The following is a 71,211-nucleotide window of genomic DNA, read 5'->3' on the forward strand; positions in this document are numbered from 1 at the left end:
CATCTCGACGGGATGCCTCAATTGTTTCTGAACTTCCGTTTACTTTTTACAACTATGAGCTTCTGTATTTTTGTCTAGTGAAATTTCAAATGTTTTTTTCAACTACCAAGTTTGTTTTGATTAACATTGTTTGAGTTTCTCTAGGTGTTGCATCTAAACCATAAAAAATCATCAGGGACTTTATTTTATTTTAAATTTTTCATATTTTTCGTCCCCATACTCTTGGATTTGTGTTCCGCAAACTTTTCAGGCTTTCTCGTGTAATTATTTGTTTTATTCAGTGAACTTTGATTTGTTTTTCACGTGGCTTTTTGATACTTTTTTAAACACAAAGAGCTTGTTCATATTAATTTGAACTTCACACCATTTTTTCAATTATTATGAACCTCTTTTGTTTTAGCTTTGAATAATTAACTTCTCAGACCAGATTTAGAATATTATTTAAAATGATCATCGCCGTTTAAGAGCAGTTTTCTAAAATGCCAAAAATGATATCGAAACTTTTGTTGTTTGAACTCCTAAATGAACAGTGGACTACCCTGACTCAATAGTTTGAACTGCCCCGGGACTAGCACATAAACTTCTAGTAGCACACATTTTGGCTTTTGGCTTTTACTCTTGCACTCCATGTCCGTACTGCTTCGGTTAGTCTAAAAGTTTGAGTGTTTAGAGGTTTACCTAGTTGTATGTTTAAACTTTACATGTTTGAAAGTTTGAATTAAAGCATGCAATGTGAGATTGAAGTAGTTTGGATATTCATTTTCTTAAAAGGAGTTTGATGTTTTGGGTGCCCTATTTTAGAGCATCTCTTGGAGACGCTCTTTCTCATGCCCTAAAAGGCTTTTTTACCCTAAATTTTACAACAAGTTTTGATGCTCTATTATAGGACAACTATTAAAGATGCTCTAATCACCTGCATTGTCATGACTCATTCCCTCGGAAGAAAAAAATACATTGTCATGACTCGAGAGTACTAGGCAACAGCAACCCATCGAGAACTCACCCATCAGTAGACCTTTCCATACTCCACCGACAACCAAATTCTCTCCAAGAGGTAGTCAGGTTCTTTTGTTGTATAGCTACATGAGATGTCTTTATCAAAAAAGCTACATGAGACGTATGTATATAAATATATAATATACGCACATGTGTGGCTGTAGCAAGTTGCGGCTGCAGAGGGACAAAGCGTACGTGTGCACCATGATGCAATATTTGTCTTTTTTTAAGAAGAAGATATTTATCTTGTTCATCACAATCATACATACATACATGCATATGCACATCAGGGTGCTAAATATATCCATTTGAGCAACAAGTAATTCGAGGCAAAGGGCGTACGCACTAAACTAGATGCACTTAGAACAAGATGACATGCGTGAGGAAACTGAGTAAACTTAATGGACTTGTTGCTAGTAACTACTTCCCCCGTTTCAAAATAATTGAAGTTCTATGTTTATCTTATGAGATTCTTTATGAAACTTAATGGACTCGTTCCCTATATTTTTGTACTATTGAAATATAATTGAAGTTTGACTAACTATCAAGAAAAATATGGTAAGACTTGTACAAAACTAGATACATATAGTACAAAAATATATTTCATAAATAAATAATTTCATTAAACTAATTTGGTGTTCTAGATGTCAATATAAGTTTCTATAAGCTTGGTCAAATATAAACAAGTTTGACTTATGACAAACTCATAACTTCAATTACTGATCCAAACTCATAACTCCAATTATTGATCAATCATGAGGGCTGGTGTGTTATTTTTGTTTTCGGGACAAAAAAATAACAACGGTGGATGGTACAGTCCCAATTCACACAGCAGTCACTCACTGGAGTATGAATCGATGCAGCTTCAAGCCCTATTTGGATATTCGTTATTTTAAAGGAATTTAATGTTTTGGGTGCCCTATTTTAGAGCATCTCTTGGAGGCGCTCTTTCTCATGCCCTAAAAGGCTTTTTTACCCTAATTTTTACAACAACTTTTGATGCCCTATTATAGAACAACTATTGAAGATGCTCTAATCACTTGCATTGTCATGACTCGTTCCCTCGGAAGAAAAAAATACATTGTCATGACTCGAGAGTACTAGGCAACAGCAACCCATCGAGAACTCGCCCATCGGCAAACTTTTCCATACTCCACTGACAACCAAATTCTCTCCAAGGGGTACTCAGTTCTTTTGTTGTATAACTACATGAGACGTCTTTATCGAAAAAGCTACATGAGACGTACATATATAAATATACAATATACGCACATGTGTGGCCGTAGCAAGTTGCGACTGCAGAGGGACAAAGCGTAGTGTGCACCATGATGCAATATTTCTCTGTTTTTTTAAGCATAATCATACATACATACATGCATATGCACATCAGGATGCTAGATACATTCATTTGAGCAACGAGTAATTCGGGGCAAAGGGCGTACGTGCTAACTAGACGCGCTTATAACAAGATGACACGCGTGAGGAGACTGAGTAAACTTAATGGACTTGTTGCTAGTAACTACTTCCTCCATTTCAAAATAATTGAAGTTCTATGTTTATCTTATGAGATTCTTTATGAAACTTAATGGACTCGTTCCCTATATTTTTGTACTATATATATTTTGTACTATTGAAATATAATTGAAGTTTAACTAACTATGAAGAAAAATATGGTAAGACTTGTACAAAACTACATACATATAGTGCAAAAATATATTACATAAATAAATAATTTCATGAAACTAATTTGGTGTTCTAGATGTCAATATATGTTCCTATAGGCTTGGTCAAATATAAACGAGTTTGACTTATGACAAACTCATAACTCCTATTATTGATCAATCATGAGGGCTGGGGTGTTATTTTTGTTTTCGGGACAAAAAACAACAACTATGGATGGTACAGTCCCAATTCACACAGCAATCACTCACTGGAGTATGGATCGATGCAGCTTCAAGCTTCGAGAGTACTAGGCAATAGCAACCCATCGAGAACTCGCCCATCGGTAGACTTTTCCATACTCCACTGACAACCAAATTCTCTCCAAGAGGTACTCAGGTTCTTTTGTTGTATAGCTACATGAGATGTTTTTATCGAAAAAGCTACATGAGACATACATATATAAATATATCGAAAATGCTACATGAGACATACATATATAAATATATAATATGCGCACATGTGTGGATGTAGCAAGTTGCGACTGCAGAGGGACAAAGTGTACGTTTGAATTAAAGCATGCAATGTGAGATTGAAGTAGTTTGGATATTCATTTTCTTAAAAGGAGTTTGATGTTTTGGGTGCCCTATTTTAGAGCATCTCTTGGAGACGCTCTTTCTCATGCCCTAAAAGGCTTTTTTACCCTAAATTTTACAACAAGTTTTGATGCTCTATTATAGGACAACTATTAAAGATGCTCTAATCACCTGCATTGTCATGACTCATTCCCTCGGAAGAAAAAAATACATTGTCATGACTCGAGAGTACTAGGCAACAGACCCATCAGTAGACCTTTCCATACTCCACCGACAACCAAATTCTCTCCAAGAGGTAGTCAGGTTCTTTTGTTGTATAGCTACATGAGATGTCTTTATCAAAAAAGCTACATGAGACGTATGTATATAAATATATAATATACGCACATGTGTGGCTGTAGCAAGTTGCGGCTGCAGAGGGACAAAGCGTACGTGTGCACCATGATGCAATATTTGTCTTTTTTTAAGAAGAAGATATTTATCTTGTTCATCACAATCATACATACATACATGCATATGCACATCAGGGTGCTAAATATATCCATTTGAGCAACAAGTAATTCGAGGCAAAGGGCGTACGCGCTAAACTAGATGCACTTAGAACAAGATGACATGCGTGAGGAAACTGAGTAAACTTAATGGACTTGTTGCTAGTAACTACTTCCCCCGTTTCAAAATAATTGAAGTTCTATGTTTATCTTATGAGATTCTTTATGAAACTTAATGGACTCGTTCCCTATATTTTTGTACTATTGAAATATAATTGAAGTTTGACTAACTATCAAGAAAAATATGGTAAGACTTGTACAAAACTAGATACATATAGTACAAAAATATATTTCATAAATAAATAATTTCATTAAACTAATTTGGTGTTCTAGATGTCAATATAAGTTTCTATAAGCTTGGTCAAATATAAACAAGTTTGACTTATGACAAACTCATAACTTCAATTACTGATCCAAACTCATAACTCCAATTATTGATCAATCATGAGGGCTGGTGTGTTATTTTTGTTTTCGGGACAAAAAAATAACAACGGTGGATGGTACAGTCCCAATTCACACAGCAGTCACTCACTGGAGTATGAATCGATGCAGCTTCAAGCCCTATTTGGATATTCGTTATTTTAAAGGAATTTAATGTTTTGGGTGCCCTATTTTAGAGCATCTCTTGGAGGCGCTCTTTCTCATGCCCTAAAAGGCTTTTTTACCCTAATTTTTACAACAACTTTTGATGCCCTATTATAGAACAACTATTGAAGATGCTCTAATCACTTGCATTGTCATGACTCGTTCCCTCGGAAGAAAAAAATACATTGTCATGACTTGAGAGTACTAGGCAACAGCAACCCATCGAGAACTCGCCCATCGGCAAACTTTTCCATACTCCACTGACAACCAAATTCTCTCCAAGGGGTACTCAGTTCTTTTGTTGTATAACTACATGAGACGTCTTTATCGAAAAAGCTACATGAGACGTACATATATAAATATACAATATACGCACATGTGTGGCCGTAGCAAGTTGCGACTGCAGAGGGACAAAGCGTAGTGTGCACCATGATGCAATATTTCTCTGTTTTTTTAAGCATAATCATACATACATACATGCATATGCACATCAGGATGCTAGATACATTCATTTGAGCAACGAGTAATTCGGGGCAAAGGGCGTACGTGCTAACTAGACGCGCTTATAACAAGATGACACGCGTGAGGAGACTGAGTAAACTTAATGGACTTGTTGCTAGTAACTACTTCCTCCATTTCAAAATAATTGAAGTTCTATGTTTATCTTATGAGATTCTTTATGAAACTTAATGGACTCGTTCCCTATATTTTTGTACTATATATATTTTGTACTATTGAAATATAATTGAAGTTTAACTAACTACGAAGAAAAATATGGTAAGACTTGTACAAAACTACATACATATAGTGCAAAAATATATTACATAAATAAATAATTTCATGAAACTAATTTGGTGTTCTAGATGTCAATATATGTTCCTATAGGCTTGGTCAAATATAAACGAGTTTGACTTATGACAAACTCATAACTCCTATTATTGATCAATCATGAGGGCTGGGGTGTTATTTTTGTTTTCGGGACAAAAAACAACAACTATGGATGGTACAGTCCCAATTCACACAGCAATCACTCACTGGAGTATGGATCGATGCAGCTTCAAGCTTCGAGAGTACTAGGCAATAGCAACCCATCGAGAACTCGCCCATCGGTAGACTTTTCCATACTCCACTGACAACCAAATTCTCTCCAAGAGGTACTCAGGTTCTTTTGTTGTATAGCTACATGAGATGTTTTTATCGAAAAAGCTACATGAGACATACATATATAAATATATCGAAAATGCTACATGAGACATACATATATAAATATATAATATGCGCACATGTGTGGATGTAGCAAGTTGCGACTGCAGAGGGACAAAGTGTACGTGTGCACCATGATGCAATATTTGTCTGGTTTTTTTAAGCACAATCATACATGCATGCATGCATATGCACATCGGGGTGTTAGATACATTCATTTGAGCAACAAGTAATTCGGGGCAAAGGGCGTACGTGATAAACTAGACGCGCTTATAACAAGATGACATGCGTGAGAAGACTGAGTAAACTTAATGGACTTGTTGCTAGTAACTACTTCCTCCGTTTCAAAATAATTGAAGTTCTATGTTTATCTTATGAGATTCCTTATGAAACTTAATGGACTCGTTCCCTATATTTTTGTACTATATATATTTTGTACTATTGAAATATAACTGAAGTTTGACTAAGGCCCTGTTTGGTTCGGCTGTGGATTTCTAAAAGTAGCTGTGAAAAATCTGCTGTGGAAAAACAGCTATGGAAAATCTGATGTGAAAAAGATGTAGGTCATTTGGCAAACCAGTTGATACAACTTTTTCAGATTTTGGCCCGCAGCGGAATCAGATTTTGGAAAGCACGTCCTGGGCTGCTTCCGCTTTTGGTTCAGATTTTGGCAGCGGATTTCTAGAATCGGATTCTGCTGGGTTCGTCTTTTGGTTCAGATTCTGCTGCGCGGCAGCGGAATCCGTCGATAAAAGCTGAACCAAACAGGGCCTAAGTATCAAGAAAGATATGGTAAGACTTGTACAAAACTAGATACATATTACAAAAATATATTTCATAAATAAAGAATTTCATGAAACTAATTTGGTGTTCTAGATGTCAATATATGTCTCTATAGGCTTGATCAGATTTTAAAAAGATTGACTTATGACAAACTCATAACTTCAATTATTATTTTTGTTTTCGAGAAAAAACAACAACAACAACAACAACAACGATGGATGGTACAGTCCCAATTCACACATCAGTCACTCACTGGAGTATGGATCGATGCAGCTTCAAGCTCTCCCCCCCCCCCCCCCCCCCCCGATGGTACAGTCCCAATTCACACATCAGTTACTCACTGGAGTATGGATCGATGCAGCTTCAAGCCCAGCCCCCCCCCCCCATGGTACAGTCCCAATTCACACATCAGTTACTCACTGGAGTATGGATCGATGCAGCTTCAAGCCCAGCCCCACCTCCCCCCCCCCCCACCCCCGCGAAAGAAAGATATGGCAAGACCTGTACAAAACTAGATACATGCAGTACAAAAATATATTTCATAAATAAAGAATTTCATTAAACTAATTTGGTGTTCTAGATGGCTTGGTCAAATTTAAAAAAGATTGACTTATGACAAACTCGTAACTTCAATTATTGATCCATACTCATAACTTCATAACTCCAATTATTGATCAATCATGATGGCTGGGGTGTTATTTTTGTTTTTGGGAAAATAAACAACAACAACCATGGATGGTACAGTCCCAATACCCCCCCCCCCCCCCCCCCCCCCCCCCCGCCCCTATATAAACCTGGAGGCATGCATAGATAACTCATATCCTTCATCCGTCCATAAAGCATAGCTGCTGCACATGCTCATCTCCTATCATCCAGACTAGTAAGTTATCATCTGTACGTGACACGCCACACTTAGCTAGCCGACTACCATTCATTAAGAAACTGATGGCTGCTGCGCCTACCTTCTTCTCCTTCTGCTCCGTTAAGCCACTGCTCCATTCGGCTTCACCGGTGGCCGGGAATGCTGGCCAGACCAGTCGCAACCGTGGCTTCTTCCGCCCTTCGTCGGGGATATATCCTGGGTGGGAGCCTGCGTCTCATGAGCTGTTGCACGATTTTGACTTGCAGGTATAGATATTGTTGCGGTATAGTTCTTGGATCACAACAATTAGTATTAGTATTGCTTAACCGGTCACGTTGTACAAGCACGTGAGATACAGTCGTTTGCTTCTTTTTTTTTTACGTCCTCCATTTGGTTTATTAGTCTCACTCGTATTTTGACTCAAATTTTAATAATAGTTTTCAGCAACATATATGTCGTATGTCACAAAAATAATAGCACGGAACTTCTTGCAAGTATGAATCTAACAGTATAACATTTTGTGACATATAACTTATATTTTTTTAGTCAAATCATGGTCAAAATTCAACCTAAAATATGATTAAAATTAGCATGCATGTTTACCTCCGTTTTCTAGCTACCTTGGGGGTAGATTTCAAAGATAGTGCCGAGGCTAGCTCTTTCAGTTTCACCACGAATGTCTCGTTGTCAACATGAACGTCACATTCCACCAAAAGAATCTCCTAACCTCAAGCTAGCAATTCATGATTTTTTTTTCAAGATAACTTTTGTTTGTTTGTGTAACATCCTAGAGTGACACCTACTCCGGAACTGATGAGAAACAGAAGATGTGTACTTGATTCACAAATTATTGACATATTTTCTGAATGAGCACAATTTTTTATATGCATATGTCTTTGATTGTTAATTCTCATAATATGTTAATAGAATATAAACCTAAGGTATCATAAAAGTATTTTTATTGAAAAAACTAATTGTTGTAAGTGCTATCGCCTGGCCAACCTGAGTATTTTTTTTTCATATATTAATAGTCAAAGCTGGAGAAGTTTTGGTGCATGCTTTTTTTACAATGTCATCTACTTACGAATTGAGATAATATATGATATCTATTGCACTTTTGTAAATTATGTATTTTTTTTAAAGAAGTTTGCTCTTTGTGTGACACAAGGAAAGCCTAGCGAATGTTCAAGCGTTATTGCATCAACATCCGAAGAGTAGACGAGCCATGTTGACCACTGTTGATCACCTCAAGCGCCTCTGCATCGATCATTATTTCCAAGACGAGATCGACAATGTCATGGATGCATGTGTGGATCTCGTTCATAGTGATGATCTACTTGATGCAACCCTTTCACTGAGGCTAATGAGAGAAGCTGGATATTATGTTTCAGCAGGTAAGTAAAGGAAAATCTTAGTGTGTCATGTAAGATAAACACAATAATTTGGGAAGCTTCGGTACGATTTGGTCTATGAAATAAATTTTATGTGATAACTTTGCTGTAAAAGAAATCTTCATAGCCGAAGTCTAAAATAAATTCTAGCGTTTTCTTGTGGAGCATATAAGTACCTCCCTTATCCCGCAAAAAAAAGTATAATTACCTCCCTTGGGACGTATGTTGTCACTATGTATGACCTATGCCTAAAGACCCCTTCTCCACAACATGGCAGATGATGTTCTTCGGAAGTTCACAAATGATAATGGTGATTTCAACCATGGGCTCACCAAAGACATTAGAGGGATGTTGAGCTTGCAAGACATGTCATACCTCAACATGGGAGAATCATCACTGTACAAGGCAAATGAATTCTCAGCCAAGCACCTTAGACTTGCAATTAAGTATTTGGAGCCAAGCCTTGCAAGATATGTGAGGCGGTCACTAGACCATCCCTATCATGTGAGCCTGATGCAGTACAAGGCAAGGCACCATCTGAGTTACCTCCAGAACTTGCCCACTAGGAACACATCAATTGAGAATCTGGCACTTGCAGAGTTTCAGATTAAGAAGTTGCAGCATCAGAGAGAAATTAAAGAGGTTAAGAGGTATATATATAAACATAATAAACTACTCTTCTTCCATGATTAATTTTATTGAAGATGTTCAATATGTTCACTCTCTTGATAAGAGAGAAACGCTAGTAGAACTGTTGGCCCAATTTTATTAATTAGTATTTTTTTATTGCTCATGTATTCACTCAATTAATAGAGTGGTGGTTTTCACTATGTGAAAACTTCCTTTTCACACAGATGGTGGATGGATTTGGGATTGGCTAAAGAAATACCGGGTGCAAGGGACCAAGTACTTAAATGGTACATGTGGCCCATGGCTGTCCTTGAGGGTTTGTCCTTCTCTAGATATCGGATTGAGATCACAAAGATCATCTCCATGGTCTACATTGTGGATGACATCTTTGATCTTGTCGCCACACAGAATGAGCTCTCTCTTTTCAATGAGGCAATCAAAATGTGAGCATTGCATTGTTGTTCGCATAATAATTAAGATTAATTTATTTTAGGGAAGCAATATAGTCACCTTACTTTGTAAATAAATGACATATTATATATGTCCAACCGGATATTCAGACTTCTTTAAGATTAATTCGAAATAAATATTGCGTCTTTATGAGAAAGATCTTCATAGATTAATAGTTTTCTAATTATTTATTCTATAATCATACAATGAAGCGAAAACATTGCATATTAGAGATTGTTTATGCCCAAGATCACATCTACCTTGCTAATGGAATAAAAAACTCATGGATTAGTTAAGACCTTATACATGGTATAAAAGTGTATCTTATAGAAGTTTCACACACAAATTGCACATTTTGACAGGTGGGATCCTGCTGCTGCTGTTGATTCACTCCCGAGCTACATGATATCATGTTACAAGGCTCTTTACACTGTCACAAATGATATAGCCGCTATGGTTAGAAAAGAGCATGGACTGAACCCTATCACTCATCTCAAGCAAGCTGTATGTCTACTGGAATGATTCTTCATTTTTCTTTAATTTAATTTCCCCAAGGAGCTAAATATATTAACACTAATACCTCACATATTTATGTGTAGTATATAATTTGTGAGTAATCTCTCCTACTTCAAAAATACTCAAGTTTTTGTGTTACGTTCCTTTATTTCGTCTGCCCTCTCCCTCCCCACCCACACCTTCTCCATTTCCGGGTTTGACAATTTTCCCCATCGATTTTCCTTGAAAACCATCTCAACTGCACATGCCTTATTTGCTTATCAAATAAAATCATGTTTTCTTTGGCAAGCCAAAAACTACTGATTGAATTAGCGGCTAAAGTCCATTTTTGATAAGTAATCACATTAACACTAAAATGTCAAGTAAGTCACATTGATTGCACAGAAAGTTTTTGTGCCCTGTTACAATGCACGAGCCATTTAATTGCCTTATTGTATTCACAAAGAGAACATATAATAAAATAACACTAGAAGCATTCATCTTACCTTCCTTCATTTTACTCTTACAGTGGGCAGCTTTGTTTGATGGATTCATGATCGAGGGAAAATGGTTATATACTAATCAGGCCCCTACATCAGAGGACTACCTAAGAAACGGTATCGTCACTTCAGGAGCACCACTAGTATTCCTGCATCTTTTCTTCTTGCTAGGGCATGATTTTACAGAGGGCAACAATGACCGCATCCTTCGGATCATCTCCTGCACTGCAAAGATCATGAGGCTTTGGGACGACATGGGCAGCGCAAAGGTTATAACATACCAAGAACTTTATCACATAAGACTGCAGGATTAGCACTACCAATAATTGTACATGCATTCCACGCAAAAGAAAAATTGTACATGAATTAATTCAGTACATAGCCATGTGGGTGTGCATCCACATCAACATTGACCAAATTAGGCATGCCTTCACCCCATGCAGGATGAATCACAAGCAGGGCTCGACGGATCTTACAAGGAGTTGTACCACAGAGAAAATCCTCATGGTGACGCGGAGAAGCACATGCTGGACATGATCGCGAGTGAATGGCAGGATCTGAATAGGGAATGCTTCTCTGGGACAACATCAACACTATCGCATACCTTCATCCGGGCGTCACTCAACTTTGCAAGGATGGTCCGCGTCATGTATAGCTATGACGATGAGCAGAGGCTCCCCATCCTTGAGGATTACACCAGGATGTTGCTCTTCTGAATCATGCATGCTAGCACATAAAAATAGGTTGATAGTTGGTACAACCTTCTGCATTGCAATGGGGTTTTGTAGCCGTGACATATAAATAACAAATTTAAAAGGTAGCATCTAGTCAAACATGAAACTGAACAGCCTGACTGTGGAACTAGGCTACTAACGTTACATGAACATGCAAAAGTTCTACAAAAGATAGTTGCATCACGCTACTGGATCTATGATAGTTGCGTCGAGCGGCTTACAGAATCTTCGCCATTTCATCTCATCCAATCTCGAGAACAGACGAGCGCCTCAATCGTCCTGATGATCAGCGCACTATGGTGCTTCGGGATCACCGGCCCAGTGCTGCTGAATGCCGCTTCAGAGTGAACGGCAGATGCCGGCATGGCCAGGACGTCCCGCGCAATAGCTGCAAGAGTGGGGTACTTGGTGGCATGTTCCATCCACCATTTCAGAATGTCAAAATCATCCTCTCTTGGGACTAGGCCCTCCCCAAGGTAGTCATCAAGCTCTGAAGACATCTGACTACTGAGATGCTCATCCCAATCTTCCAATGAATCTTTATCATCTGCACTCCTGGAAACAACGGCGCCACTTGGCTGATCCATAGGTTTGTAGTATTCACTGAAGAGTTCCTGCACCGCACCGCGTATTTCGGATAAGTAGCTCGCTGAGCCTGCACCGTAAGCCTGTCGCAGACGGAATTCGATGAAGCTCATCTTGAATCTAGGGTCTAGAACAACAGGTACCGACAACCACACGTATGAGTTCTGCCAGTACTTGTCGAACGCGTGCTGCATCACCATGACCAATGTAGCAATTTCGACATTCTCATTTGATGCTTCTTCCTGCAGAACAGTCCTCACTTTCCATACCTCGCTAAAGTATATGTTTGCCGTCGGAGAGCTTGGGCCAGAAATCACTTCGATGGCACGATAAAACGTTCTCAAAATCTTGCAAATGGACTCAATAACTCCCATATCTTCTGGAGACAGCACTTCTTCATCAGGAAATAACTTCTTGAATTGCAGCAGAAGTTCAAGCCTAAAATAAAACTTGTGCCACCACTTGGCATCTTCCCGTGGACACTTGAAACTCATCTGTGAAATGACCTCCAGCAGCTTCTGCTGGGGCAATGGTGAAGATGCATGTGCCACAAAAAATTCCATTACTGCATCACCAATAAGGAGAAGTATGTCTGATTGTCCTTCGTCGACAACACTGTTTATCATGCTGTCCAAGCAAGCGATGTTGCATAGCTTGCCACTGATGGGAAGCCACTTCTTCTCCATGAGCATCGCCTTGAGCCTCGCGGTATTCGCATCGTTCTTGATTTCACCAACTGAAGTCAAGCTCAGGATCTTCTGATCAAGATTCCAATCTCTGATCGCATCCCATATGACATTGTAAGATCCACTTTCAGACTGTGGAACACAGGCCTCCTTGCAGTGTATGGTCCTTTCCAAATTAGTAGGTGAGCACCAATACATGCCAAACTTTATTATTCTTCTGTGAACTTTCCAGTCATCGCCAATGAAATGTGCTGTCAAACAGAGGTACTTTACCGTTGGCTCAGGTCCATCGTCAGTCCAGATGCTTGCTGACAGAGAGGCGCGCCGGGAGGTAAGCGCAATTTTATCCTTGGCATTCATCTTTTCCTTCTGAAATAGATCAAACAAATGTTCCTCCATATCACTATGGGAGACTGTGTTAGCCACAGGGTTGATGCTCTTGAAAATCCTTTTCATTTCTTGATGCTCCACAATTGACAAAGGATAACCATGGAGTATGATCATTTTGGCCACATCTTGATATGGTGACTCCTGACTAAACTTGCTGGCGCTCATATCATTCCCAATATTCATAGATGAGGACTTCTGTTTCTTCAGGCTTGGAACATCTGATGCTGGTAGGGATTGATGATCTGCCACCCCTTGAACAGGCCGACGGGTTGCGCCACTGGAGCTGCTACCATCTGTGAAGCAGGAATCCTTCTGTGGCCTCTCCGCCGCTTCCGGTTTGGCCGTGCAGGATTCCAGGTGCCGGCGCAGACAGCTATCTCCGTTGAAGCTGAAGAGGAAGTGGCAGCTCAGGCACTCTGCAAACTGGACCTTGTCGTCCAGAAAGATGGGCTCAAACTCATCCCAGACCATGGACTGAATCTGGTGCTTGTTTTTGAGTGACCCGTCAGCTCCAACGAATTCTGCCTCCACTTCTTCCATGCTGTCATCCTCCTTGTGTTGCTCATCAGAATGCTCCATATCTGCCTGCACAGTAAGAAAAATAATCCATATCAGTACAAGAAAGAAGCCACATTCAGTCTCCAAGAGGAGGCTCTGTCAGTACGTCACAGACCTTGGACCGTTTGTGGCGCTCTGCCTCCGCTTTCGTGCCGTCATCCTGCTCGTGCTGCTCATAAACATGATGCTCCATGGCTACACAGTAAAGAAAATAACATCCCACCTCCGTTCAGTACGAGAGAAGTGGCCACATTTCGGCCCAAGAAGAAACCGTTGTATCCGTACAAGAACAGACTTTTCGATTTAATACCCAACCAAAAATATACTCCTACCCTACTGAAGGACCAAAATAAATTCATACTACTTGTTACCTGCTCGCTACAAAGACTTGCTTCCAGATTCATTGTCCCCGTTTAAGTTCAAACCTAGACCATCGGTCGAGCGCGTATCAAAATGTGCAACCTAACCCTTACCACAATCCGAAGCATGACGCTGACCAGAACCCTTTGACAAACACAAATGTAACTAGCCCTTCCGTCCCATAATACCGGGGGGGGGGGGGGGGGGGGGGGGGGGGTAGAATCTAGTAGTAAGAATAGCACCCTTGTCTGTATAACACTATTGATGCACCGCAAGATGTTCTTGGTCAGAGTTAGTGGAGGATGCGGCAGAAAAGAGCGCCGGCTAACGAGCAAGGCCACGGGGTGCTGACCTGAACCGATCGCCGACTGTCGGCGTGCGCTCTCGCCGGACAACCGCCGCTCTCCTCCTCCTCGGCGAGCTCGCCGGGGGCGCTGGCAACCGGCAACCTTCCCTCCCTCGTTCGGTTTCAGAAATGGGCGGGCTCCGGCTCCCTCTTCCCTTCCCACGATTTAGCAGAGAGGCAACAACTGAACTGCTACCCTGAATACGTGGAGTAGTGGGCTGGCCCGTAGAAAATGCCGCCGCGGCATAGAAGCTGATTTTTCAGCTTTTTTTCCCCATTAAACATGGTTTTTTTTTCTGGCCGCCTGTTATGATCAGTAAATGGAATTTTTCGCTGTCATTTCTTTTCTTCTTCTAAAAAATGACTAGATAATATGCTCCCCTTTGGGCCATTTTACATTCCGGTTTCTGACTAAACACACCACTTACCAGCAGGGAATTCGGAACGACAAAAGAACCGAACAATGAATGCTTCCATGAAATTTGCTCTCAACTCGTCGTAATTTTCTTATTTCGTGATGAAGAACATCCGAAACTTTTTTGACCCGAACCGACAGGAGCTGTCATTGCATTATAGGAGAGGGACAACTGTACATTTTAGAGTTTACAGGGGAAGAAAGAAGAGGAAGCCTGGGCCACTGAACGTCGGAGGCTGATCAGTGGCCACAACTATGGACTACTCTCTGAATGCCTCCCTGAAGAGGCGAACATCATCAATCACCAACATGACAACTTGATCCAAAACTTTAACTATGCACACCGCAAAAACAATCTCCAGGCCTCCAGTGGATATATTAAGCAAAAATAAACAAAAGACCGGATGCGCCAAAACACTATGTGCATATCATCATACATACAAATAACAGTTCGATTCTTCCTAACGACTACTTTGATCACGCCGCTACATTTTATGCATCCTTCCAGCTACAAAATTTTCTGCTGCTGCTGTTGCTGCCCACCCTGACTTCCAGCTACAAAACATAATCCAGGAAACCCTTTATTCCACCCTTCCACCTTTATACCCCAAGGAACATGTAATAGATGTACACAAACAAAAGAATAATTTCGCAAAAAGCGCAGCATTAGCCGCTACCCACTTTTGTACCACTTTGCCCAGCCTGTACACTCCAAAGAAATGACACATTTACAGCTCAGATCAAAGTTCTCATTCTTGTCACCAGGGACTGCATGCTCTCTAGCTTGTCGGTCAGCTGCCGGATGTCCTCGGCACGGTTCTCATCTTCAGTGCTTGTTAGGGACGCGCATCTGGCCTTGGATTCTGAAATTTCGCTCTGTAGCGAAGCGATTGTCGCTTCCAGGGCCTCTTTCGACCCCGTAGTCGTGTTTGTATGAAACATTGGGGTCCTGGGGGTCCTAGGGGTGCTTACGCTGCCAAAACTGTTCTGCCTGCTGAACCTGCTAGGCGAGAAAATGTTGTCCATGCCTCCACTTCCTGCAGCAGCACAGCTTTGTAAGACACTTGCAACCTCATTTCTTGTTATAAAAAAGCACCCCAGGAAATAATGCAAAGCCTAGGGCATGTAAAGTAAACCCTCGGTTCCTAAATATAAGACGTTTTGGCAGCTCAATTCAAAGTTTTAAACTGCCAAAACATCTTACATTCAGAAACAGAGGCAGTAGTTCATTCCATACCTAGGTTCCTCAGCTGTTCGATGGTTCCCTGCCCAAGAGACTTATCAAGTTTAAGCAGACGGAGAATTCCAGCAGTGATCCTCCCCATTGCATCAGCTTCAGATCTGCAAATCATGGCAAGGTGCTCCAGCTCTTCTCTTTTTGCCACGGCCTCAATCTGCACGTTCAAATGGATATAAATAGTTGAGATAGTAACAGCGGCAAATTCCCAACAGTTTTTGACAAATATTGGAAGAAGTGTTCCTACCGGTTCTTTAACTGAAAACTTTACATTATCCATCATCCACTTGGCCTCCCCAGTATCATCTTCGCCAATGACCATGGTAGCTTCAACATCAACACCTTGGTCACCAATAGCACTTGAATTGTTCAATCCACTGCCTGACTGACTATTATTTAATTTTCCATTTCCAACAAGTTGATTTCTCAAGCGAGGTTTAATTGCCTGTAAACCTTCGATTCCAGCCTGCAGGTACCACCAAATATCTGCCAATTAGAATACAGACAAGGCGAGCACCAAATTGAAATACAAAAGTGCAGCTGTCATGGATATACCGTAAAACGCTCCACTGGAAATGCCTTCTTGTTCAACACCTTCTCTGCACCTCCCAAGTTAGGTCGGTCACTGCTTTTGCCTGACAAGTGCAGATTCCTGAATGTTGTATGCCAACATTTGTCTTCCCTACTAATAGGATCACCACTACGAGGGGAAGGCCAATCTCCTACTTCTTCTGTCCCTTCAAGTGCGAACAACCAGTTTCTTAACTCAACTGACACATCAAGATCATCTGGCACCCCCAGATCAAACTTCGAATTGCTGTCATTGTCTTCGGTTCTTGCTTCTGTAACATTAGGGGATAAGGGGATGAGAAACACTTTTCAAACAATGCAAGAAAAGAAACAAAGATTTTTATCCACCATCTGAAATAAGGACTTGAACATTTCACCATGTATTGTTTCAGTACTAATAGTAACTAAAGTAGAGCCTTTACTATCTAGAAAGTTGCAGATACTTGCCTTCCTTGTCGGTGACGTGAGATGGTTTGAACAGTTTCCCGAGTGGGCCAGAAGATAAATCCTTCAGGCCTCTCAAGAGGCCTTCCCCTGGACCACCATCAGGTCCAAGAATACCGAAACGATGCAGTAAAGACTCGGTATAACTCAGTCCACCTCCGAGACGGACACCAGATACCTTCGATGATACATTCAAGCTATGGCACTCCATATCCCTCATGTCATAAGGCATTACATGAGTGATGTTTATGTCAATGAATTGAGCACCTTTAGCATGGTGCTTGCTCCGATGGTCAACCCAAAACACCGGTCTCATCTTGGGATGCCCATTTTCACATACCACAACGTTATGTTCACCCATCACGGCAGTGCCATTCTCATGGATTGTAGCACTTTCTCCTTCCAAACAGTTTACTGAGACAGTTCTCCACATCACGTTAGTTGTGACTGCAAAGGCACCACCTAGAGTGCGATGAGAAACTTTCAGGTAGAGATCCTCTCCACCAAACTGAACCAAGGGCATATGTATGTCTCCCGCTGACAAATGTTCCAAGAAATTGAGCTGGAGACTATTCATAGTTAAGCTCACAGCTGTATCACTGGGAAGTTTTTTCTGAAGATTGTCAACTGAAGGCTCACTATCTTTGCCAGACTTGTTACCTTTACTAACCTTTGAAATTCGTTCTCCAACTTGTCCAAAGTAGCCATAGAGGCCTAAGACAAAAAACAACTGCTCAACTGAAGTGTTGGAGATGAACTGTTGGAAAGCAACACCAATTCTCACAACCCCCTCTGGGGGTGGCAAATCACACAGAGGGCTACCATCTGCGGTAACCATAGCTGCCTCAAATCGAATGTCATCTAATTCAATACATTTCAACACATTTGGAGAGGGATCCCTCACTACTCTCTGTCCATTTGAAGTACTAGAGGTTTCAAGCGAGAGGCTTAGATGAGAAGCTCTACTAACCCACTTCCTCTGGCTGGCATCAACAGGTTGATATTCCCAAAGAAGGAAGCAAGCTGGATCTTTGTCAAGGTTTAGCAGTGAACAGTTTGCTGATGGTGACTCGCAGAAGTGTAGGTCCTCTACATGAAGTCTTGCTCCTGAAAATGATGACTGGGAGTAAGCGGTCTTGGTTCCACTGCACCTTGCAATTTCTTCAGCATCTAACGGAACAGATAGATCGAACTCTTTGAGAGAAAACGACAGGCTGTTAATTGAGGAATCAGCAACTGTGGCACTGTGATTGGGCACAACTCCATCAGCTAAGAATGAGGCAATTCTTAAGCAGGATTGTTCCTGAAGGGTCACCTAAAATGCAAATTACAGGCAATATTTAATCAAACAGAAAAGTTGAACATTATGTTTCACTGTCAATGTTAAGAAGACACACCATAAGAGGCTGGCATGTGATGACTGTTTTCGAAGCAAACTTTGGAGGTGATGGAGAAGGAGTGGTCTGGAGACAATAAAGGGAAAACAAAGGAATTCCAGCAGCGAATTCCAAGAACTGATTCCCAAATGGATAGATAGGAGGACAGAAATTTTGACCTGATAATAAAGTAACATATAATAGATTAGGCCCAGAGATGGTTGATAACTTGATATGATACAAGCAGTAGTACAAAAGCGAAGGCATAATCAGTATTCACCAAAATCAGGGATAGGCAAGGGTTCTTGTGGAACAGCTTGCATAGATGGTTGTATCAATGTGCATGGAGGACGAGAAAATGTGTCCCTGTGTTGAAATAATATTCATACATGAGACCCAGCAAAGGTGAGTATTATATCCATAGCTTGAATAAAATCTCTATCACTGTTATATCAGAAGTTAACATTACCAAAGTAACATAAGCAGTGCATAGATATAAATTGTACTGGATTCCCGTCTAATATAACAGAGTAAGTAAATTACTATAAACTTCATGACTTGCATAGTTTAGTCACTATAAACAGGGTACCTATCTTACCTCAGAAACAACCCAGCAACCTTTATGCAAGACAAGTTTTTTGAACTCTCCCCGTCTGAAATGCTAGCCTTTAAAAATAATGAGAAAAACAGTTGTCATCATGTCACTAGATAACTACGATACAAAAAAAAATCTCTGACAAGGAAGTATAAATAATGATGTAATTAGCAAAGCGTACAGTACTCGATAGATTGACAAGCTAAAAAAGTACCCGTGAGAAGAACAGCGATTGCATTAGAAGTTCAAGCTGAAACTCTGTCGACGCAAATAAAATTTTAACGAGAAAGTCAGTGTAGATGTCTATAAATAACATACTGGAAGTTGATTGGTTGCTAGTCCTTACCAGCATCTTTAATGCAAAGGAATATGTGATCTACAATAAAGGATACCAAGGAAGATCCTGCTGCTTCTGCATGCTGTTCAAAATAGGAGAAGGAAAAGAGTAAGAATGCAAAGAATATCAATATGTGATATGTCTGATAATCCTACTACAAAGAATGCAGTCATAATAAATACATGAGAGAAACAAACCTGTTGAGACTTTGGGTCCAAATCTCCTCTATTTAAGCACGCAGATACCCCAGTCATGAATCGAAGAAACGCCCGTAAACCTGACAAAATGCGTTTTCAGGTGTGACTGATACAAACAAGAACTGAACGAAAAGCTAAAGCTTTAATATCAATAACCATTTACCAGGTTCACTTAAAGCAGGACAGAGAGCTTCAGTAACATGCAGCTGAACCTCCAGGCCAAGTGGGTTGTTCTGCTCCGTTCGTTGCAGAGTTATCTGATGTTCGACAAAATTTATAAGCCAAGCCAAGACAGGCAGAACTTCCAACATCAACTAACAAATTCTCAAAGTTGACAAATCATATTCCAGACACTCACATTAGCCTCCCCTGATATTCCTTCCAAAAACCTTTCGCCGCCAAAGAACATTCGCTTTGCACCATCATCATCTCGTTTGTTATCTTGACTGCTTGAAGAGTTAAATCGTGCATCGGCAAACATGTCAGGATGGGGTAAAAGATCAACTGACAGTGACCGCCATTCCAATTTCTGTGAATTTGGACAGAAAATATGGGAGATCAGAAATTGCGTTTAGTATGTCCTCATTCATTATGTCCCAGTACATTAGGTAACAACACAAGAAGACATTAATTTGCTGGGATAAACTAGGAGAGTATCAAACCTTGAAAACATAAATAAATCCTGTGCTGTTGGAGAAATCCCTTGCTTCTTTCAAATTTACAGCCTGTATAAATGATATTTCAATCAGGTGGCCGAAAACGACGATTTTACATGTTCAAGTGCAACATTAATCTAGCAAGAATACCTGCCATTTTTCGTTTGTTGTGTACAGTACGAGATCACGAAATGTGATAGCAGCTAGCGGAGGTGACCTGAAAAGAAATTAGAAATTAAAATCGCTGTCCGTGCACGTTGAACAATGCATCCAGTTTACTCACGGAACAAATAATAGGAAAAAAAAAACAGAATACGCAATAAGTCACCAGAAAAGGCCTAAATGTCATTTCAAGACAGAAGAAAAAGGTTAACCACCATTTTTCATCAGCAAAAGAAGAACTGAATATGCAGACAAGTAATCAGAACATACCATGTTGCATCTCCTTGCCGGCGAGCACCTCCATGTGTTTCCAATAGCAGGTTCACGATACCTACTTGTACAGTCATGCCATCTGCAATCTAAGCCCGGTATAGCATATTAAACCCACTTGTATTTCAGATTTTGTAAGGGCAAATTGCTTGATAAATTTGCATGCGATCCATAGTACAGAAACAGTTGTATATACAATTATAAAACTACCATTATTACTAAAACAAAAGGGCACACAAAGGAAAAACCAAACCATAAAGCAGAAACACAAAGCCTAGAAAGATTAAATTTAGTTACAACGGATAACATGAACTACCTTGATGATTTTTACAGGTATAATCATCATTTAACAGAAGCAGCTCTGAGTGGCCTTACAGATAAAGGTTTTGAATATGTATGTACTGACTACTGAACATCAAGTGCAATGAAGCCAACCTTGTCAGCATATCCATATCCGGTGCTTTTAGTTGGTGCTGTTGATGACGCATTGCTAATAAATGAGTTGAGAAAAGAACATCAGTTATTGAATGGTCATATGATGGCAGAAAATCACAAGCCAGAAGAATTATAACCTGGTAGGGCTGGAAAGATTTTCTGAATCGTCCTTCTCTACAAGCACGAGATCAAGTTTGTCAATGTTGACCACAATTGGCTCCACTTGCACATTTGACACCGATGGCAGCTGTAATGATAACAAAAAATAATCTAACTGTGAGACCTGAAAATACACCGCCAATTGTGATACAGAACTACCCATGACCATAAGGTTGATGTTGACTGCAAGCAACAGACTTCACTGGAATGTCACAAGAAGTGTGAGACCACCCATCTATAAGTTACAGAATTATGGCTACAGGGAAGAAATTAACAAGAGCCACAGTTTCCTGCCAATGCCAAACAGAGTAGTGACAGAATTAACATCTGAGTCTAAATTTCTGACCCGCGACTAGAATTTAGAACAATGACAGTCGAATCCGCAGATTCACCATGATTTCTAGCACCGACAGACACAAGAGCACCAACTTGATAGCATTATCAGCAATAATTCACCACAATCGGCCCATTGACAGTGAGACCCAAACAAGTGATGAGGCGCCCATACCGTGATCTGGAGCTTCCCGACCCGCGCGCGTTCGACGGTGAGCGCCGGAGGCAGGCCCAGGCTGGCGTGCAGCGCGTCGCCATTGATATCTGCATCTCCCCAAAATCACGCCAAAACCGACAGAAAAAAGGTTAGCACCGACGGCAGGAACGAAATTGGCATCCGCGAGGAGGGTTTGAGCGAGGGATCCGACCGAGGTTGGAGAGCTCGGCGGTGCGGCCGTTGAGCTTGAACTGGTCGCGGGTGAAGGACTTGAGCCAGTACTTGAGCGTGTACTCCAGCGCCCGCGCTATGATCGACTCCATGGACGCCCCCGCCCTCCGGGGGACCTTCCGGGGCGGCGCCGGGCGGAGGGTGGCGGTGCGCCGGTGTCGGTGGCGGTGGCGGGCGTGCCGCCGGATCGGAGCCGAGATTCCGGCGGGATGGAGAAGAGGGGGGAGGGGGACAGGGTAGGGGCCGGGGGGAGGTGGAAGGAGGGGTGAAAGGAAGTGGTGGGCCCTTTTAGGGTCTGCTCTGTGAGAGTGAGAGTTCCTTTTGGCTTAAGCTTTTGTGATTAACATTAATTTTTCTCTGCTTCTGTGTGAGCTTGCCACTGGAGCACTGTGTTTGTCTTGATGCTATTTTTGTGCTTCAATTAAAATTTTCTCTTTTTTTTCGGTTTGCTTTTGATTTTTTTGTGTGTGTGTGTGTGTGCAAGCGTGTGATTGACAGTTTGACGCATTTGCAAAGGGTGATTCCTTGCTTGGGTTCTATTTTGGGTGTGCTTTAAGGTTGGCATAATGGCATTAACTTGTAGCTGCTTTTGGGATCAATGCTCAATGTATGCGTCTTAGTAGTAGTACTCTTGAGTATCTACCGCGGATTAGTACCAGTGACTTTGTTTAAGGCCTGCTGATCCGCGTTCTTAATTTAAAGATTTGAGAGGGGGAAATCAACTCCGAACATTTTGGATATGACAAGTTTAGTGACACGCGGTGGCAACTTTAGTTTTCAAGCATGGCAATTTTCTTTTCGGATGACAACCTTAGTTGTAAAACAATGTCAGGGCCGGAGTGCTTCGTGTCACACGTGTGTCACTTAGAGCATCTACAGCCGAACGCCCCAAATCCGCCTCAAACGCTTGGGCGGATGGTCCGGTCATGAAAAAACGATCCAAACGGACTCCTCAAAGTGGCCTCAAACATGGGCCGGATATGCGTGCGCCCGGGTGCATCCGTCACGTTGGATTGTTGATGGGGTCCCACACGGAATCGCCTAGAAACCCAGTGATCCGACAGACGTCTCCTCGGTGGGGGGAGGGGGGATGAACGTCGCGTGGCGCCGCTCCGAGTCGCCGCTCGAGGACAAGTCGGCTATTTAAGTCGGCTGGCGTCCCACAACCCTAGCCAACATCCACCTCCTCCCTCTCGGCGCCGCCAGCCCAAGCCCATCCACCTCCTCTCTCTCGTTCCGCAGCTCTTCCCACGCTCTCCGTCCTCACCATGGTTCGGCAAAAGATAACCATGTATGCTATGCTCATGCCGGGGCACTGATACTAGATCAAGTAGGAGATCCAGGCAAGACACGTCGCTCATATCGCTGCCAGGCTGCCTCCGGAATCGTCGGAGCTGTTGAAGAAGGAGCAGGCGGAGGAGGAGGAGAGAAAGGAACAACAACCGGCTTCGATGGAGGTGGTGAATCTGGAGGAGGATGAGGCAGAGCAACCAGAGTAGGAACATGGAGGGCGACGAAGCAAAGTTCGTAGGCGCCCAACCGACCGAGATGGCGGAGCAGCATGCCATCTTAGAGTCCATACAGGATGAAGCCTATGTGGAGGCCAACCGCCAGTTCATCTGGCAGAAAACGGGCGGCGACTGACACGCTCTTCGATGAGGTCGAAGCGGAGATGGATGAGGAGGCCAACGCGGAGGAGCCGGAGCTGCGGCTGCCGCTCATGTACCAGAGCCGGGCACGAAGATAGTGGGCATATCGGACGAGGATTAGGGTAGTCGATCTACGTAGTACGTGGATTTTATCCATTGCATGCTTTTGTATGGATTTAAGATTTCTAGTATGAGGTATTTGAATGCAAATGAGCAAATTTGATACGTGACCGGTCAGTGTCCACAGGCGTTTCAGGGTCTGATTTGCTGTCGGAGTTCTTATCATTTGGGTTTTTAGTGGTACTGTATTAGTTTACTAACTTAAGAGGGAGTACTGTACTACGTACATTGGTAATAATTGTATTATTTATTTACTTCTTCCTATCCATATTACTTACCGTTCAAACGGATGTTTTTATATGTTTAATACATCCGTCTGAGCCACAAATAATAGATCGGACGAAGTATATTTTTTTCGAGTTATATTTTTAAATACATTTGTAACAAGTTAAAGTCGGTGTTTCTTGGGAAAAAAAATTAAAGTCGGTGCATGTTTTTTGGGGGTTGATAATTGTCCATGTTCAAAAATGGATAGTGGACATGAGGATATTACTTATTACTCCCTCTGTCCTAAAATTCTTGTCTCAAATTTGTCTAGATACGGATGTATGCAAATCTAAGACAAGAATTTTAGGACGTAGGAAGTGCTTTGCTTATTAATTAACCAGCTGTCATTTCCCCGGCTGTACTAAAACAAAAGTAGGGACCAAGCCGACATGCGACGGAGGGACACCTCAATTTCAACATCTCATGATCTAGCCGTACCTTTTTATCCCCTTTCACACGTCCAAGCCACTCTTCGTTCCCATGGTGGTACACATTTTAAATTCCGACGCTGCCCCCACAAAAGCGATGAGCAGCTAATAAGCCCATGTTACTGTACCGCTAGTACAATCCAAGATCCAAGCAGAAGTTACCCATCAAACCTTCAAGATAAAGCGAGGTAATTCTCCAAGCAACTGCACGGGAAAAGGAGCCGGGCTCTGCCGTACTGTCCAAGCGTCAATGGCTGCCGCTATCTTGCCTTGCTTGCTTGATGAAGCTTCTTCGTCTCGTGGTGAAGGCAGGCTGCTATCTTGCCTCGGGATTGCTGAAGACGAATTAACCGACTAGGTTAACTGTGGGAGGGTTTAATAGTGCGTAGTAGTTGATGATCACTTCTATTTGGATCAACTGCTGTCACTCAGCGCAACATGGTCCAGCAGATGGATGGATCTGGGGGTGGGAAGTCGTGGGCTTTTGTTCCCAGTGGGAACCCATTTGGCTCTTGGACGGCAGTGGCCAGTGGGGCCAAGGAGTGCTGTAGCACGTGCGAGTTTTGTACTACCAAACCAAAGTTTATTATTATTCACAATCAGCCACCCACACACACACTCTTGAAGCAGAGAATTAGGGCATCTCCGATGGTGACCAGCAAAATTCTCTCTCGCATCCCTCTATGGGTAAGGGACCAGTCCGGAGACGCGGATGCAGGAGACAACCACCCAATGTTGTTCGCATACATTTTAAACCGCATTTCAACAGACTAGCTGAAATGCAAACGCGAGTGATTTTCATATAAATCGAAATACATTCATTATAATCTGGACATTTTTCATATAAATCGAATGAAATTCATTACATTTTCGATAATTTTAACTAAATCCTAATCTAAATGATCATCGGCAACCGTTCCCCACGTCCCGCCATGAGCCCCGATAACGGAAGCTTCGGCTCTCGCCTTCTCTGGTTCCACCTCGGCACTCCTCAGCTCTGTCTCCACAGCCTCCGCCACCGTAGCATGAGCGACTATTCGACTGACGATTTTCAGCGGGCCAAGCTTGGCTTCACCGGGAGGGGAAGAATGGTGGCCTTCTTGGGACCCGAGCGACGCGACCTACCATGCACTACTCTTCCTCACTGCCGACGGTGCCCGCGGACGTGCCGACTTCGTGGTCGTGGCAGCGGAGCGCGACCTTGATGGAGTCGGCGATGTCCTCCTCGGCGTTGCTCTTGCTGGACACCTCGTTCGCTGCCTCATCCATCTCCTTCTAGGCGGCCTCCAGTTTCGCCTGATATTAGCGGTCGCGACTGATGTCGTGGGCGGAACGGTGGGACTCGAGCAACGCCGCCTGCTCCAGCACGTCCACATCCGCGCATGATGGCCATGCCGGCACGATTTGCTCCTCCGCATGCCGGTACTCGTCGAGGCGATGGAGGTTATAGGCATGGTCGGCCTGCACCTCCTGGAACTTGGCCTCCTGCACCATGTCCATATAGTGGGCACGAGCCTCGTCGATGGTGATGCCGGCATGCATCGGTGAGGAGGGTGGCATCGTCTCGTCCTTGGCCTCGCCCTCCATTGGGACGTTGTCAGCCGCCGTCTGCCTGTCGGCCTACCAGCCGGCAGCAATGGCGACCATCTCCTTCTTTTGGTCGGACGAGATGTCGTCCTTGAGGGCTTTGGAGCGCGAGGAGGCCATGGTGGGCATGGTGCGGAGAGGATAAAGGGACCATAGGAGGATGACTGCAGCTATGGCCGGGCTCGAGTTTATATAGCGGGGGATGGTAATGGTGGGTGGCAGACGTACGGACAGGTGGCGCCGGAGTAGGTTCCTCGGCAACCGTGTATCATTAATGTAGGGCGACAGACGATCGTGGTGTCATTTGAACATGGAGCAGTCACGTGCACCAGGAAGAGGCGCAGGCGGTGGACCGCTTCAATGCCGGCAGCAGTGAGAGGTCGCGTCCACTCTGGCCCGACATGAATGCATCACTGACGCTCTGGAGCGGTGCTGACCATTTCAGGCGGGAAGCGTGCGCATGCGCGGGAGGAGGTTTGGGTGGGCTAGGGCAGTCAGAAGCGGACGTGGCAGCGGTCTGGACGCTCACAACCCCCACCCCCACCCCCACACTTTGTCTCTGATTTGCGGGGAAAAGTGTGTCCGGGACGCCGACCGGGCCGATACAGGCTCGCGTAGGATGTCAAAACACATCCCGACCGCGTGGTCCGGACATATGCGGGTGGTTTGAGGGTCCACATTGGAGATGCCATTATATACTCCTATAAAAGATGTTGGAGTACCTATCCTCCTGGGCTGCTCGATGGCGAAGAGAGGCTTCTGGGAGTCGGTTGCTAGGTAGCTTGCGGCGGGAGCCTCTCGCGGTGTCGCCAAGCCGTCCTCTACCCTGACGGCTCAGACCCGGGGGACCCGGCCGGAGAGTCCATGACGGGTGGACCGAGAGCACACCCAGGTATAGTCAACGCGTGCCCATGGTGGGTGGGCCAAAGGAGGGTCCGGGCCAGCCTTATGTGTTGAACTTCAGCGTGACCCCACCCGCACGCGAGAGCCTGACCGGACCCGCATGTCGGTGTCTTTGCCCGCGTAGGCTGGTTCAGTCGCTACAGTCAGCGCATGCTACTTGTGAGCTGGGTTAGGATTTCCCCGAAGAGGAGAGGATGATGCAGTACAATACAGATAAGTATTTCCCTCAGCTATGAAACCAAGGTTATCAATCTAGTAGGAGAACCAAGCAACACTATGTAAACAATATCTGCACACAAACAACAAATACTTGCAACCCAAAGCGTAGAGAGGTTGTCAATCCCTCAACGGTTATGAGCAAGATTAGAACATAGAGTTTTTGATAGATAGATCTGACAAAAATACAAAAGAAAAGAAATAAAAGAAAATTGTAGCAAGGTATTTTTGGTTATAATATATGATAAAAAAATAGACCCCGGAGCCATAGTTTTCACTAGAGGCTTCTCTCAGAAAAATAGCATACGATGGGTAGACAAATTACTGTTGGACAATTGACAAAAAAGCAAATAATTATGACGATATCCAAGGCAATGGTCATGTATATAGGCATCACCTCCGAGACAAGTAGACTGAAACGATTCTGCATCTACTACTATTACTCCTCACATCAACCGCTATCCAGCATATGCATCTAGTGTAGTAAGTTCATGAAAGAATGGAGCAACGCCTTAAACAAGATGACATGGTGTAGACAAGATAAACTCATGGATGAAATAAATCCCATCTTGGTACCCTTAATAGCAATGATACATGCATGTCATGTCTTTTCCTATCACTGAGATTAAGCACCGCGAGATCGAACCCATCACAAAACACCCCTTCCCATGGCAAGATAAATCAATCTAGTTGGCCAAGCTAAACCAATAAATCGAAGGAGAAATACGAGGCTATAACAATCATGCATAAAAGATTACAAAGAAAACTCAAATAATATTCATGGATAGATCTGATCATAAACTCACAATTCATCGGATCCCAACAAGCACACAGCAAAAAGTCATTACATCAAATAGATCTCGAAAAACACTAAGGAGAACATTGTATTGTAGATCAAAAAGAGAGAAGAAACCATCTAGCTACTAACTATGAACCCATAGGTCTGTGGTAAACTACTCACGTGTAACGCCCCGAGACCGATGTGCCAGATGTCGTCCAGTTATTCGCTGTTGTTGCCTTGTCATTGCTTGCGTGTCATGCATTGCATATCATGTCATCATGTGCATTTCATTTGCATACATGTTCGTCTCATGCATCCGAGCATTTTTTCCCGTTGTCCGTTTTGCAATCCGGCGCTCCAATCTCCTCCGGTGGTCATTTCTACCTTCTTCTCATGTGTGGGGGTTAAACATTTACGGATTGGACTGAGACTTGCCAAGCGGTCTTGGTTTACTACCGGTAGACCGCCTGTCAAGTTTCGTACCATTTGGACTTCGTTTGATGCTCCAACGGTTAACCGAGGGACCGAAAAGGCCTCATGTGTGTTGCAGCCCAACACCATTCCAATTTGTCCCAAAACCCACCAAAACCCTCTCCATCATCTCGGTCGTTCGATCACGATCGCGTGGCCGAAAACCGCACCTCGTTTGGACTCTCCTAGCTCCCTCTATCTATATATATGTGACCCCCTCCGAAATTCGCGCAGATGAAACCCTAAAACTCCTCCGCGCGCCGCCGGACATTTCGTCCCGCGCCGCCGGACATGTCCGGCCACGCCCTCCACCTCACCCGGGCCAATCGGCGGCCGCCACGTCAGCTCCGCCGCCCCTCTCCTCCACTCGCGCCCCACCACCTGGCCTCCGGCCTCCTCCCCGCCGCGCGGCCCGCGGGGCCCAGATCCGGCCCGCGCGGGCCCGGTTGCCGCCGCCGCCGTCCGCAGGCACTTGCACGCGCCGCCGCCACCTGCTCGCCGCCCGCCACCGCGCCGGCCCCTCCTTCCTCGCCGGTGCCTCGCCGGCCGACTCCACCGCGCCGCCCCGCTCGCCCCTGGCCACCGCCGCCTACGCACGCCGCCGCGCGCCTTGCCTCGCCGCAGCGGCCGGCTGCCCACACCGCGCCCGGGAGCTCCGGCGAGCGCCCCCGACTTCCCCGGCGCTGCCCCGCGCCTCCCTGCCATCTCCCTCATCTCCGGCGGCTCCTCCGGTGACTTTTCCGGTGATTCTCGAAGGACGTGCACGAACCCTAGATCTGAGATGTGAGAGAGGTTGACTTTTTCCCTAAGTCCCCGAAATTTCCATGTTTCATATGCTCATCTTCATCATGCCGTAACTTTGCATCCGTAGGTCCGTTTTGGGCATATAGCATATCAAAATGTTCATCTCAAAGAGTACATCATTTCATCTCATTGCATCATTTTCATTTAAGTTCATCTTGATGCTTGAAATGTCGTTGTAAGGGAGCTAATTGAGTTAATTGTCAGATCTGCTGCTCCAATTAGCTATTTGTCATTTTTGCCATGATTAATGTGTGCATGATATGCCCCTGAGCTCTACATGAGTTTTATTATATGTTTTTCCATCTATCTAGAGGTGCAATCCTTGTATTTTTGTGATGTGTGTGGTGACTAGCACAAGCTTGCATAGTGGAGCATTTGTTAATGCTGATTTCAGGGACTTAGCATTTCCACTAAGTCCTTGATCTGTTTATTTCAATATGCCATATGTTCATGTTGTTTCCTAGTGACCCGTGCCTCTTTTGAGGATGATCAGTAAGGATGTTTTGTTAATCTTGTAGTGCTCTATCCATCCATGTCTTTGTTTGCAATTATGGAGCACCCTAGCTTGAGTCAATCGAGCTCTACTTTTGCTATTTCGTGAATCTGGGCAGATTGTCTACTTGTTAGCGATTTTGCCGATGATGTTGTAGTTGATCCGTGCATGCTATGCTATTGTTCTTGCCATGTCTAGCTTGTATTTTGTGTATTCTTGATGGGTGTATGCTTATATTATCATGACCTGCTCTGTAGTCAGTGCATCGAGCTCGTAAACATGCCTACTTGATATTTGATTTGCATGCTCCAGTTTTTCTCTAAGTCTGAGAGTCTGATTATGTTTTTGCCATGTTCACATGCTTACAATTGTATTTTCTGATCCCTTTTGGCTCAAGGTCACTAAGGGACTTTTGTTAAGCTCTTTGAGTAGCTCCATGCCATGCTTTACTTTGCCATGTTCAGGTCCTGTAGCATATAGTTTTCATGCTCCAAAGTGGGCTACCTGATCTGAAATTCCAGACAAGTGTTAATTTCACCAAGTCTGAAATCTGTTTACCAAATGCAGTTTTGCCATGCTTGTTTGAACCTGTTAATGGATGAATTGGCCATAGCTCAGTGCTAGTCTTTTGTTAAACAACATGTATGGATTCCTGCCATGTATTTTGATGCCATGTTTGGGTGCTGTAGCATGTTCTTCTTGTTGCATTTAGATGGCTACGTGCTGTATATCGCAGACCGGTGCCATATTTGAATTGCTTGCCATTTCCAAACCGTAACTCCGATTCCGGTGATCTTTATATCGTTTTCAAGCGATTTCACCTCATCTTTCCAGTGGCACACTTGGATTTCCAATTTGAGGCCAGGTTTATGCATTCCCTTGCAAATCATGCATATGCATCGCATACCGCATCTCGCATATCATACCATGTCCATGTGTTGGTTGTTTACTATGTTGTGTGCTTCTTTCCGGTGTTTACTTCTTCGGGTTGGTTCCGGTAACGTCGCGTTTGTGAGGACCCGTTCGTCTACGTCCGTTTGTCTTCTTCATGGACTCGTTCTTCTTCCTTGCGGGATCTCAGGCAAGATGATCATACCCTCGAAATCACTTCTATCTTTGCTTGCTTAGTTGCTCGCTCTTTTGCTATGCCCATGCTACGATACCTACCACTTGCTTATCATGCCTCCCATATTGTTGAACCAAGCCTCTAACCCACCTTGTCCTAGCAAACCGTTGTTTGGCTATGTTACCGCTTTGCTCAGCCCCTCTTATAGCGTTGTTAGTTGCAGGTGAAGATTGAAGTTTGTTCCTTGTTGGAACATGTTTACTTGTTGGGATATCACAATATATCTTATTTAATTAATGCATCTATATACTTGGTAAAGGGTGGAAGGCTCGGCCTTATGCCTGGTGTTTTGTTCCACTCTTGCCGCCCTAGTTTCCGTCATATCGGTGTTATGTTCCCGGATTTTGCGTTCCTTACGCGGTTGGGTTATAATGGGAACCCCTTGACAGTTCGCTTTGAATAAAACTCCTCCAGCAAGGCCCAACATTGGTTTTACCATTTGCCACCTAGCCTCTTTTTCCCTTGGGTTAGGCCAGCCCAAGGGTCATCTTTATTTTAAACCCCCGGGCCAGTGCTCCTCTGAGTGTTGGTCCAACCCAGAGCACCGTGCAGGGCCATCCCTTGGCAACTTGGGTTACGTCGGCTCCTGTACGCTTAGCTTATCCGGTGTGCCCTGAGAACGAGATATGTGCAGCTCCTATCGGGATTTGTTGGCACATCGGGTGGTCTTGCTGGACTTGTTTTACCATTGTCGAGGATGTCTTGTAGTACCGGGATACCAAGTCTGATCGGAATGTCTCGGGAGGAGGTCTATTCCTTCGTTGACCGTGAGAGCTTGTCATGGGCTAAGTTGGGACACCCCTGCAGGGATTTGAACTTTCAAAAGCCGTGCCCGCGGTTATGGGTAGATGGGAATTTGTTAATGTCCGGTTGTAGATAACTTGAACCTTAACTTAATTAAAATGAATCAACTGCGTGTGTAACCGTGATGGTCTCTTTCCGGCGGAGTCCGGGAAGTGAACACGGTGTTGGAGTTATGCTTGACGTAGGTTGTTCTAGGATCACTTCTTGATCATAGATTCTCGAAACGTGCTTTGCCTTCTCTTCTCGCTCTCATTTGCGTATGTTAGACACCATATATGCTAGTTGCTTGCTGCAGCTCCACCTCATACCTTTTACCTTACCCATAAGCTTAAATAGTCTTGATTGCGAGGGTGCGAGATTGCTGAGTCCCCGTGACTCACAGATACTTCCAAAACCAGTTTGCAGGTGCCGTTGAACCGAGCAGGTGACGCAACCAAGCTCAGGAGGAGCTCGATGAAGATCTTGTCCCTTGTGTTGTTTCGTTCTAGCTGATCAGTAGTGGAGCCCAGTTGGGGTCGATCGGGGACCTTTGTCGCATTTGCGGTTCTTCTTTTATTTTGGTTCCGTAGTCGGACCCTGATTGTATTTGGATGTTGTAATGCTTTATTTTATTCATGTAGTTGTTTGAAGTGGCGATTGTAAGCCAACTATGTATCTTTTCCCCTATTGTATTACATGGGTTGTTTGCGAAGATTACCTCACTTGCGACATTGCTTTCAATGCGGTTATGCCTCTAAGTCGTGCTTCGACATGTGGGAGATATAGCCGCATCGAGGGCGTTACATCACGCATTACCGGAGGGGCAGCAAGGATGATGAAAAACCCCTCCATGATCGTTTCCACCTCCGGCAGAGTGTCGGAGACGGCCTCTAGATTAGATCTCGTGGTTCTGAAACTTGCAGCGGCGGAAAAAGTATTTCGTGGACTCCCTGGTGGGTTTTGGGATTTTAGAGTATTTATAGAGGCGGAGGTAGGTCAAACGGAGGCTTGTGGGCCCCACTACCCATCAGGGCGCACCAGAGGCCCTGGTGCTTAGTGGGCCACTCCTCATCTTCTCGTGGCCTCCAGAAGCTTCCAGGGTCTCTTATTGTTAGAAAAAAATCTTCAAAAAGTTTCGTGGCATTTGGAATTTGTTTGATACTAATATTCTGCAAAGTCAAAAACAAGCAACAAAACAACAACTGACACTGGACACTAAGTTAATAGGTTAGTCCCCAAAAAATGATATAAAGTTACTTGTAAATGTATATAAAACATCCAAGATTGATAATATAATAGCATGAATCAATAAAAAATTATAGATACATTGGAGACACATCAGCACATGCGATGCACCCGCTTGCGCCGACTGTAGCAATGCACACGCCCTCTGGCCGGTGGACTGTGGGTGCGTGCCCAGGGTCACCATCATTGGGCGCGGACACATGAACGAGATGAGAAAGACAACACACTTTGGGTCTTTGGCCCTCCTCCAAGCACGTCAGTGACTCTTCGATTTGCTTCTTCACCTCATGGGGTATGAGATTCTTATCCCCTTGTTGCATCCTCTCGCACACATGCAATTCTGTTGTTTTGTGTATGGAGTATGGACCCTAGAGTTGTGTGGAGCAGTTCGTATCATGATGGAATTCTGCTGTCAAGGTCGCCATATCGAATGAATCAAAGGATAGCATGACAATTGCCGACGTTATACACAGCCACCGTCATTCGTCATGTGTCCTCCCTCTCATGTCTCTTGCATGGTAGGGATGTAAATAGCAAATAAACGGTGCCCACAAGTCCCATTTAGTTAGTTTTAGCTAGCTCGATAGCTCATTTCCCCCGAAAAAGAAACTTTATTGAATCGTTAGATCATAAGCAGGCTTAAACGGGACCTGGTTTACATCCCTATTGCACGGACAGAATGACCTGGGCAGTAGATCATACGACTAGCAGTGGATATAGTGGTGTTAGAGCAAAACGAGTTGATTGAGGGAGTCTGGAATGGCGTTCTGTGGAGTGTCGTCATGAGAATGGCGAAGCTGATTGAGTTATAATACTCTCGATGCTACCTGTAAAGAACACATGTAATTTTGTTTGAGAGCCAATCATGGGTGCACTGCCAATTTAATAATATAGGCAAATCTAGTGTGATTCAACGTAATATGGTAATATAGCTAAATTTGCCTAACATGCATCTTTCTTCAAGTTGCTCTTGCACGAATCTTTTGGGAGTAAATTTGTGAGCTTCAGATCCCGAAATCTAAATTCTTCTAGAACTATGTATCTCATAGCTAGAGTGGAATTGTTCATGAGATGTGTGTATCCACTTGAGACTTGAGAGCGAAATTTCCAATCTTAAAAAGCTCAACTTTTGTCATCAGCATCTTACAACTGTAAGTGTATATTTTGTTTATATTTCTATGCCAATACTGTTATTTGGATTTTTTTTATTTCCTTTGAAGTAACTATACCTTTTTGGTGCTATTATGCCGAACTTTCTTGGACTATTGAAGGTCTTCAGTAACACTATGTTTTGTCCAGAAGGCCAGCCACACCATCCCTGTGCATAATGCAGAGCAGCTTGCAGTTTTTTAGAATGTGCTTCTTGAATAATTTGTGAAGAGGTTAGTATTTCAGCGCAATATGTTCATCTGTGCATTATCATGACGCTCACTCCAACGTGAAGATGCGCTTTTGCAAAATGGTGAAGTATATGCATTGTGAAAGGATAAGATGATGCATCACGGTTGATCTTTGCTTGAACAAATGGACCTTTAATAGTGTTTTAGTTGATACATAATCAAGAAACTTCCCTATTCTTAAACATAAAGAGTTTAGTGTTCAGATTGTCATGGACATCAATAATTCTATACATGTTAACTGGATTAACTCCTTTTATAAACATTATTCAGTTTTATCTAGGCATGTTTCCAAACACTTTAGCTTTTATGCCAAAGTGTGGAGCATGAAGACAACATACTCATGGACGCAGGCTAGCGGTAGTTGAAGGCAAAAGAGGTGGCGCCAAACATCACGGAGAGGCAGCACGCTCGAGCCAATGAAGAGCTCCAAGACAGTGGTGCAGGGAATCAAGGAAAACACATTAAGGGGCTGTTTGGATTGTGACTATCTTTGCCCTATATTGTCACATTATTTTTTGCCACACTTGAGACATTTGTCTTACTTGAGTTGTTCAAATTGCTAGCCACACTTTGTCTTGCCTAAAGGAATTTTATCACATTTTTTGTGTCTATGACATGTGGGGTTCACTGTTCATTAGAAAAATTATTGCCATAGTTGTGGCTAAAGCCAAACACCCACCTAACTTGGTCAACTTGGCTAAGATGAGGTGTGGTAAGAGTAAATTGCTCAAAACCACCACATTTGTGGCTAGAGTACTCCAAAATCACCGTTTTCAAAAATCACAAAAGACCACCACTTCCGCGCCAAGTGAATAACAAAATGCACTAATTCGAAACTGAGTCGTGTCTAACAACGGAACTGACGAGTGGGGCCTGTTTGTTGGGTTGATCTGGCGAGTGGAACCACAAATGAAGTTTGACCTCCTTGTGGTTCCCGAAGGCACCCACATATGTCCTCCCAAATATTGATGGTCATACAACTAGATGATACCCCGTGCATTGCTGCGGTAACTTTGTGAAAAATGCATAAATAGTTGCTAAAAAAATAACTAAATCTAATGAAAAGAAAATATAAGCTTGAAAAATCAATAAAATAAACTTTTGTATTACTGTTAAAAATATCACTTCGAACAAAATGTGAATGATGACTAAGATGCATGTATGATGCGATAATGTTACATGCATAGCCTAATGCAAAAATAATTGTAATTTATAAGTTCGCTTATGTGGCAGATTTTGCATGGCTTAGTGGGAGAGAAGACTTAAATGCACGGTCTTAGTGGGACGTTCGTATATGTGGCAGATTTTGCATGACTTAATGGGAGAGAGGACTTAAATGTCTGGCCATAGTGGGGACGTTGAGGTGAACACTTTGCATGTTGAGAGAACACTTTGCATGATTTTAAAACTCCAATCACAATTGATAAATTTCTCCAACTTCTAAATTTGTGGGAGGCCATTTAGGAGGTCCAAATTGACCATGATCATGCTGACATGTGGAAATGGTCCCTCGAGTCATCTGGTCGTTTCTCCTCTAAGTTGGCATACATGTCTTTCTTTGAGGGGCTTCCTGTTTGCACCTTGGCCAATGCTATTTGGAAATCTTGGGCCCCCCTTCGTTGCAAAATTTTCATTTGGTTGGCTGCCCGTAAGAGGATTTGGACTGCAGATCGATGTGCGAAACATGGGCTTCCACATAATGACTCATGTGTTTTCTGCCACAACCATTTTGAAGACGTTGATCACCTTCTTACTGGTTGTGTGGTCGTTAATATCCTTTGGAACAGTCTTAAACTGGCTCGGTCTTTTGGTTGTGGTTTCTTCAATCGGCAGTACCTTCTTTGAATGGTGGACCTTGGCAAGGGATGGTGTCTTGGCGCAAGACAAGAAGAGGCTCAATTCTGCTATCATGTTGGTCGCTTGGTCCGTTTGGAAAGAGCGTAATAAGAGAGTGTTTGAGGACAAGTCGGTCCCGATGGACGCCTTGGTGAACCTCATCAAGGGTAATGCTTTTGAATGGTTTAAGGCAGGGGCTAGGTGCTTTGGATCCTTGTTTGTATAACTCTGTGTTGCCCCTTGTCTTCATCTTGTTTTGGTCGCTTTTCTATATGTTGCTTAGGACCTGGTACTTGTTTCTTTTTCTTCTATAATGATCACATGCAGTTCTCCTGCATGGTTCGAAAAAAAAAGAATTGAGACCAACTTCTTAAGAATGTAAGAATACCAATACGGTAGATGAGCTCTCCCTTGATAAGACCACTACTTTCAAAATAGTCCGTCAAGTGTATGAAATCCCATCATATGATGGGACAAAGATGAAAGTTTACACCCGGAAATATGTTCCATTCATTAAAAGAGCACATAATTGTTCAAGATACTCCGTATTACTTTCGAGAGAAATGTATGTATCCCATTTTTCGGTACTGGTATATTTTGTTGAATTGTCTTATTTTTTGGTACCAAAGTAGAGGTTCAATTTATTTTTTACAATAAGTAGTTCATCTTGAATTTGTTTTGAGGAAAACGTGTAAATTCACTTTTTTTAGGCGACGCGGCAAACCACGGGCTCCAATCCGAGCTCGATTTCGACTCCCACTCGTCGTCATCGACCGGAGCCGAAAAAGAAGGGAATTAAGCTTGGCCTTTATAATACCCAGACAACATCTGTTCCAGCACCCCGCAAATTGGAAGCCTAAATTCTCCCCTAAATTTCTCGGCGAGGTCGGTTAGTCGAGGCGAATCGCGGGAGGTCGACGGCCGGTGAGGAAGTTTCGGCCAAGCAGCGCGCCACCAGACGCATGGCGGTCAAGGCAGCTGTGACCGCCGGCGATGGGTGTGTGCTGAAGCATGGTCAAGATCTGAAGGAGAAGAACGGGACCAAAAGGAAAACAGAGGAGGCGCCGGAAGGCGACGAATCTCCACTGAAGGTCTGCTCCATCAGAAGGAAAGCAGCCGGGATCGACTGCTCTGAGCTTGAGCAGGGAGCAACACCGGCGGCGGCGGCGAGAAAGATGACGAGGCTGCCGCAGGAGGAGGTGAATTCCATCCTCGCCGAGGAGATGGACGACGACCGTCTCCCTCCCGAGTACAAGGCCCTGAAGCGCCACAACCCTGACCTGATTCCTTCGCCGGAAGAGGAGATGGACGAGGACGTGGTGAGCTTCTACGACGTCGTGCGCGAGTTCTACGAGATTGGAGAGGATTTCAGGGAGTTCCAGGCCTGGGTCCGCGCCGAGTACGCCAAGAACGGCTACGTCGAGGTGGATGATGAGTACCTGCGCCATCAGAAGGAGATGGAAGCAATGAACGAAGAAGCACGCAAGGAGGCACTCAAAGGCTTCGATTTTTCAGGCTTGCTCGACTTGTAACTTGGTGCAGCATCAGCACCAGTCTGTGATGATTGTAGATAGATTTCACTCTTTCTCCGGTACTATCATCCATCGACTGTATTATTAGGCAACCAATGTAATAAGAATTCACTTTGTCGAGCAATCGGTTCTCTTCTTACATTGCCAAAAGGGCGTTTTGTTTCAAATTCAGGAGTGTTCCTTCTGATGCGTATCATGTGTACTATCCGGCCAAATTAGCCTCTCTGTCTAATGTTGTGTAAAGACCTGGATGTATCAGGTTCCCCAACCTTTATATGACTCTGTTCAGCTTCACACTCATGCTTTCTCGCTTGCAGTGACTGGCCTGTTCATACTAACTAGTACTCTCTCCGTTCGGAATTACTTGTCTCGGATATGGATGTATCTAGAACTAAAATACATCTAGATACATCCATTTCTGCGACAAGTAATTCCGAACGGAGGGAGTAACAATCATGATACCTGTGATGATTTTAGATCGATCTCAGTCTCTTCAGTCTCATCCATCGACTGTATTTATGACTGTAGTAAGCTAAGCACCAGCAAACGTCTTGTGTAATAAACAAGAACTCACTTTGTTTGCCATGAGCATCCGGCTCCCGTTCTTACACATTGGTTGTATTGCCGAAACTGGAGTTCTTGTGCTCTCGATCACCTCATTTATCTGTCACGTTTGTGAGAGGTATGAGAGGATGCAAAGTTTCAGACTTTCCACTTTCTATTTTACAAACTCGTTTTTATATTTTTGCTATGAAAACGAAACTTTCCACAATGTTCAGCTTCAGTACAACAATGTGGTTAGGGGCATACAAATCAAACGTCGCAATGTAATGACATCTTCAGAAACTTGCCATACTGTGTTGAACTGTTGTCGACAGATCTTGCAAGCTTTCTGTATTATTTGATTGCTTTTATACAGCTTTTGGTATTCAAATGAAAGGAAGTCTAGTGGTCCTGTTGTTAAGCTCATAGGAGCAAAGGGGGGCGACAACGGCACTTGTTTTTGAGTTTGCTATTTCAAGAAAACGTTCGTGCGAACATGCAAAGAACCAAATGATAGAGAGAACGGCAACTCAGATTCGCCATGTTGGGAGCCTCCTTATCCATATGGCGGCCTCCATAATCTGCTACCGGCACGCCAACCAAACTGGCTGAACAAAACTCGTGCACCCGTTTCCAGACGGTTGCACCCAGAGGCGAGTCTTTGTGTGTGTCAGTGTGTCTTCGCAATGGAGACATCATTAATAGTCAACATCCACTGAAACATATCTGTTGTCTGAGTTAGATTGATCGACGTCACCTACTAACTAAATGGATCGACTTAGTCTATTTGTCGCCAAGTAAAGCTCTGCAGAATTGAATATTCAGTGGGACAGCCCCCACTGAAACAAATTTCTGCTATTTGGGGTTATATATGGGTCCATTTTGTTGTGCTTACATCTTTTACCATCATCCAAAGAAAATGTGATTCCAAGAAAATGGTTCGGCTACATCATTCAAGAATGACACATTTCTAATATTTTTTCACTTCATCGTTGGTCGAGCCTTCAACTAAACACGCTAGACTTTCACATGATGACAGTACTAATATATTCCGTTCATGGCTTCTCTACACAAAACTTAGAACTGGCAAATCATATTCAACATGTCGCGTAAACAGAAGGGAAAACTAAAGTTGTATAAAATTCAAGTACTCGAAATGATATACTTGCAGTAGAAGTAGTCAGACAAATTATGTCTTGAACACCTTATACCATGTACTCGGCAACATAACTTTATTTCTCTTGTACATAACCCAATATTCAACTGTACAACACACATATGTAACAATATTCTGGTAATTCAAATGTATGACCGGCAAATATTTCATGACATCATGCTAAATCACCATGGCTTTTGAACATTTGAGTCCATATCCAAAAGGAAATAATGGATCATAATTAGCACCTCCAATATTTATAGGCAGCTGGTCGTCATATCTAAACCAAGTTACAGGCAACGTGCCCACAAAATCATGGTCTCCAAAGAGGCAATCAGCAACTCCCATGCCCTCACTTCCGGGCAGCCAAGCGGCAACTAGAGCATCTACCTTCTCAAGTACTTGCGGCTCAATAACCAAGGGCCTTCCAGATATAACAATCACTAGGATAGGGACTTTATTGGCAACACGAGTAATAAGATCGGAACCATTGAATGGAATACTGAGGTCGGTTCTATCCCCCAAGCTTTCTGCATAGGGTACCTCACCAATTACGACAACTGCATAAGAAAATTTGCCTGCTTCAATGGTAGCATCTATTGGGCATTCATCATACACAACTTCAGTTTCCACTTCCACAGATTGTTGTATGGCCTCTAATATGCTTGCACCTGTTGGTTTTGATAACTTAATTAATTAGCTTCTACATCATAGTGCGGACTAAACTAGAACATATTTTTAACAAATAAAATGAAACAATTCCGAAACAACCACTACACAATATGTTCCAAGGCAAACAACTTATACTTCAATTTCTAAATAACAATTTCACATTTGTGTATGCAACATGGCACTTGAAAATGGGTCATAATTTATCCTTAACTACTAATCATCCAACCTAGAATTTCCAAAGAGAATGATTTTTATAGTAGGAGACAAATAAGTGACCCCTCAAAATGAAAGGTCGTGTGTAATATATTCTCCTGGAGTTAAAATCATTTTTCTTACCAGGAGTAATCTTTCCACTACCACCATGCCAAGCTATTGTCCACCCACCGCATTGGTATCCAATGTTGTCAGCATGTGTCCCTGCGACGAGTATTCTTTTTGCATTTTTGGCTAAGGGGAGGAAAGGTTCCTTCCGATTCTTGCCATTTTTCAAAAGTACCAAAGACTTTCGAACAGCCTCACGTGCTAGCAGACGATGCTCCTGACGCATGCATGTCGTATACGGTGAGTGATATATTGTGTCACATAGTTAATCCAAAGAGAATTATAACCTCGTCCGCACATTGTATATGATGAGTGATGTCTAGTGTGAGAAGAATTGACAACAACAACAACATAATCATAGATGGGGGGAAAATGCACTTTTACCTTGCAACCAATTACGTTGAGTAGAGCTGGATCTGAAAACGGATGCTCAAAAACTCCAGATACGAACTTTACTCTTAGAATCCGCTCAACGGCGTCATCAATTCGTGATAATGGTATCTCCCCCGTCTCCACCAAGAACACAAGATCTTCCAAGAATTTCTCAAATCTGAAAGGTATCATAACCTGTAGATTGCTCAACAAATGCAAAACAAGAGGTTTTTGCATAATATATGTTGTAATAGCCATTTATTGAAGAATACCATATCCATTCCAGCATTTACTGCTTGGGCAATGCAATGTCGATAATCCGACCCTCGAGGCTCGCAAAGATGGTCAATACCTTCCCAGTCCGACACCACAAAACCCTGTGAAACAAGAGCTTGCACATGTTGTCATGCTCACTGTTCACAACCAAAGCTAGCTAGCATCAATTTATCCACTAATCAAACACCATGGCCTCAGTTACCTGGAAGCCTAACTTGTCCTTTAAAACATCGGTGAGCAAATGGTGGCTGGCATGTAATGGCTCCCCATTCCATTGAGAGAAGGATGCCATGACCGTTGCCACCCCTTGACTTATACAATCAGGGTAAGGTTTCATGTGGATCCTTTCCAAATCGTCTAGAGAGCAAATGGTGTTCCCTTCATTGATCCCCTTGTGAGTGCCACCATCCCCTACATAATGCTTGGCACAGGCAAGCACATTCTCCCTGCATATCACAAAGGAGGGGCCCGTTTCTACTAATAGGTTTGTCGGCATATGCAAAAATAAATGTTTTTTTTAGAAGTAGCTCTAGTGGTTATGCAAAAATAAATGTATTGAGCAACTTTTATAAGCTTGACTGAAAATGTCAACCGCGAGCCCAGACTAGCGCAGCCCAAAAAATATAAATGATAACATATTTATTTATTTTAATTATCTTTATAACTAAAAAAATTATTATACCTATTTTTATTGAAATATGTATTTTTTGAGACAATTTATTGAAATATGTACATTAGATTTTATTAGGTACAGGCTTTTTTGGATTTTGGTACTGGGCTTCACGCAGAAAACTGGAGCCCAAGCCGGCTTAAGCTCTGGGCTTCAGGTTTGGGCCGTCGGGTTGGGCTCATGCCTAGGCTGACTCAAATCCTAGCCGGGGTTTGAAAATTTCGGTGGGGCATCAGCTCAAACTTTTTCAAACTAAAATTAAGTTAGATATAATTAAAAAGATTTATTAAAATCCAGTGAGTTCTTATCGGAACACTTGCGCAGGACAATTCGAAATTTTTCTGATTCAAAACAGAGTGGAGTCCTGATCGTAGAGCACCGGAAACAGGATTAATAATTATTAGGTACCTAACCGAACGGAGGAACGGGTAGCCATGAGGGTGGTCTGCCGGTGGCTCGCCCTGCAGACCGGCGACGATGGTGGTGAAGGAGCGCACCATCTCCGGGTCCTCGCTGTAGCTCTCGTAGCATCTCCCCCACCTCGAATCCCTACAAACCTATGCATACATCACATCACCCACCACCACACATCAGTCTACGTACTATTTTCTTGCAGCTCAAGGGACGGCCGGAACCGGAAGGTTTGTGAGCTTGACTCACGGCGACGCAGGGGGCGAAGGTCCAGTGCATGCCGGTGGCGCGAACCTCGAGCGCCGTCGCCTCGCCGATCTTCCGCACAAGCTCGGCATCCCTGGAGGCTCCGAGGCCGACGTTGTGGGGGAAGATGGTGGCGCCGACGACGTTGTTGTTGCCGTGGACGGCGTCGATGCCGTAGATGATGGGGACGGCGAGGCGGGACGAGAGGGCGAGGCGCTGCATGCCGTCGACCACGCCGGCCCAGTCGGACGGGGATGCGCCGTCGAAGGGCGGCCTGCCGCCGCCGTTGAGGAGGCTGCCGACGCCGAGCTCCGCGAGGGCGCGGGGCGACGCCACGGAGAGCTCGATCTGGGCCATCTGCCCCGCCTTCTCCCGCAGCGTCATGCGGCCCAGCAGGTCGCGCACGCGCGCCTCCACCGGCGCCGACGCGTCCTTGTACAGCGGCCGCTCCTCGCCTTGGCCTTGCGCTGCCGCCATGCCGGACGGTGAGTATTGCTTTTGTTCCGGGCACCTGGGAATGACAGCCAAAGTAGCAGCTAGTATTGATTTTGCCGTACCAATCTCGGTGGGTTTACCTTGTATATATACTCAACTAATCATCAAGCACGCTCACAATACCCGACTAAAGAAGTACTCCATGAGTTATCAGATAATGTGAGGATAATATGAGCTGATGCATCAAGATGGCAACGTGGCAACGGGAAGAAACCTGGCCGGCGGTATTGCTCTTTCATACCCGCTACCCGCACCCCATCACATGACAACATACACAGAGTGTTGAGTTTAACCAAAGGATCGCTCACGTCAAAATATCATGAACACACATGGTAATATTTTTCCAGGTCGATTGAGATTTCATTATGTCTCACTTGATATTATATTCGTGTGATTTTACATGGAGATTCATGCCACAATTTTCTTTAACCTTTTTCTATGTGTTATATCATTTGATTGAGACTTGATTGTGTCTCAGTCGACGAAACCTAATCATACCCTTTTTTAGTCAAGGCTTTGTATCGTGTCTTTCTTTTCTTTTCTTTGTTTCTCAATTTTCCGGAACATCAAACACCACGGTGTAGACTCAGACTTTGGGCTAGCAAGCCAACTCAAAGTGAACTTCCTGGCACAACACCGACTCAAACACCCCTCTCACAAAAGAAAAGAAACACCGACTCAAACACGGACCAGTACTAGTGTACTACTAATACCCCAACGTAGACTAACTAGTTACTCCCTCCCTTCTAAAATATAGTGCGCCCGCGCTTTCCGAGGTCCAACTTTGATCATAAATTTAACCAACGAGACCAACTACAGCCGAAGAAAAAATTATATAATTGAAAACTTCATTCGAATACGAATTCACTGATATAATTTTTGCTCCCGCCACAATCGGTTTTGGTAGTTAAATTTACGGTCAAAGTTGAAGCACGTGAATAAAGGAAACACTACATTGTGGAATGGAGTAAGCAGGAAACTCATCGGCACTTGCATCCATGCATGTAGTACTAACAAGAATGCAAACATAAGCCACCAAGTACACACTAGCTAGTAATTAAGATTATACTAACATAGAGGATGTCGACGACGGGGAGCTCAGCGCGCCACATCGCGCTGGGATGGTGAGGTGCGTGCGATGTGGTAGTCGACGGGGAGCTCGGGATACCGCAGCCACCGTAATGCGTAGGGCGGGCCAGGCGCGAGCGGCGAGCGGCCGGCGAGGTGTTTGAGGCGGCGCCACGCCGGGCATGGTGGGTCGACGCCTCAATGTGGATAGGGAAATGGATTATCAGCGGTTGGGAAGGGGATGCTGGAGCACCGTCGTCTACAGCGGCAGGCGGTGAGCTGCCGGTGGTGGGCTAGCAAGCGGCTGCGTGCTGCGTGCAGTGGTGTGGGTGCTTGTCTCGTGGAGAAGATAGGAGTTCAAGAGGAAAAGAGAGAGCGATAGAGGTTGGCGGCTGGGTCTGGGAGGGACCGAGTGAGAGGATGGATAAGGTTAGTGTTCGAACCGTGGGACTTGGGCCGTGCTTCAAGGAGAATCGTGTTGCCGGTCGTGGAAATGGCAGGGCCGGCATATCAGGGCACTACTACCCAGGGGTACCCGCGGCGCACATATGAAAAATCACAACTTCTGATTATTATTGCGTTTATTTGTCTTTTCAGTTTAATTTTTTTTGCTTTTTCTATTTGATTGAACACGCAAATTACTAAGAAATGTACTGTCTTCGAAAAACAATACACAAAAATTTATAATAAAAAACATGTGAACATTTTGATAAATACGGAAACCCTTTTTAGTTAAATGAAACTTTTCAAATACGCACTGAACAATTTTTAATACATGATAGAAAATAATTATACTATGAGTTTTTTTAATGTGTGATGAAGAACAATATTTTAATCTGCAATCAATATTTTTTAGTACACAATGAACCTCTTTGATAAACATGATGAATAGTTTTTTAATACATGACGGAAAAAATTCATTGCACCATGGACATAATTTAAGTACACGGTGAACATTTTTTAATATAGGGTAAATATAATTTTAATACATGATGGACCTTATTGCATGACGAGTAGTTTTTTAATATGTGGCGAACTTTTGTTAGTACATGATAGGGTTAATTATCATTTTGCCCTAAGTGGTGTCCACGCGTGCCCCTAGTCCGAGTGCACCGGCTCGTTCCATGAACTCAGCCGTCTCCGTCAGGTCAACTTTTTGACTCGGCCCTTACAGGTGGGACCAGGCGACAGGGACGGCCTATTTTATTCAGACCGTGGCATGTGTGGCTTGTGGGACCCAACAAAGAGCCGTTGCAGGTATGCTATATAAGCGGGCGACAGCGGCGGTGACCACGGCGATAGAGAGCACGGCGGTGACCACGGCGAGAGAGAGAGGAGAGAGAGAGAGAGAGAGAGAGAGAGGGAGAGAGAGCACGGCGGTGGGAAGCTAGTTGTGGAGGGCGCAACGGTGGGAAGCTAGCTGTGGAGGGCGTGGCGGCGTTGAGATCCCCTTCGGCTCCGAGCTCCATGTCTTCCTCAAGCTCCCGCGCCACCTCGCGGATGCAGAGTCGGGCGCGTGTGGACATGCCTGTCTTCGTCTGTCCGCGGTGCCGGCCGGGCGTTGATCGGAGGGTTTCTCACACACTGAGGAACCAGAATTGTCCGTTCTACGTGTGTGATACGTCCATTTTGCATCATGCTTTTATATCGATATTTATTGCATTATGGGCTGTTATTTCACTTTATGTCACAATACTTATGGCTATTCTCTCTTATTTTACAAGGTTTACATGAAGAGGGAGAATGCCGACAGCTGGAATTCTGGGCTGGAAAAGGAGCAAATATTAGAGACCTATTCTGCGCAACTCCAAAGGTCCTGAAACTCCACGAAACGTCTTAAAAGAAATAAAGAAAAATCCTCGCCAAAGATGAAGGCCAGGGGGCCCACACCCTGCTCACAAGGGTGGGGGGCGCGCCCCCCTACCTCGTGGGCCCCCTGGTGGGTCTCCGACGTCCATCTTCTCCTATATGAAGTCTTTCGATGAGAAAAAATAGGAAGCAACCTTTCGGGACGAGACTCCGCCGCCACGAGGCGGAACCGAGGTGGAACCAATCTAGAGCTCCGGCAGAGCTGTTCTGCCGGGGAAACTTCCCTCCGGGAGGGGGAAATCATCACCATCGTCATCACCAACGCTCCTCTCATCGGGAGAGGGCAATCTCCATCAACATCTTCACCAGCACCATCTCATCTCCAAATCCTAGTTCATCTCTTGTATCCAATTCTTGTCTCGAAGTCCGGGATTGGTACTAGTAGGTTGCTAGTAGTGTTGATTACTCCTTGTAGTTGATGCTAGTTGGTTTATTTGGTGGAAGATCATATGTTCAGATCCTATATGCATATTATTACCCCTCTGATTATGAACATGAATATGCTTTGTGAGTAATTACGTTTGTTCCTGAGGACAAGGAAGAAGTCTTGCTATTAGTAGTCATGTGAATTTGGTATTCATTTGATATTTTGATAATATGTATGTTGTCTAGCCTCTAGTGGTGTTATGTGAACGTCGACTACATAACACTTCACCATTATTTGGGCCTAGAGGAAGGCATTGGGAAGTAATAAGTAGATGATGGGTTGCTAGAGTGACAGAAGCTTAAACCCTAGTTTATGCATTGCTTCGTAAGGGGCTGATTTGGATCCATATGTTTCATGCTATGGTTTGGTTTACCTTAATACTTTTGTTGTAGTTGCGGATGCTTGCAATAGAGGTTAATCATAAGTGGGATGCTTGTTCAAGTAAGAACAGCACCCAAGCACGGGTCCACCCACATATCAAATTATCAAAGTATCGAACGCGAATCATATGAACGTGATGAAAACTAGCTTGACGATATTCCCATGTGTCCTCGGGAGCGCTTTTCCTATTATAAGAGTTTGTTTCGGCTTGTCCTTTGCTACAAAAAGGATTGGGCCACCTCGCTGCACTTTATTTACTTTTGTTACTATTTGCTCGTTACAATTTATCTTATCACAAAACTATCTGTTACCACTTATTTCAGTACTTGCAGAGAATACCCTTGCTGAAAACCGCTTATCATCTCCTTCTGCTCCTTGTTGGGTTCGACACTCTTACTTATCGAAAGGACTACGATAGATCCCCGATACTTGTGGGTCATCAAGACTCTTTTCTGGCGCCGTTGCCGGGGAGTGTAGCGCCTTTGGTAGGTGGAATTTGGTAAGGAAAAATTTATATACTGTGCTGAAATTTACTGTCACTTGTTACTATGGAAAGTAATTCTATGAGGGGCTTGTTCGGGGTATCTTCACCCCGTCCAGTAGAGCAAAGAGTTGCTCCTCAACCTACTAAACCTATTGAAAATGAAAATCCTTTTGAATTTCCTTCGGGTATGATGGAAAGACTGCTAGCTGACCCTTTTACAGGAGATGGAACAAAGCATCCTGATGAGCACTTAATATATGTGGATGAAGTTTGTGGATTATTTAAGCTTGCAGGTATACCCGATGATGTTGCTAAGAAGAAGGTCTTCCCTTTATCTTTAAAGGAAGATGCATTGATATGGTATAGGCTATGTGATGATATGAGATCATGGGACTATAAAAGACTGAAGTTGGAATTTCATCAGAAGTATTAACCTATGCATATTGTTCACCGTGATCGCAATTATATATATAATTTCTGGCCTCGCGAAGGAGAAAGCATCGCTCAAGCTTGGGGGAGGCTTAAATCAATGTTATATTCATGCCCCAATCATGACCTTCCGAGAGAAATAATTATGCAAAATTTATATGCTCGGCTTTCTGAAAGAATCGCACCATGCTCGATACTTCTTGTGCTGGCTCTTTTATGATGAAGACTATTGAATTCAGATGGAATTTATTGGATAGAGTTAAACGCAACTCTGAAGATTGGGACCTCGACGAAGGTAAAGAGTCAGGTATGACACCTAAGTTTGATTGTGTTAAATCTTTTATGGACACCGATATTTTCCGTAAGTTTAGCACTAAATATGGACTTGACTCTGAGATAGTAGCTTCTTTCTGTGAATCTTTTGCTACTTATGTTGATCTCCCTAAGGAGAAGTGGTTTAAATATCATCCTCCCATAGAAGTAAAAGTAGCTGCACCTATTAAAGTTGAAGAAAAGACAATCACTTATAATGATCCTATTGTTCCTACTGCTTATGTTGAGAAACCACCTTTCCCGGTTAGGATAAAGGATCATGCTAAAGCTTCAACTGCAGTTCGTAAAAGCAATATTAGAACTTATACACCTCCTGAGCAAGTTAAAGTAAAACCTAATATTACTATTGTTAAAGATCTCTTATCTGATAATATTGATGGGCATGTTATTCAATTCGAAGGAGAAACTGCTAGAATTGCTAAACCCTGTGCTAAAGATAAACATAGACCTGTGGTAGGCGTGCCTGTTATTTCTGTTAAAATAGGAGATCATTGTTATCATGGCTTATGTCACTAGTAGAAAAAGGGTCAAACGTGAAGCACATTAGTGTCGGTTTGAATTTGAGCCGGCACTAATGTGTACATTAGTGCCGGTTCCAACGGCTAGCCGGGCCGCTCTCATTAGTACCGGTTCGTGGCGAACCTTTAGCACCGGTTCGTGCCACGAACCAGTACTAAAGTGAGTGGTGGCAGGATGTTGTCAGTTCGGGGCCCCTCCAGCACCTTTAGTACCTGGTCATATCACGAACCGGTACTAAAGGTCGTCCTACATAGACCCCTTCGTCCACCCGAGCTCGCTCTGTTCTTCCCCTTTCCCCTCTCCTCTCTGTTCTTTCACCTCTTCCTCTCAAGCTCATCACACATTTTGCCCAAGATTTGAAGGCCCCCATCCATTCAAATGATCACAAAGGTTAGCAACTCTTTCCTTTCATCTCTCATTGCTAGATTAGCTCGTGCAATGCTTTATATAGTGATTGATTTTTGAGTTTAGTAATTTGGGAGGAATTATATATATGTGCTAGTATTTGATTTATATGGAATTTGAGGTCAAAAATAACACTTAGTTTTGCATATGTAGGTGTGGTTTACTTAGTACCTTCTAAATCTCCGTCATAACCACCGTCGATCGCTCGCAACATCCCGTCGCCGGCACCACCTTGTGGTGAGCCTCTTGTTCATGAAGTTTTATATAAAAAATGATGTTTGTGTGATTTGGATATATAGTTACTCGTATAATTATCTTACCCATACGTTGTTTGTTATGCATAGTGCCATGGTTTTGATATCCGTCCCCGTCGGCCCTCGTCCGGGTTATGATTCGGATGTGGTATATTCTCTTTTAAAACTATTCATTGCATTTCTTGTTTATGACAAATTATGCCCATTAAGTTGACATAGATATTTGTATGTAGGAGGTAGTTGAACCCGAAATTCCAACCGACCCTATTGTCGAGAGGTTAAATTTAGTTGAAAGAGAAAACGAGGATTTGAAGGAAAAATTGAAAAGAATTGAGGGGGAGAAGATGGAATTGGAGTTGCATGTTGCCGATGTCGTCGATGATCACAAGATTAAGATGGAGAAAATGCGCTTGAAGATTAGAAAGATTAGAAAATATGCCATTCATAGTGAGGCTTGGTATCATTATGCTGTTGGATCAATTGTTACCTTAGTTGCGATTTTGATCACATTTGTTGTTGCATTTAAATTCTTTAGCTAGAGAGTTATTTGTTTGTTGCATTGAAGTGTTGTATGCTCTTTATGTATGAACTTTATGTATTGTATTAATTTGATGTTTTTGGTGCTATGTATTGAAGATGAGCCGGCAATCGATGTACGATGACCGATGATCTCCCGAGTTCATTAATGGCGTGCGTACTTTTCTGCTTGCGGCTGAGGCAAACAAGCGAGTGGATGGTTTTATGCATTGTCCATGTGCTGGCTGTAAGAATGGTCGCAATTACTCTACTTCAAGAACCATTCACGTCCACCTGTTTGAGTCCGGTTTCATGCCCCACTATAATGTTTGGACCAAGCATGGAGAAAGAGGGGTTATGATGGAAGAAAATGAAGAAGAAGAGGACGACGACATCTATCCTGGCCATGGGTTCCCTGAATACGATGATACAACAATGAGGGAAGAAGATGAGCCGGTAATGCGGGAAGAAGCTGAGCCGGCAATGCGGGAAGAAGCTGAAGAAGAGGCATCGGATGAGCCCGTTGATGATCTAGGTCGGGCCATTGCCGATGCAAAGAGAAACTGCGCAAGTGATTTGGAGAATAAGAAGTTGCAGCGCATGTTAGAGGATCACAAAAAATTGTTGTACCCGAATTGCGAAGGTGACAAGAAAAAGCTGGGCACCACACTGGAATTGCTGCAATGGAAGGCAGAGAATGGTGTATCTGACAAGGGATTTGGAAAGTTGCTGGTAATGATAAAGGATATGCTTCCAAAGGACAACGAATTGCTCGAGAGTACGTACCAAGCAAAGAAGGTTGTCTGCCCTCTAGGGTTAGAGGTGCAGAAGATACATGCATGCCCTAATGATTGCATCCTCTACCGCCGTGAGTACGAGGATTTGAACACTTGCCAGGTATGCGGTGCATTGCGCTATAAGATCAGCCGTGATGACCCTGGTGATGTCGAGGGCGAGCGCCCCAGGAAGAAGATTCCTGCCAAGGTGATGTGGTATGCTCCTATAATACCACGGTTGAAACGTTTGTTCCAAAACAAAGAGCATGCCAAGGCGATACAATGGCACAGAGAAGACCGTAAGAAAGACGAAAAGTTGAGAGTACCCGCTGACGGGTCGCAGTGGAGAAAAATCGAAAGAAAGTACGGGAAGGAGTTTGCAGATGACGCAAGGAACGTATGGTTTGGTCTAAGCGCAGATGGAATTAATCCTTTTGGGGAGCAGAGCAGCAACCATAGCACCTGGCCTGTGACTCTATGTTTGTATAACCTTCCTCCTTGGTTGTGCATGAAGCGGAAGTTCATTATGATGCCAGTGCTCATCCAAGGCCCTAAGCAACCCGGCAACGACATTGATGTGTATCTAAGGCCATTAGTTGAAGAACTCTTACAACTGTGGAATGGAACAGGTGTACGTGCGTGGGATGAGCACATGGGGGAAGAATTTGACCTAAAGGCGTTGCTGTTTGTGACCATCAACGATTGGCCTGCTCTCAGTAACCTTTCAGGACAGACAAACAAGGGATACCGCGCATGCACGCACTGTTTGGACGATACCGACATTATATATTTGGCTAATTGTAAGAAGAATGTGTACCTGGGACATCGTCGATTTCTTCCGAGCAGGCATCCCGTAAGAAAGAAAGGCAAGCATTTCTCCGGTGAGGCGGATCACCGGACGAAGCCTCGCCACCGTACTGGTGCTGATGTACATGATATGGGCAAGGATTTGAAGGCAGTCTTTGGAAAGGGTCCTGGTGGACAACCTGTTCCGAATGATGCTGACGGACGCGCACCCATGTGGAAGAAGAAATCTATATTTTGGGACCTGCCCTATTGGAAAGACCTAGAGGTCCGCTCCGCAATCGACGTGATGCACGTGACGAAGAATCTTTGTGTGACCCTGCTTGGCTTCTTGGGCGTGTATGGGAAGACAAAAGATACACCTGAGGCACGGGAGGACCAGCAACGTATGCACGGAAAAGACGGCATACATCAGGGTCATGCAAGCTACGCTCTTACCAAAGAAGAAGAGGAAATCTTCTTCAAATGCCTGCTTAGTATTAAGGTACCGTCTGGCTTCTCGTCGAATATAAAGGGAATAATAAACATGGCAGAGAAAAAGTTCCAGAACCTAAAGTCTCATGACTGCCACGTGATTATGACGCAACTGCTTCTGGTTGCATTGAGGGGGCTTCTACCGGAAAACGTTCGATTAGCCATTGTGAAGCTATGTGCATTTCTCAATGCAATCTCTCAAAAGGTAATCGACCCAGAAATCATACCAAGGTTAGAGAATTATTTGGTGCAATGTCTTGTCAGTTTCGAGTTGGTGTTCCCCCATCCTTCTTCAACATCATGACGCATGTCCTAGTTCACCTATGCTAAGAGATTAACATTTTGGGTCCTGTATTTCTACACAATATGTTCCCCTTTGAGAGGTTCATGGGAGTCTTAAAGAAATATGTTCATAACCGTGCTAGGCCAGAAGGAAGCATCTCCAAGGACCATGAAAATGAGGGGGTCATTGAGTTTTGTATTGACTTTATTCCTGACCTTAAGCCGATTGGTGTTCCTGAATCACGGCATAAGGGCAGACTGGATGGAAAAGGCACGCTAGGAGGGGAACAAATAATATGTATGGACGGACATTCCCTCACGGAAGCACACTACACAGTTCTACAGAATTCCGCCTTGGTGGCTCCGTATATGGATGAACACAAGAATTTGCTATGCTCCAAACACCCGGAGCGGTCTGATGAACGGATTACACGTGAACAAACCAGGAGTTTCGCCAGCTGGTTGCAGACTCGTACCATGCATGACACCTCTATTGAAGATGACTTGTACTTGCTGTCCCAGTTACCATCTTCGAATATAATGACTTTCAAAGGGTACGAGATAAATGGTAATACATTTTACACGATCGCCCAAGATAAGAAGAGCACCAACCAAAACAGTGGTGTCCGCTTTGATGCAGAAACCAAGACAGGAAAGGAAACATATTATGGTTATATACAGGACATATGGGAACTTGACTATCGACGTGGTTTGAAGGTCCCTTTGTTTCGGTGCAAATGGGTCAATATGACACGAGGCGGGGTAACGGAAGACCCGCAGTACGGAATGACAACAGTGGATCTCAACAATCTTGCGTATGCAGATGAACCATTCTTCCTAGCCAATGATGTGGCACATGTTTTTTATGTGAAGGACATGTCTACCAAGCCAAGAAAAAGAAAAGATAAGGAAGCAAATGCATCGTACGATGAGCCAAAGCGGCACATAGTTCTTTCTGGGAAGACAAACATCGTGGGAGTGGATGACAAGACAGACATGTCAGAAGATTATGAAAAGTTTGATGAAATTGCTCCATTCATAGTGAATATTGACCCGAGCATCTCGTTAAATGATGAAGATTTTCCATGGTTACGGCGCAAAGGGACACACGCGAAGAAAAAGTTTCACACCCAAAGATCTGGGATGTGATCGGCTTCACTATCATCACTTTCTTCTGTGTTTCACACCCAGGAGGGAATCTCTGTAATAGTTAGGGTAGTTATGTGTTTTGGCATTTGAAACGCGAAGAAATTTTATGTGCAAACAAATTCTTTCATGCCTTTACTGATTTTTTTAAGCTAAATGACCCTGAAATTGAAAAGCATCTCAAATGAACTCAGAAAAGGTTGAAAGTTGGCATGGTATCATAATTTCACCCACATAGCATGTGCAAAAAAGTAGAGAGGGTTACCGCAAAAACTAGATGCACTTCGTGTACTAAATGGACAATCTCTTTTAAAGTATCAGGGTTTCGGACGAAAACTCATCCGTTACAAAAGGCATTTCATTTTTTTAAATAACCTAAGAATTACCAAATTGAATATAATGATAAAACACACTAATATTAAACATAATAAAAAAGAATCATTGAAAAATCTATTCTCAAAGTTAAGTTATTCACAAACTAGTGATTCACACAAATTTCAAATAAATCAAAATTTAAACTATTCAAATTTGTAAACTGCCGGTACTAACATAAAGTTTGTAATTTTTTGTACCTAAAGCAAAAATATTCACAAAGAAACTCTAAATACAGCAAAAAACAACTCAAACAAAAATAAATAAAGCAAAAAAATAAGAAAAAAAAGCCCACCTACTGCGCCACAGCGGCCTGCATACGACTAGAAACCCAACCTGTTGTTGGGCCAGGATGTAGGCCCGCAAAGGCCCAGTAGGCCCACAGGGCAGCACAGAACATTTAGACCCAGTAGGCCTGCTATGGAGAGGAGCTCGAGGGAGCTACCGCACTGGGGCTTATAAACCAGTGCGGACGCCCCTCGGCTAGCGAGGTGGGACTAAACATTTTGCACCGCACCTGTGCCAGCGCACCCCCTTTAGTGCCGGGTGGTAGCACCAACCGGTACTAAAGGGGGGGCCTTTAGTACCGGTTGGAGCCACCACCCAGCACTAAAGGGGTGCGGTTCCCGCCGCTTGGCCTAGCCAAAACTGGCCTTTAGTACCGGTTGGTGGCTCCAACCAGTACTATAGGTCCATCCTATATAACTAAACACTTCAAAAATTTCAGTTTCTCCTCTGATTCTTCTCCTCTGCCCCGTCGCCCGCCGCCCCCGTCTCCATAACCCTCGTCGCCGCCCCCGTCCCCGTCGTCGCCGCCCTGTCGTCCCCGTCCCCGTCGTCGCCGCCCTGTCGTCCCCGTCCCCGTCGTCCCCGTCATCACCGCCGCGCCGTCCCGGCCCGTCCCGCGTCGTCCCCGTCATCGCCGCCCCGTCCCCGTCGTCGTCGCACGCCCCGGCCCCTCCCCGTCGTCGCCGCGCCCGTCGCCGTCCCCGTCGCCGCCCCCCGTCGCCTCTCGTCTCGCCGGTGAGCACACACACATATAGCATTGTTAGAAATTTTTCTTTTTTTAGTTATAGAAATAGTTAGTTATATAGCATTGTTAGAAATGTTAGAGAAATGTTAGAATTGTTAGAAATTTTTCTGTTTTTTAGTTATAAAATAGTTATAAAATAGTTAGAATTGTTAGAATTTTTTCTGTTTTTTAGTTATAGAAATAGTTATAAAAAAGTTAGAATTTTTTATTTTTTTTAGTTATAGAAATATTAGAAATGTTATACAAATGTTAGTTATATATATAGAAATGTTATAATTTTTTTTTTCTGTTTTTTAGTTATAGAAATATTAGAAATGTTATAGAAATGTTAGTTATATGGCATTGTTAGAAATGTTATAGGAATGTTAGTTATCTAGAAATGTTAGAAATTTTAGTTATCAAAATCCAATCATTAAAAAAAATTACTTTTTGCGGGCATATAGCTATTTGTTCTCGACGATGCCCGGCCCGCATCCTCGCCGTCGACCCGTCCGCGACGACGTCCGGCTGACCCATGTCCGGGACTGGGCTCCGCCGGGCTGACACTGGGAGGTGCTGCCTGGAGGGGCGCGCCGCTTGATGAGGAACCCGGCCCCGGGTCCCGTCGTCGACCCTGATCTCGTTTGGTGGCGTTCGCGTGGGCCAGTTTCGGTGCGGAGGGAGCCGGCCCCGCCGGAGGTGGTACGTCGCCGTGTCAGGGAGGAGGACGAGCACGTCCATCGCTACATGGTTGCGTTAGAGGGCGGCAGGTTCTCTAATACCTGGCAGTTTCTTCAGGGATCTCACTTCAGCTATGATCCTGTGAGGGTTCCTTCTCTTTGGGTGTCCACCGCCCGCGCCGCAGGAACCGCGAGTGTCCTAGATTCTTCTGTAGTAGTCGATCTTTATTAGCTACCTAGTCAGTGATGTACTCGATATATAATATTCGAGACGATGTATTCGAGATTATATATTATTCGAGACGATGTATTCGAGATTATATCTATTATTCGAGACGATGTATTCAAGATTATATCTATTATTCGAGACGATGTATTCGAGATTATATCTATTATTTGAGACGACGTATTTGAGATTATATTCGATGATGCTTATTATGTACTATGATTGATTCAGTTTTTCCTTATTAATTGATTTCATCCATGCATTGTAATTTGAATATATTTCTTTTGGATTAATTAAACAAAACCTATGGCGGAAAATACCGGCAGAGAGGGAGAAGAGGCCCTGTTCAATATCATACGCAATCCTCGCGGGCCAGATGATGATCAGAATGAAGAAGATTATGACGGCTCCGAATATCTAAACAACATCAGGGATGGTGATATGATATTCGATCGCGACGACCGAATTGATGAAGTCGTGAACTATGAACATGACGAAGAAAATGTTGATCTTGAAACAACAAAGACCGGCGAGGTATATATATATTTATATAAGCAGGCATCTGGTGATCGTCACATGTTTTAAATGACTTGAAGATATATTAACGAATCGATCTTTCTTCTTTCAGCCATCCGGATCGAGCAAATCTTCAGGCAACAGGACGAAATGAGGCCCGAACAAAAAGTTGAAGGAGGGCGTAAAGTACAATATCGAGGCAATCAGACCTAATGGCGAACCATTCGCGCCTAAGAAGATTGCGGACAAGTTCGTTCGTCAGTGCGGAGTTCTTGTGAAGGACCAACTCCCGATCTCCCTTCAAGAATGGAGAGAGCCATCAAAGCCACGTCCAGGAGTTACTTTTGTCGACGACAGACAAAAACAGTTGCTTTGGGAAACGCTCATGGAACATTTCACCCTACCAGATCATTTCACAAAAGTAGATGTGGAGAAAGTCAAGGACGCTGCTCTTAGGAAGATGGCGGTTGCATTCAAGAACCACAAGATTCGTGAATGGGCCAAGTACGTCAACGGAGGAAGGAAGACTCCAGTATTCGAGGGATCACTAGAGAACCAAAGTGCTCATTGGGACAATTTCGTGAAATTCAAGGATTCGGAATTATCTAAGGAACGGTCGAGAATAAACAAGGCCAATGCCGCAAAAAAGGATAAGTTCCATAAGCTGGGGCCAGGTGGCTATGCGGTGGGAATGCCTAAGTGGGATAAGTCTGAGAAAGAGATGCTGGATGCAGGTGTCACTCCAAAAACATTGAGCTGGCCCCCCAGGTGCAGGACTTGGTTCTATGCGCATGGGGGGGAGTTGGACCCGAAGACAGGCAAAGTTTCCAAGAAGGCATGTCTGGACAGAGCCAAAGATAAGCTACTTGTTGCAATAGAAGAGGCTCGATCTGGGTTGTTCGAGCCCAACAGAGAGAACGACGAGCTTACGTGTGCCTTGGGAAATCCTGAACACCCGGGAAGAACACGAGGCATGGGCGCTATTCCGTGGTATGAGGGGTTTTTGGACTGGAACGCCGACTACAGAACCCGTGCGAGAAATAAGATTGTGGAGGATAAGAAGAGGAAGATGGAGGAGGAGCAGAGGAAGCTGGACTATGAACGCCTTCAAGGCCTAGAATCAGCGCACACGGACTTGGCAATCAAATTCCAGCGGCAGCAGGAGCAGATCGACTCACTTAGCCAGCAAAGGGGGTCTCAGCAGCTAACGGATGATCCACCAATGGATAGCACCGTCCCATCCATGCCGAGAAGCAGCGTGGGTTCCGCCTCGGGCGACGCATTGCTGGATAGCTACCAAGTGGATGACATCATGGAGAACACTAACTGCGAGCTACACTTCAAAATGAAGAACGTATCCATGAAGGTGGCGGCCGCCCTTGCTTTTACAAATCCCCCCGAGGCAACCTTCCATTGCAACCCGATTCCAGCGGGCTATGCTCGTGTCTTGGTTGATGAGGTGGTGGACCAATATTCGGGGCTAGAGCTTGACATTCCTGGAGGTGACGATGAGCACACACTAGGAGCGGCCAACCATCGTATCATCCTATGGAGAAAGGATTGCATCATCTTTCGAAGGCCACCGACACCGCGTCATCCGACTCCTCATCGTAGTCCGCCACCGAGTCAGCAGACTCCCGCTCCTCCAAGTCCACCAACGCGTCAGGCCACTCCTCCTCCAAGTCCGGCACAGCTTCAGGCCACTCCACCTCCAAGTCCGGCACAGCTTCAGGCCACTCCTCCTCCTCCAACTCAGCCACGTCAGCCGTCTTCTCCGCCTCAGCAATCACGGAAGAGAGCCACCTCAGCTATGGTGCATAGCGGTACAAGTCGAGGTAGTACTACAGGTACAGGCGGAGGCAAGCGATTTCAATATGGTCCAAGCCTCGCGCCTCTTCCGCAGAGGCCTTACGACAAGTCCAAGGAGGAAAACGTAGCCATATCGAAGGCCGAGGTGGAAGCCCATTTTGCACCGAAACCGCCACCGCCGCCAAGGGAGAAAGTGCCTGTGGAAAAGATTGACCACTTCATTCGTATGGCTAGACCACCAGCTCCCAAGCCTGTTGACACAGACTATGAGCGCCACCTCAGGAAGTTAAATCGAGCACGTCTACAGAAAGAGGCGAGCTCGAGCTCGAGCAAATCAGCTGGCAAAAAATGCGGTAAAACCGTTCCCCAGCTGGGAGAACAGGCCTATGAATTATTCTCTTGTTATTGAACCGTTTGATGTTTGGGGCTTTGATTATATGGGACCTTTTCCTGCCTCTAATGGATACACACATATTCTAGTTGCTGTTGATTACGTTACTAAGTGGGTAGAAGCTATTCCAACTAGTAGTGCTGATCATAACACTTCTATTAAAATGCTTAAAGAAGTTATTTTTCCGAGGTTTGGAGTCCCCAGATATTTAATGACTGATGGTGGTTCACACTTTATTCATGGTGCCTTCCGTAAAATGCTTGCTAAATATGATGTTAATCATAGAATTGCATCTCCTTATCACCCACAATCTAGTTGTCAAGTATAATTGAGCAATAGAGAGCTCAAATTAATTTTGCAAAAGACTGTTAATAGGTCTAGAAAGAATTGGTCTAAGAAACTTGATGATGCATTATGGGCATATAGAACTGCATACAAAAATCCTATGGGTATGTCTCTGTATAAAATGGTTTATGGAAAAGCATGCCACTTACCTCTCGAACTAGAACATAAGGCATATTGGGCTATTAAAGAGCTTAACTATGATTTCAAACTTGCCGGTGAGAAGAGGTTATTTGATACTAGCTCACTTGATGAATGTAGAACCCAAGCTTATGAAAATGCCAAGTTGTTTAAAGAAAAAGTTAAAAGAGGGCATGAAAAGAGGATACAAAAGCGTGAGTTTAATGTAGGTGATTATGTATTGCTATACAACTCTCGTTTAAGATTTTTTGCAGGAAAACTTCTCTCTAAATGGGAAGGCCCCTATGTTATCGAGGAGGTCTATCGTTCCGGTGCCATAAAAATCAACAACTTCGAGGGCACAAATCCGAAGGTGGTAAACGGTCAAAGAATTAAACATTATATCTCAGGTAATCCCATAAATGTTGAAACCAATATTATTGAAACCGTAACCCCAGAGGAATACATAAGGGACACTTTCCGGAACGTTTCAGACTCCGAAAAGGAATAGGTATGTGGTACGGTAAGTAAACCGACTCCAAAACAATTTTTAAGGCAATATTTCTCCGTTTTGGAATATTTAGAAAAATAGAAAAATAAGTAGCAGTCCGGGAAGGACACGAGGGCCCCACGAGGGTGGTGGGCGTGCCCCCTACCTCATGAGCACCTCGTGTGCCTTCCGGACTCCGTTTTCTTGCACGATACGTATTTTGGTCGGTAAAAATTCATTATATATTCTCCCGAAGGTTTTGACTCCCATATCACGCAAACCTTTTCTGTTCTTGTTTCGAGCTGTTTTCTGTCAGGGTTTTCCAGGCTAGGCATCATGTCGTCTCCCTCCTCCAACAATGGTGACAACGATGCTTAGCTAATGAAGATAGATCTGAAGAGGGAAGAACCCACGAGGGTCAACAAGGATGAAAGGATCAAGAAGGCCACGGAGGATCAAGCTCCGGCAGCAAAAGACATCCTTCAACTTGATCATAACCTTCTTACCCCAACCGAGATCGAAGCTTTCAAGATGATTGAGTTAGCTCGTATACAAAACAAGTATCTCACACAAGAAAATATTTTGTTGAAGGAGCATATTGTCGCACTCAAGGGCATTATGCGCAAGCTGGAGGACCTCTTACGCTCGATGTGCGATTATCCGTCACCACCACCTTCTTCACCGACAAAGGAGATATAATCACATGGGTATGGGCACTCCCCTTGGCAACTGCCAAGCTTGGGGGAGGTGCCCCAGTATCGTATCACCATCACAACTCCTATCTTTATCGTTTTTCTTAGTTCGATCCTATTAGAAGTATCTTGATCTAGTAGAATAAAGTTTATGGCATGATCTAGTTTTGAGTTTTGCTTTATGATCTCTATTTGTAATTGAGTCCTTGAGCTATATATAATAAAGATAGTGTTGAGTCAAGGGCTTGATTATTTTGCCATGATCTTGGATGAATAAAAGGAAAAGAGAAAAGAATAAAAAGAAACAAATAGTTCATATTGATCTTATTGAGAGTAATGACTTCACATAGAAAGAGTATGATGATTAAAAGTTGTTGGGAGTTGGCAGACATAGCTTTGGTCATTGTTGCAATTAATAGGAAGTAATAAGGAAAGAGAGGTTTTCACATATAGATATATTATCATTGACATCTTTTATGATTGGGAGCAGTCATGAAAATATGACATGCTAAAGAGTTGATGTTGGACAAGGAAGACAACGTAATGAGTTATGTCTTTCTTATATCTGAGATAAAGTATGTTGTCATGGATCCTCTAACTTGTTGAGCTTGCCTTTCCCCCTCATGCTAGCCAAATTCTCAGCACCAAGTAGAAATACTACTTGTGCTTCCAAAATCCCTAAACCAGTTTTGCCATGAGAGTCCACCATATCTACCTATGGATTGAGTAAGATCCTTCAAGTAAGTTGTCATTGGTGCAAAGCAATAAAAATTTCTCTAAATATGTATGATTGATTGGTGTGGGAGAAATAAGCTTTATACGATCTTGTGATGTGGAAGTAATAAAAGCGACGGACTGCATAATAAAGGTTCATATCACAAGGGGCAATATAAAGTGACGTTCTTTCGCATTGAGATTTTATGCATCCAACCATAAAAGCGCATGGCAACCTCTGCTTCCCTCTGCGAAGGGCCTATGTTTTATTATTATCCCCTACCTTATGCAAGAGTCATGGTGATCTTCACCTTTTCTTTTCCATTTTATCCTTTGGCAAGCTCAGCATGTTGGAAAGAACATGATATATATATATATCTAATTCGATGTAGGGGAGCATGAACCATTATTGTTGACATTACCCTTGAGGTAAAAGGTTGTGGGGCAAAACTGTACGCCCCTATCTTTCTCTGTGTCCGATTAAAACTCTGTAACCACAAGTATTGAGTGAGTGTTAGCAATTATGGAGGACTAAATGATAGTTGAGTATGTGGACTTGCTTTTTAGCTCGGACATAGACTCTTACCGATGTTATGATAAATTGCAATTGCTTCAATGACTGAGATTATAGTTTGTCGGAGCCCAATAAGGTTTATGATTTATACTTTTGCATTGTGAATAGATCATCACTTGAACATAAGTAATCATATGACAAAATTTATATATGTTGTTGTTATGAGAATAATCATGATGCCTTCATGTTCGTATTTTATTTTTATCGACGCCTCTACCTCTAAACATGAGGACATATTTATTGTTATCGGCTTTTCGCTTGAGGACAAGCGAGGTCTAAGCTTGGGGGAGTTGATACGTCCATTTTGCATCATGCTTTTATATCGATATTTATTGCATTATGGGCTGTTATTTCACTTTATGTCACAATACTTATGGCTATTCTCTCTTATTTTACAAGGTTTACATGAAGAGGGAGAATGCCAGCAGCTGGAATTCTGGGCTGGAAAAGGAGCAAATATTAGAGACCTATTTTGCGCAACTCCAAAAGTCCTGAAACTCCACGGAATGTCTTAAAAGAAATAAAGAAAAATCCTCGCCAAAGATGAAGGCCAGGGGGCCCACACCCTTCTCACGAGGGTGGGGGCGCCCCCCCTAAGGCGCGCCCCCTACCTCATGGGCCCCCTGGTGGCTCTCCGACGTCCATCTTCTCCTATATGAAGTCTTTCGATGAGAAAAAAAACAAGAAGGAACTTTTCGGGATGAGACTCCGCCTCCACGAGGCGGAACCTTGGCGGATCCAATCTAGAGCTCCGGCAGAGCTGTTCTGCCGGGGATACTTCTCTCCGGGAGGGGGGAATCATCACCATCGTCATCACCAGCGCTCCTCTCATCGGGAGAGGGCAATCTCCATCAACATATTCACCAGCACCATCTCATCCCCAAACCCTAGTTCATCTCTTGTATCCAATTCTTGTCTCGAAGTCCGGGATTGGTACTAGTAGGTTGCCAGTAGTGTTGATTACTCCTTGTAGTTGATGCTAGTTGGTTTATTTGGTGGAAGATCATATGTTCAGATCCTATATGCATATTATTAACCCTCTGATTATGAACATGAATATGCTTTGTGAGTAATTACGTTTGTTCTTGAGGACAAGGGAGAAGTCTTGCTATTAGTAGTCATGTGAATTTGGTATTCGTTTGATATTTTGATAATATGTACACTAGTAGAAAACAGGGCTTTGGTCCAGGCCGGGTCAGCCCATTAGTCCGGGTTCAGTCCAGAACCGGGACCAATGGGGGCATTGGTCCTGGTTCGTGAGCCCAGGGGGGCGGCCGGGCCACGTGGGCCATTGGTCCCGGTTCATTTGGACCTTTTGGTCCCGGTTGGTGGGACGAACCGGGACCAATGGGCCTCGCTCCTGGCCCACCACCATTGGTCCCGGTTGGTGGCTTGAACCGGGACCAAAGGCTCCCCTTTAGTCCCGGTTCATGCCACCAACCAGGACCAATGAGGTGCCTATATATACCCCCTCGCGTAAGAGCGGAGCACACTGCTCTATTTTTTTCTGGCCGAGGGGGAGAGGGCTTGGTGGTGCTCTAGCTCACCTCCTATGCACACAAGGTGTTCGATGGAATGCCCGAGCCACACTACTTAAGATTTCTCCTCTCCAAGCTCGACCTCCAAGCTCCATTTTCCACAATATTTGTCTAGGTTTAGCGGTCCGTCACGCCCCGTCCCCGTCTTCACCGCCGTCGATCACCCGCGCCGAGCTCATCGCCGGCACCACCGTGGTGAGCCTCTTGTTCTTATCTTCTTTCTGAAAGGAAAAATATTCTTACTTGTATGTTTACACAGATACTTGTATTATTTTCTTACTTTTATTATTGCATCTTATATAGTGTGATGGTTTTGGTATCCGCCCCCGTCGGCCCTCGTCCTGTCTATGATTCGGATGTGGTATATATATTATCTTTATAACTATTGGTTCATTTATTGTTTATGAAAATTATGCCGACCAACGTGACATAGATTTTATTTATGTAGGATGTATGTGAATCGGAAATGCCAACCGACCCTATTGTCGAGAGGTTAAATTTAGTTGAAGAAGAAAACAATTTGTTGAAGGAAAAATAAAAAAAATTGAGGAGGAGAAGATGATATTGGAGTTGCATGTTGCGGATGTCGTCGATGATCACAAGATCAAGATGGATGCAATGCGCTTGATGATTAGAAAGATTAGAAAATATGCCATTCATACCGAGGCTTGGTATCATTATGCCGTTGGATCAATTGTTACCTTGGTTGCGATTATGATCGCATTTGTTTTCGCATTGAAATGTTTTACATAGTTTCAATGTATGGTTTAATTAATTAGATGCTGTGGAGAGCTATATGTTGTTAGATGAGAACTATGTATGCACTTTGGTTTTAATGTGATGATGAACTTCTATTAATTTGGACACTTAATTATATATAATGCACGCAGATGAACCGGCAATGGATGTACGGTGACAGACACACCTGCGAGTACATTAAGGGCGTGCATGAGTTTCTCGATGTGGCTGAGGCAAACAACAAGAATGGTTTTATGTGTTGTCCATGCACTGAATGTGGGAATACGAGGTCTTACTCTAACCGGAAAATCCTTCACTCCCACCTGCTTTACAAGGGTTTCATGCCACACTATAATGTTTGGATGAGGCACAGAGATATAGGGGTTATGATTGAAGACGGCGAAGAAGAAGAGTACGATGACAACTATGTGCCCCTGAATATGGTGATGCTGCAACGGGGGGAGCTGGTGAAGATCAAGAGGAACCAGACGATGTGCCCAATGATGCTGCAACAGGTGAAGCTGCTGAAGATCAAGAGGAACCAGACGATGTGCCCGATGATGATGATCTCTGCCGGGTCATTGTCGATGCAAGGACGCAATGCGAAAGTCAAAAGGAGAAGCTGAAGTTCGATCGCATGTTAGAGGATCACAAAAAAGGGTTGTACCCCAATTGCGAAGATGGCAACACAAAGCTCGATACCGTACTGGAATTGCTGTAGTGGAAGGCAGAGAATGATGTGGCTGACAAAGGATTTGAGAAGCTACTGGAAATATTGAAGAAGAAGCTTCCAAAGGATAACGAATTGCCCGACAGTACATACGCAACAAAGAAGGTCGTATGCCCTCTAGGATTGGAGGTGGAGAAGATACATGCATGCCCTAATGACTGCATCCTCTACCGCGATGCATACAAGGATCTGAACGCATGCCCGGTATGCGGTGCATTGCGGTATAAGATCAGACGAGAGGACCCTGGTGATGTTGACGGTGAGCCCCCCAGGAAGAGGGTTCCCGCGAAGGTGATGTGGTATGCTCCTATAATACCACGGTTGAAACGTCTGTTCAGAAACGAAGAGCATGCCAAGTTGATGCGATGGCACAGTGAGAACCAAAAGAAAGATGGGAAGTTGAGAGCACCCGCTGACGGGTCGCAGTGGAGAAAAATCGAGATAAAGTACTGGGATGAGTTTGCAAAGGACCCAAGGAACGTATGGTTTGCTTTAAGCACGGATGGCATTAATCCTTTCAGGGAGCAGAGCAGCAATCACAGCACCTGGCCCGTGACTCTATGTATGTATAACCTTCCTCCTTGGATGTGCATGAAGCAGAAGTTCATTATGATGCCAGTTCTCATCCAAGGCCCTAAGCAACCTGGCAACGACATTGATGTGTACCTAAGGCCATTAGTTGAAGAACTTTTACAGCTGTGGAATGGAAATGGTGTACGTACGTGGGATGAGCACAGACAGGAGGAATTTAACCTAAAGGCGTTGCTGTTCGTGATCATCAACGATTGGCCCGCTCCCAGTAACCTTTCAGGACAGACAAACAAAGGATACCACACATGCACGCACTGTTTAGATGACACTGAAAGTATATACATGGACAAATGCAAGAAGAATGTGTACCTGGGCCACCGTTGATTTCTTCCGACCAACCATCAATGTTGAAAGAAAGGCAAGCATTTCAAAGGCGAGGCAGATCACCGGAAGAAGACCGCCATGCGTACCGGTGATCACGTACTTGCTATGGTCAATGATTTACACGTAATCTTTGGAAAGGGTCCCGGTGGACTAGCTATTCCGAATGACGCTGAGGGACACGCACCCATGTGGAAGAAGAAATCTATATTTTGGGACCTACCCTACTGGAAAGACCTAGAGGTCCGCTCTTCAATCAACGTGATGCACGTGATGAAGAACCTTTGTGTGAACCTGCTAGGCTTCTTGGGCGTGTATGGGAAGACAAAAGATACACCTGAGGCACGGGAGGACCTGCAACGTTTGCAAGAAAAAGACGGCATGCCTCCGAAGCAGTATAAAGGTCCTGCCAGCTACGCTCTTACGAAAGAAGAGAAAGAAATCTTCTTTGAATGCCTGCTCAGTATGAAGGTCACGACTGGCTTCTCGTCGAATATAAAGGGAATAATAAATATGCCAGAGAAAAAGTTTCAGAACCTAAAGTCTCATGACTGCCACGTGATTATGACGCAACTGCTTCCGGTTGCATTGAGGGGGCTTCTACCGGAAAACGTCCGATTAGCCATTGTGAAGCTATGTGCATTCCTCAATGCAATCTCTCAGAAGGTGATCGATCCAGAAATCGTACCAAGGCTAAGGAGTCATGTGGCGCAATGTCTTATCAGTTTCGAGCTGGTGTTCCCACCATCCTTCTTCAATATCATGACGCACGTCCTAGTTCATCTAGTCGACGAGATTGTCATCCTGGGGCCCGTATTTCTACACAATATGTTCCCCTTTGAGAGGTTCATGGGAGTCCTAAAGAAATATGTCCGTAACCGCGCTAGGCCAGAAGGAAGCATCTCCATGGGCCATCAAACAGAGGATGTTATTGGGTTTTGTGTTGACTTCATTCCTGGCCTTAAGAAGATAGGTCTCCCTAAATCGGGGTATGAGGGGAGACTGACTGGAAAATGCACTCTTGGAAGTGACTCAAAAATATGCAGGGACGGATATTCTTGGTCTCAAGCACACTACACAGTTCTACAGAACTCTACCTTGGTGACCCCGTATGTCGATGAACACAAGAACAGTCTGCGCTCCAAACACCCGGAGCAGTGCGACGACTGGATTACATGTGAACACATCAGGACTTTCAGCAGTTGGTTGGAAACACGTCTCAGAGGTGACAACACTGTTTGTGATGAGTTGTACTTGTTGTCCAGGGGACCATCTTTGACTATATTGACTTACAAAGGATACGAGATAAATGGGAATACATTTTACACGATCGCCCAAGATCAAAAGAGCACCAACCAAAACAGCGGTGTCCGCTTTGATGCAGCAGCCGAGAGCGGAAAGGACACATATTATGGTTACATAGTGGACATATGGGAACTTGACTACGGACCTGATTTTAAGGTCCCTTTGTTTAAGTGCAAATGGGTCAATCTGTCAGGCGGCGGGGTACAGGTAGACCCACAGTACGGAATGACAACAGTGGATCTGAAAAATCTTGGGTACACTGATGAAGCGTTCATCCTAGCCAATGATGTGGCACAGGTTATCTATGTGAAGGACATGTCTACCAAACCGAGAAAAAGAAAAGATAAGGAAGTGAATACAACATACGATGAGCCAAAGCGCCACATAGTTCTATCAGGAAAAAGGGACATCCTGGGAGTGGACGGCAAGACAGACATGTCTGAAGATTATGAAAAGTTTCATGAAATTCCTCCCTTCAATGTCAAGGCTGACCCAAGCATCCTGATAAACGATGAAGATTATCCATGGTTACGGCGCAATAAACAAATGACACAAGCGAAGAAAAAGTGAAGACTTTCTCCCGCAACTATTATGATGATACCATGCCAACTTTGTAACACACAAGTATGCTACCATTGTCCGTTTTGTACATGCACATGCTATGTGGGTGAAATTATGATACCATGCCAACTTTCAAATTTTTCAGAGTTCATTTGAAATGCTTTAATGTCTTATGGTTCGGCCCTCGTAATACCATTATTCAAATTTTAACTATTCAAATTTGAAAACTAATGGCACTAACAGAAAGTTTATAATTTTTTCTAAAACTGATGGCACTAACAGAAAGTTTATAATTTTTCTGACCTAAAAGCAAAAAGAATTAAAAAATAAAGCAAAAAACAAAAGAAAATAAATAATGCAAAAAACAAAACAAAAAACAGGAAAAAAACTATTTTTATAGTAAAGTTAATCACAAACTTGTGATTCACACAAATTTCAAAGAATTCAAATTTTAACTATTCAAATTTGAAACTAATGGCACTAACAGAAAGTTTATAATTTTTCTAAAACTAATGGCACTAACAGAAAGTTTATAATTTTGCTGACCTAAAAGCAAAAAGAATTAAAAAATGCAAAAAACAAAATAAAATAAATAATGCAAAAAAAAAAAAAACTGGAAAAAGTAAAGTTAATCACAAACTTGTGATTCAAACAAATTTCAAAGAATTCAAATTTTAACTATTCAAATTTGAAGACTAATGGCACTAACAGAAAGTTTATAATTTTTCTAAAACTAATGGCACTAACAGAAAGTTTATAATTTTTCTAAAACTAATGGCACTAACAGAAAGTTTATAATTTTGCTCCTCGCCCCTGGCCCATGACCATTAGTCCCGGTTTGTGCCACAAACCGGGACTAAAGGGTTGGTCCTCGTTGCGGGCAGAGTTTAGTCCCACCTCGCCAACCGAAGGGGGCTCACACCGGTTTATAAGTACTTCCCTCTCTGCCTTGTTGAGCTCCTCTCAAAGAGAAAATAGATGCCCTAATAGAGAAAAGTTTAACCTAAATTCAGAGTGAATTTCTTTGAAATTCATAGAAATTTACTATGAATTTAGGTTGAATTTTCTCTATAAGCGCATCTATTCTCATTTTTTTAGTAAGTTAATCACAAACTTGTGATTCACACAAATTTCAAAGAATTCAAACTTTAACTATTCAAATTTGAAAACTAATGGCACTAACAGAAAGTTTATAATTTTTCTAAAACTAATGGCACTAACAGAAAGTTTATAATTTTGCTAACCTAAAAGCAAATAGAATTAAAAATTAAAGCAAAAAACAAAAGAAAATAAATAATGCAAAAAACAAATCAAAAAAACAGGAAAAAAACTATTTTTATAGTAAAGTTAATCATAAAATAAAATAAATAAAGCAACAAAGAAAACAAAGAAACTAAAAAAGTGTTTTCAAATTTGAAAACTAATGGCACTAACAGAAAGTTTGTAATTTTTCTAAAACTAAAAGAAAAAAGAATAAAAAATAAAGGAAAAAACAAAAGAAAATAAATAATGCAGAAAACAAAACAAAAGAACTGGAAAAAATAGCAACAATAAGTATTTTGTTGTAAGTAGAAACAAAATAAAATAAATAAAGCAACAAAGAAAACAAAAAAAACAAAAAAGTGTTTTCAAATTTGAAAACTAATGGCATTAACAAAAAGCATAAAGAATTAAAAAATAAAGCAAAAAACAAAAGAAAATAAAATAAATAAAGCAACAAAAAAACAAAAAAGTGCCACCTACTGGGCCCCCACGGCCTGAATACGACTAGAAACTCATGCAAGGGCCAGGATTCAGGCCCGCAGGAGGCCCAGTAGGCCCACAGGCATAGCAGTGACAATTAGGCCCGTAAGCCTGTAATGGAGAGAAGCTCGAGAGGGGTGCGGCAGTGGGGCTTATAAAGCACTGCGCACCCCTCTCAACTAGCGAGGTAGGAATAAACTTTCGACGCTGCAGCAGCACAAGGCCTTTGGTCCCGGTAGGTGGCACCAACCGGGACTAAAGGGGGCATTGGTCACGGTTGGTGCCACGAACCGTGACCAATGCCCCCCTTTAGTCCCGGTTGGTGCTACCAACCGGGACCAAAGGCCGCCGCTTCCCGCCCTTTGGGCTGCTGAAAAGAGGCCTTTGGTCCCGGTTGGTGGCACCAACCGGGACTAATGCCCGCCTTTAGTCCCGGTTGCTGCCACCAACCGAGACTAAAGGCTCTGCTATATAAGTCCACACTTAGGAAATTTTCACTCTCATCTTGCAGTTGCCGCCCCCGACGACGCCAATGCCGCCAGGCTGCCCCGACGCCGCCCGCCCCGGCTCGCCCCCGTCATCGCCGTCGCCCGCGCCCCTGCCCCGACGCGCGCTGCCCCGGCCCGCCCACGCTGTCGCCCGCGCCAGCCCCTTCCCCGACGTGCGCCGCCCCAGCCCGTCGTCGCCGTCGCCCGCGCCCCCTACCCCGAGCGCGCGCCCACTGCCCCGTCGCCATCCTCGCCGCCGACCCCGCGGTCCTCCTGGTCCGGCCGGCGCCCTCCCTAGCTAGCATTTTTTTTTCATATATATGCTTTTTTCTTATATATGCTTGTTTTTTATATATATGTATATATGTTCTCTGTGTATATATATGTTCATGTATATATGCAAAAGATAGTTTTTTAGAAAAATTAGGATTTTTTTCTGTTCATAGATTTTTTTGGTGATATTAATTATTGTAAATATGCAAATGTTTGTATATTCATATGAACAATGAATTAGGCAATACTACTTCATGTATTTTTAAGAAGGAAGAAGAAGAAAAAGAATGAGAGGAAAAAGGAAATGAGAAGAGGAAGAAAGGAGAAGAAGAGGGGAGAGGAAGACGAGGAGAAATAAATAAGAAGAAGAAAAAAGAAGAAAAAGAAGAGGAGAAGAAGAGAAAAATAGAATATATATATTCTATTTTCTCCTCTATTCCTTTCTTCTTCTCCTCTTTTTTTCTTCTTTTTTTTCTTCGACACATGGGGGGGGTCGATATACCCCCTCCCGATAACTTCAACACGAGGGGGGGTCGATATACCCCCTCCCCGATAATATTATTTTCCCATGTACGTATGTCGTGTCGATATAAACTCCCGATAACTTCATAGCATTTTTTCCATGTATGTATGTCATTATCGATGTACCCCTCCCCGTTAACTTCGACAGGAGGGGGGTCGATATAACCCTCCCCGATAACTTCGACATGAGGGGGGGTCGATATACCCCCTCCCTGGTAACTTCGACATGAGGGGGGGTCGAGAACTAGTTTAGGGGGTCGAGGGTTGAGAACTAGTTTAGGGGGTCAAGGTTCGAGAACGTCGGACATTCATGAGAGAGGCGAGGAAGAAGGGGAAGAAGAGGGAGAAGAAGAGGAAGTCTTCTCCTCTATTCTTTCTTCTCTTCTTTTTTCTTCTTCTTCCTATATGTATTAGTTTTTTTATTTAGGCTGTTAATTAGTAGATATTAATTTTGTTCATATATGTATGGATGCATGTGATATGTATGTATGTATGTATCGGGTATGTCGTTGTCGATATACCCCCTACCCGATAACTTCGACATGAGGGGGTCAAGAGGGGGTCTAGGGTCGCCGAGGGGTCGAGGGTCGTCGAACATGAGAGGAAGAAGAGGATAAAAAAAGAACTAATATTAGTGGCAATTATTATTCAAACATGACAGATGGATATATTAGTGGCAAATGTAGAACTAATATTAATTAGTGGCCTCGACGCTGCTTCTCTAGGGTTTGGGGTGGCCTCGACAATGCTTCAAGGATAAAAAAGAAGAGGAAGAAGAAAAAAAAGAGGAGAAGAAAGAATAGAGGAGTAAGAACTCCTCTATTCTTTCTTCTCCTCTTTTTTTCTTCTTCTTCCTCTTTTTTTATCGGGAACGAGGGTCGTCGAGGGTCGCCGAGCGGTAGAGGAAACCCTAAATAGCAAGTATCGTCGGTGTGAGATACATGTGGTCGTCGGTGTCGGACAGTACATCCACGTCCCACAAGTGACGCGGGCTTCGATGCCCACATCACTTGTGGGACGTGGATGTACTGTCCGACACCGACGGCCACATGTATCTCACACCCACGATACTTGCTATTTAGGGTTTCCTCTACCATTCGGCGACCCTCGTTTCCGATAAAAAAAGAGGAAGAAGAAGAAAAAAAAAGAGGAGAAGAAAGATTTCTTCTTCTCTTTTTTTCTTCTTCTTCCTCGTTATTTTATCGGGAACGAGGGTCGTCGAGGGTCAGGGTCGCTGAGCGGTAGAGGAAACCCTAAATAGCAAGTATCGTCGATGTGAGATACATGTGGCCGTCGGTGTCGCACACTACATCCACGTCCCACAAGTGACGTGGGCGCCGAAGCCCGCGCCACTTGTGGGACGTGGATGTACTGTCCGACACCGACGGCCACATGTATCTCACACCCATGATACTTGCTATTTAGGGTTTCCTCTAACGCTCGGTGACCCTCGACGACCCTCGTTCCCGATAAAAAAAAGAGGAAGAAGAAGAAAAAAAGAGGAGAAGAAAGAATAGAGGAGTTCTTACTCCTCTATTCTTTCTTCTCCTCTTTTTTTTCTT

General features: G+C 43.7%; 5 protein-coding genes across 6 annotated transcripts; 2 read left to right on the forward strand and 3 right to left on the reverse strand.

Annotated features, from left to right (window-relative positions):
• The first annotated feature begins 7,210 nt into the window (after positions 1-7,210).
• On the forward strand, positions 7,211-11,421 carry LOC125530472 (S-(+)-linalool synthase, chloroplastic-like). Its single transcript, XM_087544981.1, has 7 exons — positions 7,211-7,498; positions 8,401-8,626; positions 8,901-9,273; positions 9,478-9,696; positions 10,066-10,207; positions 10,728-10,967; positions 11,142-11,421. Exons 1-7 carry the CDS (start codon positions 7,316-7,318, stop codon positions 11,412-11,414), a joined length of 1,656 nt encoding a protein of 551 aa, XP_087401107.1. The 5' UTR covers positions 7,211-7,315; the 3' UTR covers positions 11,415-11,421.
• A 247-nt stretch (positions 11,422-11,668) lies between these two features.
• On the reverse strand, positions 11,669-14,169 carry LOC125530473 (zinc finger BED domain-containing protein RICESLEEPER 2-like). Its single transcript, XM_048694864.2, has 2 exons — positions 13,767-14,169; positions 11,669-13,678 (listed from the first exon to the last, which is right to left on the reverse strand). Exons 1-2 carry the CDS (start codon positions 13,842-13,844, stop codon positions 11,669-11,671), a joined length of 2,088 nt encoding a protein of 695 aa, XP_048550821.2. The 5' UTR covers positions 13,845-14,169.
• A 1,008-nt stretch (positions 14,170-15,177) lies between these two features.
• LOC125530474 (amino-terminal region of chorein) lies at positions 15,178-22,192 on the reverse strand. The gene is made up of 20 exons (XM_048694865.2): positions 21,912-22,192; positions 21,719-21,807; positions 21,189-21,298; positions 21,052-21,106; positions 20,617-20,705; positions 20,335-20,401; positions 20,191-20,253; positions 19,887-20,057; positions 19,692-19,785; positions 19,529-19,608; positions 19,341-19,413; positions 19,209-19,252; positions 18,998-19,065; positions 18,680-18,765; positions 18,421-18,578; positions 17,027-18,338; positions 16,565-16,851; positions 16,257-16,475; positions 16,010-16,166; positions 15,178-15,809 (listed from the first exon to the last, which is right to left on the reverse strand). The coding sequence occupies exons 1-20, from the start codon at positions 22,021-22,023 to the stop codon at positions 15,508-15,510; spliced, it is 3,636 nt and encodes a 1,211-aa protein (XP_048550822.2). The 5' UTR covers positions 22,024-22,192; the 3' UTR covers positions 15,178-15,507.
• Positions 22,193-36,773: 14,581 nt separating this feature from the next.
• LOC147986870 (uncharacterized) lies at positions 36,774-37,848 on the forward strand. Its single transcript, XM_087540183.1, has one exon. It carries the CDS (start codon positions 37,003-37,005, stop codon positions 37,570-37,572), a length of 570 nt encoding a protein of 189 aa, XP_087396309.1. The 5' UTR covers positions 36,774-37,002; the 3' UTR covers positions 37,573-37,848.
• A 1,482-nt stretch (positions 37,849-39,330) lies between these two features.
• LOC147986871 (uncharacterized) lies at positions 39,331-44,204 on the reverse strand. Of its 2 annotated transcripts, none has more exons than XM_087544982.1 (8): positions 43,808-44,204; positions 42,243-42,750; positions 41,991-42,139; positions 41,115-41,358; positions 40,909-41,013; positions 40,649-40,831; positions 40,280-40,481; positions 39,331-39,942 (listed from the first exon to the last, which is right to left on the reverse strand). In XM_087544982.1, the coding sequence occupies exons 1-8, from the start codon at positions 43,984-43,986 to the stop codon at positions 39,452-39,454; spliced, it is 2,061 nt and encodes a 686-aa protein (XP_087401108.1). In that variant the 5' UTR covers positions 43,987-44,204; the 3' UTR covers positions 39,331-39,451. The 2 variants fall into 2 exon arrangements, with proteins under 2 accessions (XP_087401108.1, XP_087401109.1); XM_087544983.1 differs by lacking the exon at positions 43,808-44,204 and adding an exon at positions 42,858-42,988.
• Between the last annotated feature and the right edge of the window lie 27,007 nt (positions 44,205-71,211).

The sequence above is a fragment of the Triticum urartu genome, chromosome 2A (genome assembly GCF_056163025.1).
Source record: "Triticum urartu cultivar PI428250 chromosome 2A, HENAU_Tu73, whole genome shotgun sequence".
Lineage (NCBI taxonomy): Eukaryota > Viridiplantae > Streptophyta > Magnoliopsida > Poales > Poaceae > Triticum > Triticum urartu.

Coding starts and splice junctions, on each gene's coding strand:
- LOC125530473 (XM_048694864.2), bottom strand. CDS start 13,844: ATGGAGCATCATGTTTATGAGCAGCACGAGCAGGATGACGGCACGAAA. Junction 13,679..13,766: donor AGCGCCACAAACGGTCCAAG/GTCTGTGACGTA, acceptor CTTACTGTGCAG/GCAGATATGGAGCATTCTGA.
- LOC125530474 (XM_048694865.2), bottom strand. CDS start 22,023: ATGGAGTCGATCATAGCGCGGGCGCTGGAGTACACGCTCAAGTACTGG. Junction 19,066..19,208: donor AATCGCTGTTCTTCTCACGG/GTACTTTTTTAG, acceptor TTATTTTTAAAG/GCTAGCATTTCAGACGGGGA. Junction 16,852..17,026: donor TCACGTCACCGACAAGGAAG/GCAAGTATCTGC, acceptor CTAATGTTACAG/AAGCAAGAACCGAAGACAAT.
- LOC147986871 (XM_087544982.1), bottom strand. CDS start 43,986: ATGCCCGGCGTGGCGCCGCCTCAAACACCTCGCCGGCCGCTCGCCGCT. Junction 41,014..41,114: donor AGGACAAGTTAGGCTTCCAG/GTAACTGAGGCC, acceptor CTTGTTTCACAG/GGTTTTGTGGTGTCGGACTG. Junction 39,943..40,279: donor TAGTGGAAAGATTACTCCTG/GTAAGAAAAATG, acceptor CAAAACCAACAG/GTGCAAGCATATTAGAGGCC.
- LOC125530472 (XM_087544981.1), top strand. CDS start 7,316: ATGGCTGCTGCGCCTACCTTCTTCTCCTTCTGCTCCGTTAAGCCACTG. Junction 8,627..8,900: donor TGGATATTATGTTTCAGCAG/GTAAGTAAAGGA, acceptor ACAACATGGCAG/ATGATGTTCTTCGGAAGTTC. Junction 9,274..9,477: donor GAAATTAAAGAGGTTAAGAG/GTATATATATAA, acceptor CTTTTCACACAG/ATGGTGGATGGATTTGGGAT.
- LOC147986870 (XM_087540183.1), top strand. CDS start 37,003: ATGGCGGTCAAGGCAGCTGTGACCGCCGGCGATGGGTGTGTGCTGAAG.